General features: G+C 45.6%; 1 non-coding gene and 1 pseudogene across 1 annotated transcript; both read right to left on the bottom strand.

Moving 5' to 3' along the window:
* Window positions 1–19,404: 19,404 nt before the first annotated feature.
* LOC123731775 (ubiquitin carboxyl-terminal hydrolase 33-like) lies at window positions 19,405–66,557 on the bottom strand (annotated as a pseudogene).
* On the bottom strand, window positions 29,047–29,121 carry trnaa-ugc (transfer RNA alanine (anticodon UGC)). The gene has a single exon. It is a non-coding gene; the product is annotated as a tRNA-Ala (tRNA).
* Window positions 66,558–72,089: the final 5,532 nt, after the last annotated feature.

Raw genomic sequence — 72,089 nt, 5'->3', positions numbered from 1 at the left:
AAATGTCAGGAATTGTGAAAAACTGAGTTTAAAATGTATTTGGCTAAGGTGAATGTAAACTTCCGACTTCAACTGTACACTGACAGAGGGTGAATAAGGGCAGGGCAGTATCTTTCATCTCGTGCCAGTTCAAAGAAATGTCAGCCTAGCTTTGATGATTCAGCTGTGAGTGCTCTGTGTGGGGAAACAAGTAGACTGGAGCACTAGGTCGCATCCCAAATGGTACCCTATATAGCGCACTACTTTTCGAAGGGCCATAGGACTCTCTGGTCAAAAATAGTGCGCTAGATAGGGAGCCATTTGGGGTCTCGCTCTCTCAATACCACCCCAGACCTTCATTCCTTTTTCTCTCTCTCTCTCTCACACACACACACACACACACACACACACACACACACACACACACACACACACACACACACACACACACACACACACACACACACACACACACACACACACAAAACGCTGGTAATCTGAGACCGCATTTATTTAGGGAGATGTCAAAACATTACCTTTTCATTCAAGACAGGAGAAACATTGTTTAAGATGATAATAAATGTTAGAGAAACAAGTTGAGGGGAAAAGTAACTAACTTTCAAGCAAGTCAAGCTAGCTTGACGGGGGGCCATTTTAACCATTGCCTCATGCATGGGAAATGGCCCCCATGGTGGAACACAGAACACGACATCAATTACAACTAGGGACAAAGTTTTTATATATTTTTTTATTTAACTAGGCAAGTCAGTTAGGAACAAATTCTTATTTACAATGGACGGCATTCCCCGGCCTAACCCGGACGACGCTGGGTCAATTGTGCGCCACCGTATGGGAAAAGTACCCTTGCTGCATAAACTCTGACCTCATCACCTTCTCGGGTCTCTATATCTACAACTCATTGCCCTTGACCACATAAAGAATCGGGCTTGCCATTCCGTTTCCTACCTGGCATTTAGAATAGGCCTATAAATAGTTCAAATCAGTGCTTCTTAAATTATGGGTCTGGACCCAGAGTGGGCCCTGGGTATCCCTGTAGCTCAGTTGGTAGAGCATGGTGTTTGCAACGCCAGGGTTGTGGGTTCGATTCCCACGGGGGGCCAGCACAGGGAAGAAATGTATGCATTCACTACTGTAAGTCGCTCTGGATAAGAGCGTCTGCTAAATGACTAAAATGTAAAAAAAAATGTAAAAAATGGGTATGTGAGAGTTGCGAGTTAAGGCTGTTGGAGGCGTTTTGGGTCGCAAGAGGATGGTTAATATCTCATTTGGGTCTCAAACAGATACTTTATTAATAATTATATTTTTTAAATTAATTTAACCTTTATTAAAGTAGGTAAGACAGTTAAGAATAAATTCTTATTTACAATGACGGCCTACCTCAGCCAAACAGCTGTTCAGTCTGTCAATAACACAAGTATAAACCTGTACTACTGGGCACCGAGGTTAAATTGCTACAGCTGTAGACAACACAGCATAATGGTTTCCTCCTTAACACCACCCCATAGAGCTCTCTCTACACCACCACCACCACCACCCCATAGAGCTCTCTACACACCACCACCACCCCATAGAGCTCTCTACACACCACCACCACCCCATAGAGCTCTCTACACCACCACCACCACCCCATAGAGCTCTCTACACACCACCACCACCACCCCATAGAGCTCTCTCTACACCACCACCACCACCACCCCATAGAGCTCTCTACACACCACCACCACCCCATAGAGCTCTCTACACACCACCACCACCCCATAGAGCTCTCTACACACCACCACCACCACCCCATAGAGCTCTCTACACACCACCACCACCACCCCATAGAGCTCTCTACACACCACCACCCCATAGAGCTCTCTACACCACCACCACCACCCCATAGAGCTCTCTACACCACCACCACCACCCCATAGAGCTCTCTACACACCACCACCACCACCCCATAGAGCTCTCTACACACCACCACCACCACCCCATAGAGCTCTCTACACACCACCACCACCCCATAGAGCTCTCTACACACCACCACCACCCCATAGAGCTCTCTACACACCACCACCCCATAGAGCTCTCTACACACCACCACCACCCCATAGAGCTCTCTACACACCACCACCACCCCATAGAGCTCTCTACACACCACCACCACCACCCCATAGAGCTCTCTACACACCACCACCACCCCATAGAGCTCTCTACACACCACCACCACCCCATAGAGCTCTCTACACACCACCACCACCACCCCATAGAGCTCTCTACACACCACCACCCCCCCATAGAGCTCTCTACACACCACCACCACCACCCCATAGAGCTCTCTACACACCACCACCCCCCCCATAGAGCTCTCTACACACCACCACCACCACCCCATAGAGCTCTCTACACACCACCACCACCACCCCATAGAGCTCTCTACACCACCACCACCACCACCCCATAGAGCTCTCTACACACCACCACCCCCCCATAGAGCTCTCTACACACCACCACCACCCCATAGAGCTCTCTACACACCACCACCACCACCCCATAGAGCTCTCTACACCACCACCACCACCACCCCATAGAGCTCTCTACACACCACCACCACCCCATAGAGCTCTCTACACACCACCACCCCCCCATAGAGCTCTCTACACACCACCACCACCCCATAGAGCTCTCTCTACACACCACCACCACCCCATAGAGCTCTCTCCACACCACCACCACCCCATAGAGCTCTCTCTACACACCACCACCACCCCATAGAGCTCTCTCCACACCACCACCACCACCCCATAGAGCTCTCTACACACCACCACCACCCCATAGAGCTCTCTCCACACCACCACCACCACCCCATAGAGCTCTCTACACCACCACCACCCCATAGAGCTCTCTACACACCACCACCACCCCATAGAGCTCTCTCCACACCACCACCACCACCCCATAGAGCTCTCTACACACCACCACCCCATAGAGCTCTCTACACACCACCACCACCACCCTATAGAGCTCTCTACACCACCACCACCCCATAGAGCTCTCTACACACCACCACCACCCCATAGAGCTCTCTACACACCACCACCACCACCCCATAGAGCTCTCTACACACCACCACCACCCCATAGAGCTCTCTACACACCACCACCACCACCCCATAGAGCTCTCTCCACACCACCACCACCACCCCATAGAGCTCTCTACACCACCACCACCACCATCCCATAGAGCTCTCTACACCACCACCACCACCCCATAGAGCTCTCTACACACCACCACCACCCCATAGAGCTCTCTACACACCACCACCACCACCCCATAGAGCTCTCTACACCACCACCACCACCCCATAGAGCTCTCTACACACCACCACCCCATAGAGCTCTCTACACACCACCACCACCACCCCATAGAGCTCTCTACACACCACCACCACCCCATAGAGCTCTCTACACACCACCACCACCCCATAGAGCTCTCTCTACACACCACCACCACCCCATAGAGCTCTCTCCACACCACCACCACCACCCCATAGAGCTCTCTACACCACCACCACCACCCCATAGAGCTCTCTACACACCACCACCCCATAGAGCTCTCTACACACCACCACCACCCCATAGAGCTCTCTACACCACCACCACCACCACCCCATAGAGCTCTCTACACACCACCACCACCACCCCATAGAGCTCTCTACACACCACCACCACCCCATAGAGCTCTCTACACACCACCACCACCACCCCATAGAGCTCTCTCCACACCACCACCACCACCCCATAGAGCTCTCTACACCACCACCACCCCATAGAGCTCTCTACACACCACCACCACCCCATAGAGCTCTCTACACACCACCACCACCCCATAGAGCTCTCTACACCACCACCACCACCACCCCATAGAGCTCTCTACACCACCACCACCACCACCCCATAGAGCTCTCTACACCACCACCACCACCACCACCCCATAGAGCTCTCTACACCACCACCACCACCACCCCATAGAGCTCTCTACACCACCACCACCACCACCCCATAGAGCTCTCTACACACCACCACCACCACCCCATAGAGCTCTCTACACACCACCACCACCCCATAGAGCTCTCTACACACCACCACCACCCCATAGAGCTCTCTACACACCACCACCACCCCATAGAGCTCTCTACACCACCACCACCACCCCATAGAGCTCTCTACACACCACCACCACCCCATAGAGCTCTCTACACCACCACCACCACCCCATAGAGCTCTCCACACCACCACCACCACCCCATAGAGCTCTCTACACACCACCACCACCCCATAGAGCTCTCTACACCACCACCACCACCCCATAGAGCTCTCCACACCACCACCACCACCCCATAGAGCTCTCTACACACCACCACCACCCCATAGAGCTCTCTACACACCACCACCACCACCCCATAGAGCTCTCTACACACCACCACCACCCCATAGAGCTCTCTACACACCACCACCACCCCATAGAGCTCTCTACACACCACCACCCCCATAGAGCTCTCTACACACCACCACCACCCCATAGAGCTCTCTACACCACCACCACCACCACCCCCATAGAGCTCTCTACACCACCACCACCACCCCATAGAGCTCTCTCCACACCACCACCACCCCATAGAGCTCTCTCCACACCACCACCACCACCCCATAGAGCTCTCTACACCACCACCACCCCATAGAGCTCTCTACACACCACCACCACCCCATAGAGCTCTCTACACACCACCACCACCCCATAGAGCTCTCTACACACCACCACCACCCCATAGAGCTCTCCACACCACCACCACCACCCCATAGAGCTCTCTACACCACCACCACCACCACCCCATAGAGCTCTCTACACACCACCACCACCCCATAGAGCTCTCTACACACCACCACCACCCCATAGAGCTCTCTACACACCACCACCACCACCCCATAGAGCTCTCTACACACCACCACCCCCATAGAGCTCTCTACACCACCACCACCACCCCATAGAGCTCTCTACACACCACCACCACCCCATAGAGCTCTCTACACACCACCACCACCTCATAGAGCTCTCTACACACCACCACCACCACCCCATAGAGCTCTCTCTACACCACCACCACCACCCCATAGAGCTCTCTACACACCACCACCACCCCATAGAGCTCTCTACACACCACCACCACCACCCCATAGAGCTCTCTACACACCACCACCCCCATAGAGCTCTCTACACCACCACCACCACCCCATAGAGCTCTCTACACACCACCACCACCCCATAGAGCTCTCTACACACCACCACCACCCCATAGAGCTCTCTACACACCACCACCACCCCATAGAGCTCTCTACACACCACCACCACCCCATAGAGCTCTCTACACCACCACCACCCCATAGAGCTCTCTACACACCACCACCACCACCCCATAGAGCTCTCTACACACCACCACCACCCCATAGAGCTCTCTACACACCACCACCACCACCCCATAGAGCTCTCTCCACACCACCACCCCATAGAGCTCTCTACACACCACCACCACCCCATAGAGCTCTCTACACACCACCACCACCCCATAGAGCTCTCTACACACCACCACCCCATAGAGCTCTCTACACACCACCACCACCCCATAGAGCTCTCTACACACCACCACCACCACCCCATAGAGCTCTCTACACACCACCACCACCCCATAGAGCTCTCTACACACCACCACCCCATAGAGCTCTCTACACACCACCACCACCCCATAGAGCTCTCTACACACCGCCGACCACCACCCCATAGAGCTCTCTACACACCACCACCCCATAGAGCTCTACACACCACCACCACCACCCCATAGAGCTCTCTACACCACCACCACCCCATAGAGCTCTCTACACACCACCACCACCACCCCATAGAGCTCTCTACACACCACCACCACCCCATAGAGCTCTCTACACACCACCACCACCACCCCATAGAGCTCTCTACACACCACCACCCCATAGAGCTCTCTACACCACCACCACCACCCCATAGAGCTCTCTACACACCACCACCACCACCCCATAGAGCTCTCTACACACCACCACCACCCCATAGAGCTCTCTACACACCACCACCACCACCCCATAGAGCTCTCTACACACCACCACCACCCCATAGAGCTCTCTACACACCACCACCACCACCCCATAGAGCTCTCTACACACCGCCCCCACCACCACCCCATAGAGCTCTCTACACCACCACCACCCCATAGAGCTCTCTACACCACCACCACCACCCCATAGAGCTCTCTACACACCACCACCACCACCCCATAGAGCTCTCTACACACCACCACCACCCCATAGAGCTCTCTACACACCACCACCACCACCCCATAGAGCTCTCTACACCACCACCACCCCATAGAGCTCTCTACACACCACCACCACCCCATAGAGCTCTCTACACACCACCACCACCACCCCATAGAGCTCTCCACACCACCACCACCACCCCATAGAGCTCTCTACACACCACCACCACCCCATAGAGCTCTCCACACCACCACCACCACCCCATAGAGCTCTCTCTACACCACCACCACCCCATAGAGCTCTCTACACACCACCACCACCCCATAGAGCTCTCTACACACCACCACCACCCCATAGAGCTCTCTACACCAACACCACCACCACCCCATAGAGCTCTCTCTACACCACCACCACCACCCCATAGAGCTCTCTACACACCACCACCACCCCATAGAGCTCTCTACACACCACCACCACCACCCCATAGAGCTCTCTACACACCACCACCACCACCCCATAGAGCTCTCTACACACCACCACCACCCCATAGAGCTCTCTACACACCACCACCACCCCATAGAGCTCTCTACACCACCACCACCACCACCCCATAGAGCTCTCTCCACACCACCACCACCACCCCATAGAGCTCTCTACACCACCACCACCCCATAGAGCTCTCTACACCACCACCACCACCACCCCATAGAGCTCTCTACACCACCACCACCCCATAGAGCTCTCTACACCACCACCACCACCCCATAGAGCTCTCTCCACACCACCACCACCCCATAGAGCTCTCTACACACCACCACCACCCCATAGAGCTCTCTACACACCACCACCACCCCATAGAGCTCTCTACACACCACCACCACCACCCCATAGAGCTCTCTACACACCACCACCACCACCCCATAGAGCTCTCTACACACCACCACCACCACCCCATAGAGCTCTCTACACACCACCACCACCACCCCATAGAGCTCTCTACACACCACCACCACCACCCCATAGAGCTCTCTACACACCACCACCACCACCCCATAGAGCTCTCTACACACCACCACCACCCCATAGAGCTCTCTACACACCACCACCACCCCATAGAGCTCTCTACACACCACCACCACCCCATAGAGCTCTCTACACACCACCACCACCCCATAGAGCTCTCTACACCACCACCACCACCACCCCATAGAGCTCTCTCCACACCACCACCACCACCCCATAGAGCTCTCTACACACCACCACCACCCCATAGAGCTCTCTCACACCACCACCACCACCCCATAGAGCTCTCTACACACCACCACCACCCCATAGAGCTCTCTACACACCACCACCACCACCCCATAGAGCTCTCTACACCACCACCACCACCCCATAGAGCTCTCTACACACCACCACCACCACCCCATAGAGCTCTCTACACACCACCACCACCCCATAGAGCTCTCTACACACCACCACCACCACCCCATAGAGCTCTCTACACCACCACCACCCCATAGAGCTCTCTACACCACCACCACCACCACCCATAGAGCTCTCTACACCACCACCACCACCACCCCATAGAGCTCTCTACACACCACCACCACCCCATAGAGCTCTCTACACACCACCACCACCCCCATAGAGCTCTCTACACACCACCACCACCACCCCATAGAGCTCTCTACACCACCACCACCCCATAGAGCTCTCTACACACCACCACCACCCCATAGAGCTCTCTACACACCACCACCACCCCATAGAGCTCTCTACACCACCACCACCCCATAGAGCTCTCTACACACCACCACCACCACCCCATAGAGCTCTCTACACCACCACCACCACCCCATAGAGCTCTCTACACACCACCACCACCCCATAGAGCTCTCTACACACCACCACCACCCCATAGAGCTCTCTACACACCACCACCCCATAGAGCTCTCTACACACCGCCACCACCACCCCATAGAGCTCTCTACACACCACCACCACCACATAGAGCTCTCTCACACCACCACCACCCCATAGAGCTCTCTACACACCGCCACCACCACCCCATAGAGCTCTCTACACCACCACCACCCCCATAGAGCTCTCTACACCACCACCACCACCCCATAGAGCTCTCTACACACCACCACCACCCCATAGAGCTCTCTCCACACCACCACCACCCCATAGAGCTCTCTCCACACCACCACCACCCCATAGAGCTCTCTACACACCACCACCACCACCCCATAGAGCTCTCTACACCACCACCACCACCCCATAGAGCTCTCTACACACCACCACCACCCCATAGAGCTCTCTACACACCACCACCCCATAGAGCTCTCTACACACCGCCACCACCACCCCATAGAGCTCTCTACACCACCACCACCACCACCCCATAGAGCTCTCTCTACACCACCACCACCCCATAGAGCTCTCTACACACCACCACCACCCCATAGAGCTCTCTACACACCACCACCACCCCATAGAGCTCTCTACACACCACCACCACCCCATAGAGCTCTCTACACACCACCACCACCCCATAGAGCTCTCTACACCACCACCACCACCCCATAGAGCTCTCTACACCACCACCACCACCCCATAGAGCTCTCTACACACCACCACCACCCCATAGAGCTCTCTACACACCACCACCACCCCATAGAGCTCTCTACACCACCACCACCACCCCATAGAGCTCTCTACACCACCACCACCACCACCCCATAGAGCTCTCTACACACCACCACCACCCCATAGAGCTCTCTACACACCACCACCACCACCCCATAGAGCTCTCTCTACACACCACCACCACCCCATAGAGCTCTCTACACACCACCACCACCACCCCATAGAGCTCTCTACACACCACCACCACCACCCCATAGAGCTCTCTACACACCACCACCACCACCCCATAGAGCTCTCTACACACCACCACCACCACCCCATAGAGCTCTCTACACCACCACCACCACCCCATAGAGCTCTCTACACACCACCACCACCATCCCATAGAGCTCTCTACACCACCACCACCCCATAGAGCTCTCTACACACCACCACCACCCCATAGAGCTCTCTCTACCACCACCACCACCCCATAGAGCTCTCTACACCACCACCACCACCACCCCATAGAGCTCTCTACACCACCACCACCACCACCCCATAGAGCTCTCTACACACCACCACCACCCCATAGAGCTCTCTACACACCACCACCACCACCCCATAGAGCTCTCTACACACCACCACCACCCCATAGAGCTCTCTCTACACCACCACCACCACCCCATAGAGCTCTCTACACACCACCACCACCCCATAGAGCTCTCTACACACCACCACCACCCCATAGAGCTCTCTCCACACCACCACCACCCCATAGAGCTCTCTACACCACCACCACCACCCCATAGAGCTCTCTACACACCACCACCACCACCCCATAGAGCTCTCTACACACCACCACCACCACCCCATAGAGCTCTCTACACCACCACCACCACCACCCCATAGAGCTCTCTACACACCACCACCACCCCATAGAGCTCTCTACACACCACCACCACCACCCCATAGAGCTCTCTACACCACCACCACCACCCCATAGAGCTCTCTACACACCACCACCACCACCCCATAGAGCTCTCTACACACCACCACCACCACCCCATAGAGCTCTCTACACACCACCACCACCACCCCATAGAGCTCTCTACACACCACCACCACCACCCCATAGAGCTCTCTACACACCACCACCACCCCATAGAGCTCTCTACACACCACCACCACCCCATAGAGCTCTCTACACACCACCACCACCACCCCATAGAGCTCTCTACACACCACCACCACCCCATAGAGCTCTCTACACACCACCACCACCACCCCATAGAGCTCTCTACACACCACCACCACCACCCCATAGAGCTCTCTACACACCACCACCACCACCCCATAGAGCTCTCTACACACCACCACCACCACCCCATAGAGCTCTCTCCACACCACCACCACCACCCCATAGAGCTCTCTACACACCACCACCACCCCATAGAGCTCTCCACACCACCACCACCCCATAGAGCTCTCTACACACCACCACCACCACCCCATAGAGCTCTCTACACCACCACCACCACCACCCCATAGAGCTCTCTACACACCACCACCACCCCATAGAGCTCTCTCTACACCACCACCACCACCCCATAGAGCTCTCTACACCACCACCACCACCACCCCATAGAGCTCTCTACACACCACCACCACCCCATAGAGCTCTCTACACACCACCACCACCCCATAGAGCTCTCTACACACCACCACCACCACCCCATAGAGCTCTCTACACACCACCACCACCCCATAGAGCTCTCTACACACCACCACCACCCCATAGAGCTCTCTACACCACCACCACCCCATAGAGCTCTCTACACACCACCACCACCACCCCATAGAGCTCTCTACACACCACCACCACCCCATAGAGCTCTCTACACACCACCACCACCACCCCATAGAGCTCTCTACACACCGCCACCACCACCCCATAGAGCTCTCTACACACCACCACCACCCCATAGAGCTCTCTACACCACCACCACCACCACCCCATAGAGCTCTCTCCACACCACCACCACCACCCCATAGAGCTCTCTACACACCACCACCACCCCATAGAGCTCTCTACACCACCACCACCACCACCCCATAGAGCTCTCTACACCACCACCACCACCACCCCATAGAGCTCTCTACACCACCACCACCCCATAGAGCTCTCTACACACCACCACCACCACCCCATAGAGCTCTCTACACACCACCACCACCACCCCATAGAGCTCTCTACACCACCACCACCCCATAGAGCTCTCTACACACCACCACCACCACCCCATAGAGCTCTCTACACCACCACCACCCCATAGAGCTCTCTACACACCACCACCACCACCCCATAGAGCTCTCTACACCACCACCACCCCATAGAGCTCTCTACACACCACCACCACCACCCCATAGAGCTCTCTACACACCACCACCACCCCATAGAGCTCTCTACACACCACCACCACCCCATAGAGCTCTCTACACACCACCACCACCCCATAGAGCTCTCTACACACCACCACCACCCCATAGAGCTCTCTACACACCACCACCACCCCATAGAGCTCTCTACACACCACCACCACCACCACCCCATAGAGCTCTCTACACACCACCACCACCCCATAGAGCTCTCTACACCACCACCACCACCCCATAGAGCTCTCTACACACCACCACCACCACCCCATAGAGCTCTCTACACACCACCACCACCACCCCATAGAGCTCTCTACACACCACCACCACCACCCCATAGAGCTCTCTACACACCACCACCCCATAGAGCTCTCTACACCACCACCACCACCCCATAGAGCTCTCTACACCACCACCACCACCACCCCATAGAGCTCTCTACACACCACCACCACCCCATAGAGCTCTCTACACACCACCACCACCACCCCATAGAGCTCTCTACACCACCACCACCACCCCATAGAGCTCTCTACACCACCACCACCACCCCATAGAGCTCTCTACACCACCACCACCACCCCATAGAGCTCTCTCTACACCACCACCACCACCCCATAGAGCTCTCTACACCACCACCACCCCATAGAGCTCTCTCTACACCACCACCACCACCCCATAGAGCCTCTACACACCACCACCACCCCATAGAGCTCTCTACACACCACCACCCCATAGAGCTCTCTACACCACCACCACCACCCCATAGAGCTCTCTACACACCACCACCACCCCATAGAGCTCTCTACACACCACCACCCCATAGAGCTCTCTACACCACCACCACCACCCCATAGAGCTCTCTACACACCACCACCACCACCCCCCCATAGAGCTCTCTACACACCACCACCACCCCATAGAGCTCTCTACACACCACCACCACCCCATAGAGCTCTCTACACACCACCACCCCATAGAGCTCTCTACACACCACCTGGTACGGCAACCACACCCCCTACAACCTCAGGGCTCTCCAGAGGATGGTGCGGTCTGCCCAACGCATCACCGGGGGCAAACTACCAGCCCTCCAGGACACCTACACCACCCGATGTCACAGGAAGGCCAAAAAGATCATCAAGGACAACAACCACCCGAGCCACTGCCTGTTCACCCCGCTATCATCCAGAAGGCGAGGTCAGTACAGGTGCATCAAAGCTGGGACCGAGAGACTGAAAAACAGCTTCTATCTCAAGGCCATCAGACTGTTAAACAGCCATCACTAACTCAGAGAGGCTGCTGCCTATAGACATAGACTAGAAATCACTGGCCACTTTAATAATGGAACACTAGTCACTTTAATAACGTTTACATATCTGGCATTACTCATCTCATATGTATATACTGTATTATATTTTACTGCATCTTAGTCTATGTATTACTAATCTCATATGTATATACTGTATTCTATACTATTCTACTGTATCTTAGTCTATGTATTACTCATCTCATATGTATATACTGTATTCTATACTATTCTACTGTATCTTAGTCTATGTATTACTCATCTCATATGTATATACTGTAATCTATCCTATCCTACTGTATCTTAGTCTATGTATTACTCATCTCATATGTATATACTGTATTCTATACTATTCTACTGTATCTTAGTCTATGCCGCATTGCTCGTCCATATATTTATATATTCTTAATTCCATTCCTCTACTTAGATGGGTGTGTATTGGGTTTATGTTGTGAAAATGTTAGATATTAATTGTTAGATATTACTGCATAGTCAGAGCTAGAAACACAAGCATTTCGCTACACTCGCAATAACATCTGCTAATCACATTTTATTTGACACACCCACCCCACAGAGCCAGACACACACCACCCCACAGAGGAGGGGTGTTGACAGAAGGAAGGGGGGTGTTGTCAGACAGACAGACAGACAGAAGGAAGGAAGGGTGGGTGTTGTCAGACAGACAGACAGACAGACAGACAGACGGAAGGAAGGGTGGGTGTTGTCAGACAGACAGACAGATATTTGCTTATGCAGGCAGAGGGTCTTTGAGGCATTATGCAGGGAAGGGATGGGCAACAGGTAGGCAAGTGGATCAATTTCCCATGATGTTAATTTACGTACGTCACAAATGGCAATCCTATTTACTATATAGTGCACTACTTTTGACCAGAGCCCTAAGCACTAAATACTGCACTATTTCTGACCAGAGCCCTATGATTCCATTTCAGGCACAGGCGTGTTTGGCAAGTTCAGCTGGCCTAGCCAAGTGTCTGGCAACATGAAAACATTAGATGCGACAGCACTAGACATCATTTCAACGTCTCCAAGTCTAACTTTTATATGTCAAGCATAAATTACTTCCTGCCCAGGGCGCGTTGCATAACATCAACTTTAAATTGAGACGTGCTTACACTATGCATGCACTTGCTTTTCTAAAGTCTACCCGTCGTGACAGTTATATCCAATTCGTTTACAAGCTAGGTTTTATAACCGTGTAAACAAATAAAGTCACAACAACAATAAAAACCGAATTAAACCGCGTGTGAAAGGAAAGCTGATAGCTAGCTACCTTGATTGGTTATAGGTAACGGTGGAGTAGCTAGTAGATCTGTGATCCAACTGCACTAATTCAATAGAGTTAAACAATGGAGTAATTTAGTTTAGTTTTTGTCCTCACCCTCTATCTTTACTTCACCATATATATATATATATATATATATATATATATATATATATATATATATATATATCTATCTATCTATCTCCATTCAGCAGACCTGACTGACTACACCAAATCCCCGGCATGGCACTACAGCCGACAGGCAGGGAGCACCGTCAAGCCCAAAGTTGGACAACACTGATGCCGCAGGGCTCTTAAAGTATTTCCTTGGTTAACTCCAAATACGGTAGTTACTATTTTACCAGAGACCTCGGTTAACTACGCCATGGTTATACTGTGTTAATCTTATACCCAATGCTAACTACTAAACTAGCGTTAGCTGGCTAACATCGAACCGTTAGCCCACATGCTATAACCAAACATATTAAAATGCAAACAAAATGTGCAAGCTTGGTCGCACCCTAATGAATTATGCACCATAAAACTGTTTGCCAACAAATATCTGCCTTTCTCATCCGTTTTTATCGCAAAGTTAGCAAGTGGCCGGATAACAAAAACGTTAGCTAACAAGTTAGCTTTGTTTTATTACATGAAATAAAAGTAGTAACGTTTAGCTAGCTAGCTTAGCGGTTTAGTTACAATTGCAATTAGCGCACCGGATAGTTACCTAATATTTAGTAGTTATATATCAGTGTTAAAATAATGCTTCGCTATTGAGAAATTGGTTTATATTCAAATTAAAGTATAATGACAAGCTATCGAATACTAAAAGCAAGTTAGTTGATAATCGCATAGCTTAATTACCAATTGGTAGCTAACGTTAGACGGGCATTAAGCGGTTGCCTAGCTACTATGAGCTAGCAGGGGTAGCTAACGTTAGACGGGCATTAAGCGGTTGCCTAGCTACTATGAGCTAGCAGGGGTAGCTAACGTTAGACGGGCATTAAGCGGTTGCCTAGCTACTATGGGATAGTTAACGTTAGACGGGCATTACGCGGTTGCCTAACTACTATGAGCTAGCAGGGGTAGCTAACGTTAGACGGGCATTACGCGGTTGCCTAACTACTATGAGCTAGCAGGGATAGCTAACGTTAGACGGGCATACGCGGTTGCCTAGCTACTATGAGCTAGCAGGGATAGAAGATGAGGAACTACTCCGTGTTGTTAACTCCTGTGGCTAGCCTGCTGCTAACCGCGGCTAGTAGCCGATTGTTCCTGACCAAAAAACTACTTTCCTAAAGCATTCGCATGCATAACGACCTCACTATTAGTCGACTTCACAAAAAAATATATATATACATATATATCCAGTAGATAAGTCTATGCTTCACTTCTGATCACACTTGATCGCGACCGACTAAATCGTTTATTGTAAAAATAATAATAATAAAAAAAACTGGTTTATGAAGCTAGCTAGAGAATTACACTCACCTCACTTCCGCAAATCGTGTGCTGCACACTCGGCAGCAGACATATTTTCTATCCAGTCAACGGGTCCGTGTGTGTGTTCTGCCTAGTTCCACAACTTGTCAAAATGAAACACTACATTTTTCCTGTTGCAAGGAGAACAGTAAAGATATCTTTAGCCCCTGGACTAGGCTGTGTGTAGCTCGTTCTACCAATGCCATGTCTCACTTGAAGGTCAAAACAATATCTATAATGTTATTAGTCAGAATCCAGAAATAAAGGGTCGCTTATAATGACATTAGTATTTCAGAGATGTTCCGATTAGTTGGTAAAACAAAAACAAAAAGTTGTGATAGACAAAAATGTTGGTCCACAATTCAATTAAGCATAAATTTCCATACACAATGTTCAACTTTGATCTTAAAACCATAACATGCACTGCAATAACTATTATTAAAATGAAGTTGCTGGGTAAACAAACAGGTGAAGAGAAATCATGTTTGGGTTACACTGTTCTTTCATTGTCAGGGTTTAACAGAATCATATCAGCCATTCCGAATCAGAACAGATGTGTTTAATAGAACCAGAATCATATCAGCCATTCCGAATCAGAACAGATGTGTTTAATAGAACCAGAATCATATCAGCCATTCCGAATCAGAACAGATGCGTTTAGTAAATCAGGATGCAGTATTCCATATACCTACAGCATTCTTCGGTCTTCAGTGACCACATACCAAAAGCAACACCATGCTCTTACACACAAGTTAATGCTTCCTTCCACTGACAAAACTGATGAATATTAGGACTTGATAGCTTGTTATGTAATTCTGTACATTTCAAAGACAAAGATAGCCACAGAAGTTTGTGATTCATTGTGTACATATTATGCAGTGAGTGGGCAGCTTACATGTAATTTAATGTGACATGTGGCCATCAAGTTTTTCAAAACATTCGTACGTCAGGGTTGGGGTCAATTGCCATTTCATTTCAATTCCACATTTTTCTCACATTGAATTTTTTTATTTGGAATTTCAGTTCACTTCCTGAATTGAAATGGGATTGACCCCAACCCTGGCTGAGTGAGTGGGGTCCCCTCTAAAAGCATGCATGCCTGCCAGCCAAATATTTTATAAAAAAATTAATTAAAAAAAGTCTAACATCATATAGATGCCTCCCAAATGGAACACTATGCCCCATGGGACCCTGGTCAAAAGCGTCGCACTATATAGGGAATAGGGTACCATTTGGGATACACAGTAAATCCACCCGCTGGTCTGGCCAATGGGGGTAGAGGAAGGAAGTTCTGGGACTGTAGTTCACAAGGGGTGTATTCATTAGTCACACATCAGGTTCTACAACGGAAACAACAGTTTATATTGGATAAATTCACATAGGTGTGTCCCCCTCCCCGTTTCATTCCTTTTAGATCCTAATGAATACACCCCTGGACTCACTAGTACATTCAAATACACATCAGACATTGTGTGAACATGCCACTTATCTTAACCAGACTATAGTAAAAAAAAAACATACAAATCCCTTCCTGAGACTACTTAGTTTACACAGGCAGCCCAATTCTGATCTTTTGACCAATTATTGGCAAAATACCTGATCTGATTGGTCAAAAGACCAATTAGTGTAAAAAGATAAGAATTAGGGCTGCCTGTGTAAACACATATCCTTAGCAGTGTTTCCCCTATATTCATTTACTTGCCGCCACTCCAACAAAAACCACAACAACAAAAAACAGGAGAATCAAAAATTCCCAAAATGTCATGGTATGGAGTCCCCATTGATTCTGTTATAATGTTTGATCAGATAGCACAAGAACACAGCATGGCAAAAATCTGTAGCATTGTAGGAAATTAGCTTTAAAAACAGCTACATTTTGTCTGCAAACAAGAGGACGGTCTCTAAAATGTGTGGACGGAGATTTCTCTTCTTCACTTTAAGGAAAAATGTAAGAGCTTGAACTTTTTATTTTATTTTTTATAACCATTCACTTCTTCGACAATATGTTATTTTCTTAGAACAGGTATTAAAAAAAAGAGAACAATTTTGATATCTACAGTAAGATGCATTGTGATTCTTCTTTTTTTCTTTTGCGACACACAAGACATAAGAGTGACATCATATAGAACCCCCCCTTCTCCAGGGAACTCAGTCGGGGTCTCAATTTACTGTTGCTAGGTAGAATAGTAGATTACACCAAGGTGGAATTACAAAATGTTAGTTGTGCATCAGCAGTTTTTCCCTTTTCATGTCCGTCCGTCACTGACAGTCACTCAATTAGCCCATATCAGCTAAAAATGTTTACATTGGTAAGTTAGTCCAGCCAGCTATCTAAACTTGTAGTAATCATGGTGGAATTACTGACCAGGGGGGCCTCCATTGATTTTGTTAATTACTCAGATATCATATTTAAAAACTACAAATATTTATCTCCACCCTATGGCAAAATGTGTAGAAATCGCAGGAAATTAGCTGTAAAACTGAAACATGTTCTCTCTGCCCCATTGCATTTTTTTTTAATTAGAATTGCATGAAATTTGTTATCAAATTGAAAAAAATGTTCTCACCGCCCCATGGCAAAATGTGTAGAATTGCAGCAAACTTGCTTTAAAACTGCAGTATTTTCTCTTCGCCCCAAGGCAAAATGTGTAGAATTGCAGGAAATAAACTAAAACATACATTCTTTCTCTCCGCTGTCAAGAAGGGTGCCACAAAAATGTTTTCCTCGCAAGAGGGGGGGGGGGGGGGGCATCAAAATTTCACTTAGGGCCCCCAAAAGGATAGGGCCGGCTCTGATTGCATGTGTGGGTATGGATGTGGGTATGCAGACCCATGAACCACTACGGCCCCTCATAATGAGTTCCGATTTCTTTGTGGCCCCCACCCCATTAAAGTTTCCCATCCCTGATATAGAGTGACATTGTCTCAATTTTGGTTCAAGAGAGAGAAGTAAAAAATAAAAAAAATAAAAACTGCTGCATTCAGGGGAAAAAAAAGAAGTTTTTACCTGCAAACAAAATGAATAAATGCTTGGTTCTGGAAATTACCAGACACAGTTCCCATGTATTATTCTACAGTGCTATTAGAAATGATATATTTATACATTTATGTAGAAACATGTCATCATGTTATTTTCAGACATGTTTATTCTTCTGCCCAGTTGTCAAGAAGGGCTGTTCATTTTATGGTGGTCAAGGAAGGGAAATCCTTTGCTCGAATGCTTTTTAAATAAAAAGTAAAGTGCAAAATAAAAGGCTTTAGTTGTTGTTTTACTCAGGGCTGGTGTTGGGGGTTTCCTGTTAGGGGGTTGGTAGTTTCCTGTTAGGGGTTGGTAGTTCCTGTCAGGGGGTTGGTAGTTCCTGTCAGGGGGTTGGTAGTTCCTGTTAGGGGTTGGTAGTTAGGTAGTTTCCTGTTAGGGGTTGGTAGTTAGGTAGTTTCCTGTTAGGGGTTGGTAGTTCCTGTTAGGGGTTGGTAGTTCCTGTTAGGGGGTTGGTAGTTCCTGTTAGGGGTTGGTAGTTCCTGTTAGGGGTTGGTAGTTCCTGTTAGGGGGTTGGTAGTTCCTGTTAGGGGTTGGTAGTTCCTGTTAGGGGGTTGGTAGTTCCTGTTAGGGGGTTGGTAGTTCCTGTTAGGGGGTTGGTAGTTTCCTGTTAGGGGTTGGTAGTTCCTGTTAGGGGGTTGGTAGTTCCTGTTAGGGGTTGGTAGTTAGGTAGTTTCCTGTTAGGGGTTGGTAGTTCCTGTTAGGGGTTGGTAGTTAGGTAGTTTCCTGTTAGGGGGTTGGTAGTTTCCTGTTAGGGGGTTGGTAGTTTCCTGTTAGGGGGTTGGTAGTTTCCTGTTAGGGGGTTGGTAGTTCCTGTTAGGGGGTTGGTAGTTAAGTAGTTTCCTGTTAGGGGGTTGGTAGTTCCTGTTAGGGGTTGGTAGTTAGGTAGTTCCTGTTAGGGGGTTGGTACAGTAGGTAGGTTGTTTCCTGTGAAGAGGTTGGTAATGTAGGTAGATTTAAACGTAGCACGTCTCCACCTATATCTTCTCCTTAGACTGCGAGGAGGCCTCTAGTTCGGGGTGAGAGGCGTTGGGCCGGACTGTTACCAGCGGTCCTCCTCCGTGGATGGAGTGGAGAAAGTTCCACGTCTCCTCAGAGATCTGTCCCGAGTCAGCTCCTTGAGGGAGTAAGTAGCACACAGATTTAACGAGACTGAAATAACGTAAACATATTAGTAGCTTTTCAGAAGAATCTAATCTTGATCAAGTGTGTGTCCACTACAGTTCCATCAGCCTCACAACCGATAGGCCATTGTATTAGCAGGGAGATTTAGAGAAGACAGAAGAGTTGACTGGGTCAGGCTGTTACCTTGTCTGAGTGTTAGATGGCCATTCTTGTTGATCGCGATCTTAGAGTTATCGATTGGTCCCGGTGGATCTGCAAGGGAGAGGGAAATAAATTATTAATGACACATAAAATGTAGTCCGAAGGCAGCCTAATATAGCATTTTATAGCACTCCTTTCAACAGCTGGAGGTGGAGACTCCAAATTACACCTACTACTCTATCTATACAGCAGTATGTAGACACCCCTTCAAATGAGTGGATTTGGCTACTTCAGCCACACAATCTCCATAGACAAACATTGGAGGTATAATGGCCTTTACTGAAGAGCACAGTGACTTTCAACTTGGCACCGTTATAGGATGCCACCTTTCCAACAAGTCAGTTCATAAAATTTCTGCTCTGCCCGAGCTGCCACGGTCAACTGTAAGTGCTGTTATTGTGAAGTGGAAACATCTAGGAGCAACAACGGCTCAGCCGCGAAGTGGTAGGCCACACAAGCACACAGAAAGGGACCTCTGAGTCCTGAACCGCGTAGCGCATAAAAATCATCTTTCCTCGGTTGCAACACTACCAAGTTCCAAACTGCCTCTGGAACCAACGTCAGCGCAAGAACTGTTCGTCAAGAGCTTCATGAAATGGGTTTTCAAGGCCGAGCAACCGCACACAAGCCTAAGATCACCATGCACAATGCCAAGCATCGACTAGAATGGTGTAAAGCTCGATGCCATTGAACTCTGGAGCAGTGGACACGCGATCTCTGGAGTGATGAATCACGCTTCACCATCTGGCAGTCCGACGGACAAATCTGGGTTTAGCAGATGCCAGGAGAACACGACCTGCCCGAATGCATAGTGCCAACTGTAAAGTTTGGTGGAGGAGGAATAATGGTCTGGGGCTGTTTTGTTATGGTTCGGACTAGGCCCCTTAGTTCCAGTGAAGGGAAATCTTAACGCTACAGCATACAATGTCATTCAAATCAAATGTTATTTGTCATATGCGCCGAATACAACAGGTGTAGACCTTACAGTGAAGTGCTAACTTACAAGCCCTTAACCAACAATGCAGTTCAAGAAAAATAAGTGTAAAGTAAAAACTAAATAGTTAAAGAGCAGCAGTACAATAACAGTAGTGAGGCTAAATACAGGGGGCACCGGTTAGTCGACGTAATTGAGGTAATATGTACATGTAGGTAGAGTTAAAGTGAAGGAAGGTTGGCCCCAGTGATGTACTGGGACGTACGCACTACCCTCTGTAGTGCCTTAGGTGATGCAACCAGTCAGGATGCTCTCGATGGTGCAGCTGTAGAACTTTTTAAGGATCTGAGGACCCATGCCAAATCTTTTCAGTCTCCTGAGGGGGAATAGGCTTTGTCGTGCCCTCTTCACGACTGTCGGTGTGTTTGGACCATGATAGTTTGTTGGCGATGTGGACACCAAGGAGCTTGAAGCTCTCAACCTGCTCCACTACAGCCCCGTCGATGAGAATGGGGGTGTGCTCGGCCCTCCTTTTCCTGTAGTCCACAATCATCTAATTTGTCTTGATCACGTTGAGGGAGAGGTTGTTGTCCTTGCACCACACGGCCAGGTCTCTGACCTCCTGCCTATAGGCTGTCTCGTCGTTATCGGTGATCAAGCCTACCACTGTTGTGTCATCGACAAAGTTAATGATGGTGTTGGAGTCGTGCCTTGCAGTTCAGTTATGAGTGAACAGGGAGTACAGGAGGGGACTGAGCACGCACCCCTGAGGGGCCCCTGTGTTGAGGATCAGCGTGACGGATGCGTTGTTACCTACCCTTACCACCTGGGGGCGGCCCGTCAGGAAGTCCAGGATCCAGTTACAGATGGAGGTGTTTAGTCCCAGGGTCCTTAGCTTAGTGATGAGCTTTGAGGGCACTATGGTGTTGAATGCTGAGCTATAGTCAATGAATAGCATTTTCACGTAGGTGTTCCTTTTGTCCAGGTGGGAAAGGGCAGTGTTGAGTGCAATAGAGATTGCGTCATCTATGGATCTGTTGGGGCGGTAGGCAAATTGGAGTGGGTCTAGGGTTTCTGGGATCATGGTGTTAATGTGAGCCATGACCAGCCTTTCAAAGCACTTTATGGCTACAGACCAGAGTGCTACGGGTCAGTAGTCATTTAGGCAGGTTACCTTAGTGTTCTTGGGCACAGAGACTATGCTGATCTGCTTGAAACATGTTGGTATTACAGACTTAGTCAGGGACAGGTTGAAAATGTCAGTGAAGATTACTTGCCAGTTGGTCAGCGCATGGTCAGCGCAGCGCATGATCACACAGTCATCCGGAACAGCTGATGCTCTCATGCATGCTTCAGTGTTGCCTCGAAGCGAGCATAGAAATAATTTCTCTCTTCTGGTAGGCTCGTGTCACTGGGCAGCTCGCGGCTGTGCTTCCCTTTGTAGTCTAATAGTTTGCAAGCCCTGCCACATCCGACGAGCGTCGGAGCCGGTGTAGTATGATTCAATCTTAGTCCTGTATTGACGCTTTTGAGGGTTCGTCTGAGGGCATAGCGGGATGTCTTATAAATGTCTGGGTTAGAGTCCCGCTCCTTGAAAGCGGCAGCTCTACCCTTTAGCTCAGTCTGGATGTTGCCTGTAATCCATGGCTTCTGGTTGGGGTATGTACGTACGGTCACTGCGGGGGACGTCATCGATTATTGATGAAGCCAGTGACTGATGTGGTGTACTCCTCAATGCCATCGGAAGAATCCCAGAACATATTCCAGTCTGTGCAGCAAAACAGTCCTGTAGCTTAGCATCTGTGTCATCTGACCACTTCCGATTTGAGCGAGTTACTGGTACTTCCTGCTTTAGTTTTTGCTTATAAGCAGGAATCAGGAGGATATAATTATGATCAGATTTGCCAAATGGAGGGCGAGGGAGAGCTTTGTACGCATCTCTGTGTGTGGAGTAAAGGTGGTCCAGAGTTTTTTTTCTCCTCCGGTTGCACATGTGACATGCTGATAGAAATGAGGTAAAACTGATTTAAGTTTCCCTGCATTAAAGTCCCCGGCCACTAGGAGCGCCACCTCTGGATGAGTGTTTTCCTGTTTGATTATGGCCTTATACAGCTCGTTGAGTGCGGTCTTAGTGCCAGCATCGGTTTGTGGTGGTAGATAGATAGTTACGAAAAAATATAGATGAAAACTCTCTTGGTAAATAGTGTGGTCTACAGCTTATCATGAAATACTCTACCTCAGGCGACCTTGACACTTCCTTAATATTAGATTTCGTGCACCAGCTGTTATTGACAAATAGACACAGACTTCCACCCCTTGTCTTACCGGAGGCAGCGTAAACCCAGCCAGCTGTATGTTATCCATGTCGTTGTTCAGCCACGACTCAGTGAAACATAAGATATTACAGTTTTGAATGTCCCATTGGTAGGATATTCGTGATCGTAGCTTGTCTATTTTGTTATCCATTTGTACGTTAGCTAATAGGACTGATGGTAGAGGCAGATTACCCACTCGCCGTCGGATCCTTACAAGGCACCCCGACCTACGTCCCGATATCTCCGTCTCTTTCTCCTGCGAATGACGATGTCTGAAGTAAATCCTTTGCATCCGATTCATTAAAAGAAAAAAATCTTTGTCCAGTACGAGGTGAGTAATCTCTGTCCTGATATCTAGAAGGACTTTTTGGTCATAAGAGACGGTGAAAGAAACATTATGTACAAAATAAGTTACAAAAACACGCACGATTGGTTAAGAGCCCTTACAACGGCAGCCATCTCCTCCGGTGCCATTATTTATTCTAGACCATTCTGTGCTTCCAACTTTGTGGCAACAGTTTGGGGAAGGCCCTTTCCTGTTTCAGCATGAGAAGTCCCCTGGTGCACAAAGCCAGGTCCATACAGAAATGGTTTGTCGAGATCGAACACCTTTGGGATGAATTGGAACGCCGACTGCGAGCCAGGCCTAATCGCCCCAACCTCAGTGCCCGACCTCACTAGTGTTCTTGTGGCTGAATGGAAGCAAGTCCCCTACAGCAATGTTCCAACAGTGGAGGCTGTTGTAGTAGCAAAGGGGGGACCAATTCCCTTTTAATGCCCATGATTTTGGAATGAGATGTTCGACATGCAGGTGTCCACATACACTACATGACCAAAAGTATCTGTTTAGCCAATCACCATGGTCCTTTCCCTTGACGAAGCCCTCCCACTCTCTGAACCAACCACTCACCATTGTCCTTTCCCTTGACAAAGCCCTCCCACTCTCTGAACCAACCACTCACCATTGTCCTTTCCCTTGACGAAGCCCTCCCACTCTCTGAACCAACCACTCACCATTGTCCTTTCCCTTGACAAAGCCCTCCCACTCTCTGAACCAACCACTCACCATTGTCCTTTCCCTTGACAAAGCCCTCCCACTCTCTGAACCAACCACTCACCATTGTCCTTTCCCTTGACAAAGCCCTCCCACTCTCTGAACCAACCACTCACCATTGTCCTTTCCCTTGACAAAGCCCTCCCACTCTCTGAACCAACCACTCACCATTGTCCTTTCCCTTGACAAAGCCCTCCCACTCTCTGAACCAACCACTCACCATTGTCCTTTCCCTTGACAAAGCCCTCCCACTCTCTGAACCAACCACTCACCATTGTCCTTTCCCTTGACAAAGCCCTCCCACTCTCTGAACCAACCACTCACCATTGTCCTTTCCCTTGACAAAGCCCTCCCACTCTCTGAACCAACCACTCACCATTGTCCTTTCCCTTGACAAAGCCCTCCCACTCTCTGAACCACTGCATGCTGATGCAGTAGATGATCACTGGAGACTCCTCCTCTTGGAACGCCTTGTTCAGCTGAACAGAGGAAGGAAGAGAGGGGATGGGGGGGAGAGAGGATGGGGGGAGAGAGGAGATGGGAGGAGAGAGGAAGAGAGGGGATGGGGGGAGAGAGGAGATGGGAGGAGAGAGGAAGAGAGGGGATGGGGGGAGAGAGGATGGGGGGAGAGAGGAGATGGGAGGAGAGAGGAAGAGAGGGGATGGGGGGGAGAGAGGAGATGGGAGGAGAGAGGAAGAGAGGGGATGGGGGAGAGAGGAAGAGAGGGGATGGGGGGAGAGAGGAAGAGAGGGGATGGAGGGAGAGAGGAGATGGGAGGAGAGAGGAAGAGAGGGGATGGGGGAGAGAGGAAGAGAGGGGATGGGGGGAGAGAGGAAGAGAGGGGATGGGGGGAGAGAGGAGATGGGAGGAGAGAGGAAGAGAGGGGATGGGGGGAGAGAGGATGGGGAGAGAGGAGATGGGGGAGAGAGGGGATGGGGGGAGAGAGGAAGAGAGGGGATGGAGGGAGAGAGGAGATGGGAGGAGAGAGGAAGAGAGGGGATGGGGAGAGAGGAAGAGAGGGGATGGGGGGAGAGAGGAAGAGAGGGGATGGGGGAGAGAGGAGATGGGAGGAGAGAGGAAGAGAGGGGATGGGGGGAGAGAGGATGGGGAGAGAGGAGATGGGGAGAGAGGGGATGGGGGAGAGAGGGGATGGGGGAGAGAGGGGATGGAGGGAGAGAGGGGATGGGGGGAGAGAGGAAGAGGGGATGGGGGATGGGGGAGAGAGGGGATGGGGGAGAGAGGGGATGGAGGGAGAGAGGAAGAGAGGGGATGGAGGGAGAGAGGAAGAGGGGATGGAGGGAGAGAGGAAGAGAGGGAGAGAGGAGATGGGGAGAGAGGAGATGGGGGAGAGAGGAGATGGGGAGAGAGGAGGGGAGGATAGGGAGAAGAGCGAGGGAAGGGGAGAGGACGGGAAAGAAAGAGAGTTGAGAGAGAAAGATTATAATTTCAATGAATTGAGAACATTAAAACAGGTGCGTTAGTGCTGGGGTGGAAAAAAATCCTGCAAAGGAAAGGATCCGTGAAAGGCCTTACCCGGATAAACATGTCCAGCTCTGTCCTGCGCCTCTTCTCCAGCTTCTCAATCTCGGTCTGACAAGTGTGACACACGTACAGGTGGTTGACAGCAGGCCCGCCTCCGTACCTAGACAACAAACCAATCACAGCTTAGTAACACACCTTGACCAGACCAATCACAGATTAGTAACACACCTTGTCAGACCAATCACAGATTAGTAACACACCTTGTCAGACCAATCATGGCTTAGTAACAACTTGTCAGACCAATCATGGCTTAGTAACACACATTGACAGATCATGCACAGCTTAGTAACAGAACTTGACAGACCAATCAGAGCTCAGTAACAGAACTTGACAGACCAATCAGAGCTCAGTAACACACCTTGGCAGACCAATCACAGCTTAGTAACACCTTGACCAGAGAACCACAGTCCCAGAATTCAGTCCTTGAAACACAGCTCAGTGAATAAACCTCCCCTTAGCCGCATCGTCTCGCTCTCTGACGTAAGACGATGCTCCTAGCCCGTAAAAATACACGACTTTATCAACTATGGGTACGGTTAAACACTGTGAATAACTCTCGATTAATATAGTTTGATTAAAACATTGTACGCAAAGAAAAAGGATTTCCCTAACAATCCTGTTTTAATACTCCTCCATGTAAAAACGTAGTGAATCCCACTTAATGACGGTATGGTGTCGCTGTATGAAACTGACCTGCTGTAGAGATGGTCCCACGCGTTCTGCGGCAGCATCACTACCAGGTCATCGATGAACACTGCCTTGGCAGGCGGCACGCCTGATAACACAACATTTAAAATGATCCTCATCACAAGTCATTATGGGTAATGGGTACCACCTAACATTAACCTCACCCAATATCTCTGGAAACATGGATTCATTTGGTCCCCCCCCCAGTTGCTTAGACAGTTGAGCAATTGACTGACTGGCTGGCTGGCAGACTGGCTGACTGGCTGTCTGGCTGACTGTCTGGATGGCTGGCTGATTCAGATAGAGATAAAGATATATAAATGTCTGATAGAGACAGACATGGATAGTTGGAAAGATAAATGCCCATAGCCCCGTACCTCCGTGTGAGCAGAGGAAGTCGTCATTGGAGATAGGTCCAGGCTCAGCGAAGGTCTTGAACTTGTTGAGCCACTGTCTGGAGACGTAGAACTGTAGCAGACTGGGCTCCGTCACGCCGAGGAGACCCGTCACCCTCCTCCTCTCCTTCAGCGCCTCTTCGTTGCTCTTCCTGGAGGGACACAAACAGTACACATTAGTAACCGTGAGCTAAATAAACTAAATGGACGTGGTCTGTACAACAGCACGGCAACTTCCTGTTTACAGAAAACGATTTATCTGCTAAAACGGGCACTTCCTCCAGAGAGAGCTCAAATCCTGGCAGATTAGAATTCTGTTGCTGCTGTTAATGTCTAGAGGAAGGATGTCGCCCCACTGTGTAGGATTAAGTCTTATAATTGTTCTTAGTGTGGTGGTTTTATGCTGTGTTGCTTTGTGTGATAGAAGAGGAGGATGTAGTTCTATAATACCACTCCTAGAGGACGTAGTTCTATAATACCACTCCTAGAGGACGTAGTTCTATAATACCACTCCTAGAGGACGTAGTTCTATAATACCACTCCTAGAGGATGTAGTTCTATAATACCACTCCTAGAGGACGTAGTTCTATAATACCACTCCTAGAGGACGTAGTTCTATAATACCACTCCTAGAGGATGTAGTTCTATGATACCACTCCTAGAGGATGTAGTTCTATGATACCACTCCTAGAGGATGTAGTTATATGATACCACTCCTAGAGGATGTAGTTATATGATACCACTCCTAGAGGATGTAGTTATATGATACCACTCCTAAGGTGTGTTGGTTATATGATACCACTCCTAAGGTGTGTTGGTTCTATAATACCACTCCTAGAGGATGTAGTTCTATAATACCACTCCTAGGTGTGTTGGTTATATGATACCACTCCTAGAGGATGTAGTTCTATAATACCACTCCTAGGTGTGTTGGTTATATGATACCACTCCTAGGTGTGTTGGTTATATAATACCACTCCTAGAGGATGTAGTTCTATAATACCACTCCTAGGTGTGTTGGTTATATAATACCACTCCTAGAGGATGTAGTTCTATAATACCACTCCTAGAGGATGTAGTTATATGATACCACTCCTAGGTGTGTTGGTTATATGATACCACTCCTAGGTGTGTTGGTTATATAATACCACTCCTAGAGGATGTAGTTCTATAATACCACTCCTAGGTGTGTTGGTTATATAATACCACTCCTAGAGGATGTAGTTATATGATACCACTCCTAGGTGTGTTGGTTATATGATACCACTCCTAGAGGATGTAGTTATATAATACCACTCCTAGGTGTGTTGGTTATATGATACCACTCCTAGGTGTGTTGGTTATATGATACCACTCCTAGGTGTGTTGGTTATATAATACCACTCCTAGGTGTGTTGGTTATATGATACCACTCCTAGGTGTGTTGGTTATATGATACCACTCCTAGAGGATGTAGTTCTATAATACCACTCCTAGAGGATGTAGTTCTATGATACCACTCCTAGAGGATGTAGTTCTATGATACCACTCCTAGAGGATGTAGTTCTATGATACCACTCCTAGAGGATGTAGTTCTATGATACCACTCCTAGGTGTGTTGGTTATATAATACCACTCCTAGAGGATGTAGTTCTATAATACCACTCCTAGAGGATGTAGTTCTATGATACCACTCCTAGAGGATGTAGTTCTATGATACCACTCCTAGAGGATGTAGTTCTATGATAACACTCCTAGAGGATGTAGTTCTATGATACCACTCCTAGGTGTGTTGTTTATATAATACCACTCCTAAGGTGTATTGGTTATATGATACCACTCCTAGAGGATGTAGTTATATGATACCACTCCTAGAGGATGTAGTTCTATGATACCACTCCTAGAGGATGTAGTTATATGATACCACTCCTAGAGGATGTAGTTATATGATACCACTCCTAGAGGATGTAGTTATATGATACCACTCCTAGGGTGTGTTGGTGTTTATTACTTGTAGAACAGAACGTAGGCCTCAGCGTTCTGGACGCAGGATTCTGACACCTCGGTGACGCTCTGGTCGTCAAACTCATACCACAGGTTGTTCAGGTCATTCCTACAGTAGGCTATGTAGTGGCCACCTGGCGAGAGTAGGAGGAGGGAGAGGAGGAAGAGAAAAGAGGTTAACGAGAAAAGGATAACAATCCCCACGACATTTTACATTTTAGTCATTTAGCAGACGCTCTTATCCAGAGCGACTTACAGTAGTGAATGCATACATTTCATAATTATTTTTTTTCTTTCTCCGTACTGGTCCCCGTGGGAATCGAACCCACAACCCTGGCGTTGCAAACACCATGCTCTACCAACTGAGCCACAGGGGACCGTGAAGTTGATTACATTAAAAAAAAAAAAAATTAAATGTTGAAAGCCCTCAAGGTCTATCCGTCAATCCAGATCCCTCTGTCTACCTCCCTAGAACAGACCTCAGAGGGGGGGTGGCCTGAACCAACACTCACTGCTGGCGGTGCCATGGTGACAGATGACGGACAGCAGGTCGTAGGAGGTGGTGTGGGCAGAGCTGTCCTTGGCCAGGAAGGGCTGCAGGTCCAGGCCCTCCAATGGGAAAGAGACGTGAGTCCCGATCTTAGTGGAGAACATCAGCTCGTGTCTAAACCGCTTCAGGTGGATACACAAGATCTGGAAAGGGAATTAAAACAAAATGGATTTAATAATTATATTGAATTGAAAGTGTAACTGAGTAATACCTCCCCTGGTTTAGTAGCAGGTAGCCTAGCGATTAGAGCGGCGGGCCACTAACCCGAAAGGTGAAAACTCTGCCGGTCGCCCTTGAGCAAAACACTTAACCCTAATTTGCTCCAGGGACGCTGTAATACTATGACTGACCCTGTATAAAAACACAATTCACTGCACCTATCTGATGTATGTGACAATAAATCACATACACTTCATGGCCAAAAGTATGTGGACACTTTGCTCGTCGAACATCTCATACAAAATCATGGGCATTAATATGGAGTTGGTCCGCCCTTTGCTACTACAACAGCCTCCACTGTTGGAACATTGCTGTAGGGGACTTGCTTCCATTCAGCCACAAGAACATTAGTGAGGTCGGGCACTGATGTTGGGCGATTAGGCCTGGCTCGCAGTCGGCGTTCCAATTCATCCCAAAGGTGTTCGATGGGGTTGAAGTCAGGGCTCTGTGCAGGCCAGTCAAGTTCTTCCACACCGATCTGAACAAACCATTTCTGTATGGACCTGGCTTTGTGCACGGGGGCATTGTCATGCTGAAACAGGAAAGGGCCTTCCCCAAACTGTTGCCACAAAATTGGAAGCACAGAATCATCTAGAATGTCATTGTATGCTGTAGCGTTAAGATTTCCCTTCACTGGAACTAAGGGGCCCAAACCATGAAAAACAGCCCCAGACCATTATTCCTCCTCCACCAAACTTTACAGTTGGCACTATGCATTCGGGCAGGTCGCGTTCTCCTTGCATCCGCCAAACCCAGATTCGTCCGTCGGATTGCCAGATGTTGTGAGCTACCACTTCGCGGCCGAGCAGTTGTTGCTTCTAGACGTTTCCACTTCACAATAACAGCACTTAAGAGTTCACCGGGACATCTAGCTGGGCAGAAATGTGACAAACTAACTTGTGCATTGTTGTAAATCCCTGAGGTCTTCAGTACGGGCCATTCTACTGCCAATGTTTGTCTATGGAGAGTGCATGGCTGTGTGCTAAATTTTATACATGGCAGGTAGCCTAGTGGTTAGACTAGTAATCGAAAGTTTGCGTTGGACTAGTGACCGAAAGGTTGTAAGATCGAATCCCCGAGCTGACAAGGTAACAATCTGTCGTTCTGCCCATGAACAAGGCAGTTAACCCACTGTTCCTAGGCTGTCACTGAAAATAAGAATTTGTTCTTAACTGACCTGCCAAGTTAAATAAAGGTTAAATAAAAAATTAAAACACACCTGGCTGAAATTGAACCCACTAATTTGAAGGGGTGTCCACATACTTTTGGCCATGTAGTGTATATACAGCTCATTCTGAAAGTATTCAGACCCCTTGACTTTTTCCACATTTTGTTACGTTACAGCCTTATTTTAAAATATATATATTTTTGTCCTCATCAATCTACACACACAAAATGACAAAGCAAAAACAGGATTTTAGAAATGTTTGCAAATGTATAATTTTTTTTATACTGAAATATCACATTTATATAAGTATTAAGACTCTTTACTCAATACTTTGTTGAAGCACCGTTGTCAGCGATTACATCCTTGAGTCTTCTTGGGTATGACGCTACAAGTTTGGCACACCTGTATTTGGGGAGTTTCTCCCATTCTTCTCTGCACATCCTCTCAAGCTCTGTCAGGTTTGATGGGGAGCGTCACTGCACAGCTATTTTCAGGTCTCTCCAGAGATGTTCGATCGGGTTCAAGTCCAGGCTCTGGCTGGGCCACTCAAAGACTTGTCCTGCATTGTATTGGTTGTGTACTTAGGGTCGTTGTCCTGTTGGAAGGTGAACCTTCGCTCTGGAGAAGGTTTTCATCAAGCATCTCTCTGTACCTTGCTCCATTCATCTTTCCCTCAATTATGACTAGTCTCAGGCCCTGAAGCTAAAACAACATCCCCACAACATGATGCTGCCACCACCATGCTTCACTGTAGGGATGGGTGCCATGTTTCCTCTAGACGTGAGGCTTGGAATTCAGGCCAAAGCATTCAATCTTGGTTTCATCAGACCAGAGATTCTTGTGTCTTTTGGCAAACTCCAAGCGGGCTGTCATGTGCTGCAGAGATGGTTGTCCTTCTGGAAGGTTCTCCCATCTCTATGGAGGAACTCTGGAGCTCTGTCAGAGTGACCATCGGGTTCTTGGTCACTTCCCTGACCAAGGCCCTTCTCCCCCGATTGCTCAGTTTGGCCGGGCGGCCAGCTCTAGGAAGAGTCTTGGTGGTTCCAAACTTCTTCCATTTAAGAATGATGGAGGCCACTGTGTTCTCGGGGACCTTCAATGCTGCAGAAATGTTTTGGTACCCTTCCCCAGGTCTGTGCCTCGACACAATCCTGTCTCGGAGCTCTACGGACAATTCCTTCAACCTCATGGCTTGGTTTTTGCTCTGTCAACTGTGGGACCTTATATAGACAGGTGTGTGCCATTCCAAATCATGTCCAATCAATAGAATTTACCACAGGTGGACTCCAATCAAGTTGTAGAAACATCTCAAGGATGATCAATGGAAACAGGATGCACCTGAGCTCAATTTAGAGTCTCATAGCAAAGGGTCTGAATATGTATGTAAATAAGATATTTCCGTTTTTTATTTTATTCTAAAAACCTGTTTTCGCTTTGTTTTTATGGGGTATTGTGTGTAGATTGATGAGGAAAATAAACTATTTAATCAATTTATGAATAAGGCTGTAACGTAAATTTTGTTGGCGGGAAAAAGTCAAGGGGTCTGAATACTTTCCAAATGCACCGTATATACTGTAATATCAGCTGTAATATCAGCTGTAATATGACCGTATATACTGTAATATCAGCTGTAATATCAGCTGTAATATGACCGTATATACTGTAATATCAGCTGTAATATCAGCTGTAATATGACCGTATATACTGTAATATCAGCTGTAATATCAGCTGTAATATGACCATATATACTGTAATATCAGCTGTAATATCAGCTGTAATATGACCATATATACTGTAATATCAGCTGTAATATCAGCTGTAATATGACCGTATATACTGTAATATCAGCTGTAATATCAGCTGTAATATGACCGTATATACTGTAATATCAGCTGTAATATCAGCTGTAATATGACCGTATATACTGTAATATCAGCTGTAATATCAGCTGTAATATGACCGTATATACTGTAATATCAGCTGTAATATCAGCTGTAATATGACCGTATATACTGTAATATCAGCTGTAATATCAGCTGTAATATGACCGTATATACTGTAATATCAGCTGTAATATCAGCTGTAATATGACCGTATATACTGTAATATCAGCTGTAATATGACCGTATATACTGTAATATCAGCTGTAATATCAGCTGTAATATGACCGTATATACTGTAATATCAGCTGTAATATCAGCTGTAATATGACCGTATATACTGTAATATCAGCTGTAATATGACCATATATACTGTAATATCAGCTGTAATATCAGCTGTAATTTGACCATATATACTGTAATATCAGCTGTAATATCAGCTGTAATATGACCGTATATACTGTAATATCAGCTGTAATTTGACCGTATATACTGTAATATCAGCTGTAATATCAGCTGTAATTTGACCATATATACTGTAATATCAGCTGTAATATCAGCTGTAATATCAGCTGTAATATGACCGTATATACTGTAATATCAGCTGTAATATCAGCTGTAATATGACCGTATATACTGTAATATCCGCTGTAATATCAGCTGTAATTTGACCGTATATACTGTAATATCAGCTGTAATATCAGCTGTAATATGACCGTATATACTGTAATATCAGCTGTAATATGACCGTATATACTGTAATATCAGCTGTAATATGACCGTATATACTGTAATATGAGCCTCGTGGCTTTTCTAAAGTGTTTGAACACTGACCTCTGGTACACTCTGAACTTTACAGAATTTCACTCCGTTCCGTAATCTAGCAGAGAGAAAAATCACAGTCTTAATTAAATCTTTATTCATGTTTCCTGAGTTAAAACCCATGAAGAATTTCCATTCAGTCATCTATGTAATGATTTTACATATAATTCTGTTGTTCAGGTACTCACTTCTTGCATTTCTCACAGCTATACATGTTATCACCTAGGGGGACACAGAAACAACGCCGTCAGCAACGCTCCAGACCGAAACAGGTACCAGAGAGAGAGAGACAGACAGTCAAGGTCCTCACCTTTCAGCTCGTCTCTGGTGAAGAAGGCAGCCAAACAATCCTGTAAGGTCACCACAGGACCCCACCACCAGCTGGAACACAAGGACATAATCACAACAGTTTTAACGTTAACAGAATAGACTTCACATAAAACTCACTGATGGCTCCGAACAGGGTTGGGTTCAATTCCACTTCGACTCCAGTCAATTCAGGAAGTACACTAAAATTCCAATTCTCTTAAAACACTTTGAATTTGTTTTGAAGTGTTTTGTATTTATTGGAATTGAAATGGAATTGACCCCAACCATGACCCCTACTAACAATGTGTTAATGTTGACCCCAACCCTGACCCCTACTAACAATGTGTTAATGTTGACCCCAACCCTGACCCCTACTAACAATGTGTTAATGTTGACCCCAACCCTGACTCCTACTAACAATGTGTTAATGTTGACCCCAACCCTGACCCCTACTAACAATGTGTTAATGTTGACCCCAACCCTGACTCCTACTAACAATGTGTTAATGTTGACCCCAACCCTGACTCCTACTAACAATGTGTTAATGTTGACCCTGACCCCTACTAACAATGTGTTAATGTTGACCCCAACCCTGACCCCTACTAACAATGTGTTAATGTTGACCCCAACCCTGACCCCTACTAACAATGTGTTAATGTTGACCCCAACCCTGACTCCTACTAACAATGTGTTAATGTTGACCCTGACCCCTACTAACAATGTGTTAATGTTGACCCCAACCCTGACCCCTACTAACAATGTGTTAATGTTGACCCCAACCCTGACTCCTACTAACAATGTGTTAATGTTGACCCCAACCCTGACCCCTACTAACAATGTGTTAATGTTGACCCCAACCCTGACCCCTACTAACAATGTGTTAATGTTGACCCCAACCCTGACTCCTACTAACAATGTGTTAATGTTGACCCCAACCCTGACCCCTACTAACAATGTGTTAATGTTGACCCCAACCCTGACTCCTACTAACAATGTGTTAATGTTGACCCCAACCCTGACCCCTACTAACAATGTGTTAATGTTGACCCCAACCCTGACCCCTACTAACAATGTGTTAATGTTGACCCCAACCCTGACCCCTACTAACAATGTGTTAATGTTGACCCCAACCCTGACTCCTACTAACAATGTGTTAATGTTGACCCCAACCCTGACCCCTACTAACAATGTGTTAATGTTGACCCCAACCCTGACCCCTACTAACAATGTGTTAATGTTGACCCCAACCCTGACTCCTACTAACAATGTGTTAATGTTGACCCCAACCCTGACCCCTACTAACAATGTGTTAATGTTGACCCCAACCCTGACCCCTACTAACAATGTGATAATGTTGACCCCAACCCTGACCCCTACTAACAATGTGTTAATGTTGACCCTGACTCCTACTAACAATGTGTTAATGTTGACCCCAACCCTGACCCCTACTAACAATGTGTTAATGTTGACCCCAACCCTGACCCCTACTAACAATGTGTTAATGTTGACCCCAACCCTGACCCCTACTAACAATGTGTTAATGTTGACCCCAACCCTGACCCCTACTAACAATGTGTTCATGTTGACCCTGACTCCTACTAACAATGTGTTAATGTTGACCCCAACCCTGACCCCTACTAACAATGTGTTAATGTTGACCCCAACCCTGACCCCTACTAACAATGTGTTAATGTTGACCCTGACTCCTACTAACAATGTGTTAATGTTGACCCCAACCCTGACTCCTACTAACAATGTGTTAATGTTGACCCCAACCCTGACCCCTACTAACAATGTGTTAATGTTGACCCCAACCCTGACCCCTACTAACAATGTGTTTATCTGCTTCAACCAGGAAATAGAGTTGTTCCTGGTCGAGTCACATGCTCAGGAAAGACCTCAATACAACACACTTGGTGTTAGCAGACTATCCACTATGAGATATAACCCCTATATATTGACCCCTATGAGATATAACCCCTATATATTGACCTCTAGACAAAACACTTGGTGTTCGCAGACCAGTGGTGGAAAAAGTACCCAATTGTCATACTTGAGTAAAAGTAAAGATACCTTAATGGAAAATGACTTAAGTAAAAGTAAAAGTCACCCTGGTCATCTATAAGTCTCTGCTAGGTAAGGCCCCGCCTTATCTCAGCTCACTGGTCACCATAGCAACACCCACCCGTAGCATACACTCCAGCAGGTATATTTCACTGGTCATCCCCAAAGCCAACTCCTCCTTTGGCCGCCTTTCCTTCCAGTTCTCTGCTGCCAATGACTGGAACGAATTGCAAAAATCACTGAAGCTGGAGGCTTATATCTCCCTCACTAACTTTAAGCATCAGCTGTCAGAGCAGCTCACCGATCACTGTACCTGTACACAGCCCATCTGTAAATAGCCCACCCAACTACCTCATCCCCATATTATTACTTACCCTCTTGCTCTTTTACACCCCAGTATCTCTACTTGCACATCATCATCTGCACATCTATCACTCCAGTGTTGATGCTAAATTGTAATTAATTATTGCCTTACCTCCCTAATCTTACTTCATTTGCACACACTGTATATATATTTTTCTATTTTTCTTTTCTATTGTGTTATTGACTGTACATTTGTTAATGTGTAACTCTGTTGTTGTTTTTGTCGCACTGCTTTGCTTTATCTTGGCCAGGTCGCAGTTGTAAATGAGAACTTCTTCTCAACTGGCCTACCTGGTTAAATAAAAGGTGAAATTAAAAAAAATAAGAATGTGTTCTTAACTGACTTGCTTAGTTAAATAAAATTAAATAAATACAAGTATCAAAAGTAAAAGTATAAATCATTTCAAATTCCTTATATGAAGCAAACCAGATGGCACCATTTTCTTGTTTTTAAATTTACGGAAAGCCAGGGGCACATTCCAACATTCAGACAATTTACAAACAAAGCATGTGTGTTTAGTGAGTCCTCCAGATCAGAGGCAGTAGGGATGACCAGGGATGTTCTCTGTTTAGTGAGTCCTCCAGATCAGAGGCAGTAGGGACGACCAGGGATGTTCTCTGTTTAGTGAGTCCACCAGATCAGAGGCAGTAGGGATGACCAGGGATGTTCTCTGTTTAGTGAGTCCTCCAGATCAGAGGCAGTAGGGACGACCAGGGATGTTCTCTGTTTAGTGAGTCCACCAGATCAGAGGCAGTAGGGATGACCAGGGATGTTCTCTGTTTAGTGAGTCCTCCAGATCAGAGGCAGTAGGGACGACCAGGGATGTTCTCTGTTTAGTGAGTCCTCCAGATCAGAGGTAGTAGGGATGACCAGGGATGTTCTCTGTTTAGTGAGTCCTCCAGATCAGAGGCAGTAGGGATGACCAGGGATGTTCTCTGTTTAGTGAGTCCACCAGATCAGAGGCAGTAGGGATGACCAGGGATGTTCTCTGTTTAGTGAGTCCTCCAGATCAGAGGCAGTAGGGATGACCTGGGATGTTCTCTGTTTAGTGAGTCCTCCAGATCAGAGACAGTAGGGATGACCAGGGATGTTCTCTGTTTAGTGAGTCCTCCAGATCAGAGGCAGTAGGGATGACCAGGGATGTTCTCTGTTTACTGAGTCCACCAGATCAGAGGCAGTAGGGATGACCAGGGATGTTCTCTGTTTAGTGAGTCCTCCAGATCAGAGGCAGTAGGGATGACCAGGGATGTTCTCTGTTTACTGAGTCCACCAGATCAGAGGCAGTAGGGATGACCAGGGATGTTATCTGTTTAGTGAGTCCTCCAGATCAGAGGCAGTAGGGATGACCAGGGATGTTCTCTGTTTAGTGAGTCCACCAGATCAGAGGCAGTAGGGATGACCAGGGATGTTCTCTGTTTAGTGAGTCCTCCAGATCAGAGGCAGTAGGGATGACCAGGGATGTTCTCTGTTTAGTGAGTCCTCCAGATCAGAGGCAGTAGGGACGACCAGGGATGTTCTCTGTTTAGTGAGTCCTCCAGATCAGAGGCAGTAGAGATGACCAGGGATGTTCTCTGTTTAGTGAGTCCTCAGATCAGTACTTTACACCACTGCTGGAGACTATCCACTATAAAAGTGGTAAGGAAGTGTGTGCTGGGGACACAGGGCCTGACATGACTGATCTGTACGGCTTGTCACATTATCTCCTGAGTCAACCTGCTGACTCACACTGCCTCATCACATCGTTCATATCCTTATAACGTTACAGGACTTGTTGATGTACTAAAAACATGTTGTTATTTTGACCGTTATTATGCCTCATTCATAACACTGATCAGGTACGTACCTTTTTTGACGTACTGTAATAACATTCTGTATATAACATAACAAACCTCTTGATGTATTCCATGACGAAGGCCACCCATCCCTGGGCTGCGTAGGCCTCTCCACAGGAGCCGGCCTTGATCAGAGATGTCTGATGGGAGGAGGAGTGGAGTTTAGCCAGGTCCTCCTTACCTGGGATGGGCAGGGACAAGTCCTGGAAGTTCTCGAGGGTCACTGACACCTGGAGGGAAGAGTGATATGTGATTATGAGATGTAAAGATGAGGCAGAATCGCATTAATGGAAACCAAAAGGATGTTCTGAGGGAAGGTCTGGTTGTTGCTAGATATGTTTGAGTTGAGTCGAGGACAATTGTAGCATTTTAGCTAACCCCTTTACCCAACCTTAACCTAATTCTCCTAACCTGCTGGCGCTCATTCTCCTAACCTGCTGCGCTCATTCTCCTAACCTGCTGGCCCTCATTCTCCTAACCTGCTGGCCCTCATTCTCCTAACCTGCTGGCCCTCATTCTCCTAACCTGCTGGCGCTCATTCTCCTAACCTGCTGGCCCTCATTCTCCTAACCTGCTGCGCTCATTCTCCTAACCTGCTGGCGCTCATTCTCCTAACCTGCTGCGCTCATTCTCCTAACCTGCTGGCGCTCATTCTCCTAACCTGCTGCGCTCATTCTCCTAACCTGCTGCGCTCATTCTCCTAACCTGCTGGCCCTCATTCTCCTAACCTGCTGGCCCTCATTCTCCTAACCTGCTGGCCCTCATTCTCCTAACCTGCTGGCCCTCATTCTCCTAACCTGCTGGCCCTCATTCTCCTAACCTGCTGGCCCTCATTCTCCTAACCTGCTGGCGCTCATTCTCCTAACCTGCTGGCGCTCATTCTCCTAACCTGCTGGCCCTCATTCTCCTAACCTGCTGGCCCTCATTCTCCTAACCTGCTGCGCTCATTCTCCTAACCTGCTGCGCTCATTCTCCTAACCTGCTGCCCTCATTCTCCTAACCTGCTGCCCTCATTCTCCTAACCTGCTGCGCTCATTCTCCTAACCTGCTGGCCCTCATTCTCCTAACCTGCTGCGCTCATTCTCCTAACCTGCTGCGCTCATTCTCCTAACCTGCTGCGCTCATTCTCCTAACCTGCTGGCGCTCATTCTCCTAACCTGCTGGCGCTCATTCTCCTAACCTGCTGCGCTCATTCTCCTAACCTGCTGCGCTCATTCTCCTAACCTGCTGCGCTCATTCTCCTAACCTGCTGGCCCTCATTCTCCTAACCTGCTGGCCCTCATTCTCCTAACCTGCTGGCCCTCATTCTCCTAACCTGCTGGCCCTCATTCTCCTAACCTGCTGGCCCTCATTCTCCTAACCTGCTGGCCCTCATTCTCCTAACCTGCTGGCGCTCATTCTCCTAACCTGCTGGCCCTCATTCTCCTAACCTGCTGGCCCTCATTCTCCTAACCTGCTGGCCCTCATTCTCCTAACCTGCTGGCGCTCATTCTCCTAACCTGCTGGCCCTCATTCTCCTAACCTGCTGGCGCTCATTCTCCTAACCTGCTGGCGCTCATTCTCCTAACCTGCTGCGCTCATTCTCCTAACCTGCTGGCGCTCATTCTCCTAACCTGCTGGCCCTCATTCTCCTAACCTGCTGCGCTCATTCTCCTAACCTGCTGGCGCTCATTCTCCTAACCTGCTGGCCCTCATTCTCCTAACCTGCTGCGCTCATTCTCCTAACCTGCTGCGCTCATTCTCCTAACCTGCTGGCGCTCATTCTCCTAACCTGCTGCGCTCATTCTCCTAACCTGCTACGCTCATTCTCCTAACCTGCTGCGTAAAGTCACTTCCGCTGTACTCCATCAAGTCCAAACCGGCAGGCCTTCCTGCAGAACAGTGTGGGTTCAGAGTAACGCAATATTCCAAAAGATGAGGCAGAGAGACGTGAGTCAAGTTAACCCCCCCCTCGCGTTAAGGCCTGAGAGGAAGAAGGAGCCCCACAAGATGGCTGGAAAAACTACTCACCCGATCACAGGTCAGACACTGTACTGAGCTGACAATGGTCCCATCAAACACGTCTGATATCACACTACGGTACTTCTTCTGGCTCTTTGTTGAGGAGAACGAGGACACTACAGAGAGAGAGAGTCAGAGAGAGAGAGTCAGAGAGAGAGAGTCAGAGAGAGAGAGTCAGAGAGAGAGAGTCAGAGAGTCAGAGAGAGAGAGTCAGAGAGTCAGAGAGAGAGAGTCAGTGAGTCAGAGAGAGAGTCAGAGAGTCAGTGAGTCAGAGAGAGAGTCAGAGAGAGAGTGAGAGAGTCAATGAGTCAGAGAGAGAGAGACAGAGAGACAGAGAGACAGAGAGAGAGTCAGAGAGAGAGAGAGTCAGAGAGAGAGAGTCAGAGAGTCAGAGAGAGAGAGTCAGTGAGTCAGAGAGAGAGTCAGAGAGTCAGTGAGTCAGAGAGAGAGTCAGAGAGAGAGTGAGAGAGTCAATGAGTCAATGAGTCAGAGAGAGAGAGACAGAGAGACAGAGAGACAGAGAGACAGAGACAGAGAGTCAGAGAGAGAGAGAGAGAGAGACAGAGAGACAGAGAGTCAGAGAGTCAGAGAGAGAGAGTCAGTGAGTCAGAGAGAGAGTCAGAGAGAGAGTGAGAGAGTCAATGAGTCAGAGAGAGAGAGACAGAGAGACAGAGAGACAGAGAGAGAGTCTGGGTGAGTCAGAGAGTCAGAGAGTCAAGGTGTTGATTGAATTGCTCGATGATAGATCATCTTTTTATTTATTTGTACCCCTTTTTTCCCTGGTTTCCAATTGGCAGTTACAGTTTTGTCTCATCGCTGCAACTCCCGTACGGACTCTGGAGAGGCGAAGGCCGACAGCCGTGCGTCCTCCGAAACACAACCCAACCAAGCCGCACTGCTTCTTGACACAATTCCCACTTAACCTGGAAGCCAGCCGCACCAATGTGTCGGAGGAAACACCGTACACCTGGCGACCGTGTCGGCGTGCACTGCGCCCGGCCCGCCACAGGAGTCGCTAGAGAGCGATGGGACAAGGACATCCCTGCCGGCCAAACCCTCCCCTAACCCGGACGACGCTGAGCCGGCTGCGACAGAGCCTGGACTCGAACCCAGAATCTCTAGTGGCACAGCTAGCCTTAAACCACTGCGCCAATAGAGAGGCCGTAGATAGATACTCTAATGACTGTTTTCTGTATTGTTGCCTTTGTGTATTTTCATTTAGTGATGGCCTCACAAAAATACATTTTTCATATTGTACCTTTCTTATGGCTGGAGGACATTCCTGGCCAGACAGAGTTAGTCTTGGGGGGACTGGAGGACATCTTGGTGAGGCAGTGTCCCTCCATATGGACTGGACTCTGGGTCCGGGTGCTGCTGGACACGACTTGCAGCTCTGGGAACAGAGAGGTGCAGACTGTTAGTTACATTTATATTTCAGTCATTCTAGCAGACGCTCTTTAATCCAGAACAATTTACAAATCAGAGCCTTTAACTTCAATAGGTAAAGTAATTACGAGCTAGTTCTACTACAGCAGTGTTAGAAGCTCCAAGCTTAGACCTGAAGACGTATGTTCACCTGCTATAAATACCATCAGGCTTTAAACCAATGGGCTACCACAGTCTGGAGTACTACAGACAGGAGACTTAGGCTGATGTGATGGTTTACGTGATTCATTCATTCACCCACTCACTCACCCACCCACTCACTCCATAATTCATCCCTTCATTAATTAATGAATTCCTCCATTCATTCATGGTGTACCCTCCAGCCACGCCACCCACGCCACCCACCAGCCACGCCACCCACCAGCCATGCGGCTCTGTATCTGGACTTTGATTGTCCCCTGGCTGCTGACGATGGGCGTGGCCACCGCGGGAGCGGTATTCACGTCTTTATCCAGGTCTCCCGCTGACCCCGCGGCCCCTGACCCCCGGTAGAGGTCGTTGATCAGGTTCTTCTCTTTCTGCCACTCCCTATTGGTCTGGCTGAAGGAGTGGGAGGAGTCAGGCCCGTCGGGGATCAGCATCTCCGCCTCTTTAGACTCCTCCCTTGGCGGCGGCGCCGCCTGCCCGTCCCCGCTCCCACCCTGACCCTCTCTGTCCACCCGCTCGCACGACTCGCATGACTGAAAGTCGTTGTCCGACTGGCTGGGGCTGTCGTCGTCGGGGCCGTCGTCGTCCATGGCGATGGCGTGCGAGTGTTGGTCGTTGTCGAGGGGCTCGGCCAGAGGCTCCTTCAGCTCCTCGTGGAGCTGGTCCATCAGACAGCGCAGGAACTCCTGAGAGTCCTGAGGTAGATATAGATCACATACAGATAGAATATACTGTCATACATATACACACTGGACAAAACATTAGGAACACCTGCTCTTTCTTTCCATGACATGACTGACCAGGTGAAAGTTACGATCCCTTATTGGTGTCACTTCAAATCAAAATGTAGATGAAGGGGGGAAGAGACATGGTTAAAGAATGATTTTTAAGCCCTGAGACAATTGAGACATGGATTGTGTATGTGTGACCATTCAGAGGGTGAATGGGGCAAGACAAAATATTGAAGTGTCTTTGAACAGGGTATGGGTAGTAGGTGACAGGCGAACCAGTTTGAGTGTGTCAAGAATTGCAACACCGCTGTGTTTTTCACGCTCAAGAGCAACATATTACAATGATAGTTAGTCAACTGACAGTCCAGTACAACATTGGTGCCCAAAGACCCATAAAACACTGTACAACTCGATGAACCTTGAAACGAAAGGTGTAGGGGCAGCCGACGACCTTATAGAGATCCACTTCTTTCAGCAAATAACAAGATAATGTGGTTGCAGTGGCCTTAAGGATAATGAAATAGTTATAATGATATAACTATATAGTTATGATAGTTAATGATATAGTTAATGATATAGTTATAATGATAGTTATGATATAGTTATATAGTTATGATATAGTTATGATGATATAGTTGTGATATAGTTATATAGTTATGATATAGTTATTATGATATAGTTATATAGTTATGATATAGTTATGATGATATAGTTATGATGATATAGTTATATAGTTATGATATAGTTATGATGATATAGTTATGATGATATAGTTATGATGATATAGTTATGATGATATAGTTATGATGATATAGTTATGTAGTTATGATATAGTTATTATGATATAGTTATATAGTTATGATATAGTTATGATGATATAGTTATATAGTTATGATATAGTTATGATGATATAGTTATGATATAGTTATGATATAGTTATATAGTTATGATATAGTTATGATGATATAGTTATGATGATATAGTTATGATGATATAGTTATGTAGTTATGATATAGTTATTATGATATAGTTATATAGTTATGATATAGTTATGATGATATAGTTATATAGTTATGATATAGTTATGATGATATAGTTATGATATAGTTATGATGATATAGTTATGATAGTTATATAGTTATAATATAGTTATATAGTTATGATGATATAGTTATGATAGTTATATAGTTATAATATAGTTATATAGTTATGATATAGTTAATGATATAGTTATAATGATAGTTATGATATAGTTATATAGTTATGATATAGTTATGATGATATAGTTATGATATAGTTATGATGATATAGTTATGATAGTTATATAGTTATAATATAGTTATATAGTTATGATGATATAGTTATGATAGTTATATAGTTATAATATAGTTATATAGTTATGATATAGTTAATGATATAGTTATAATGATAGTTATGATATAGTTATATAGTTATGATATAGTTATGATGATATAGTTATATAGTTATGATATAGTTATATAGTTATGATGATATAGTTATATAGTTATGATATAGTTATGATGATATAGTTATGATATAGTTATATAGTTATGATGATATAGTTATGATATAGTTATATAGTTATGATATAGTTATGATGATATAGTTATGATATAGTTATGATGATATAGTTATATAGTTATGATGATATAGTTATGATGATATAGTTATGATATAGTTATAATGATATAATTATATAGTTATAATGATAGTTATAATGATATAGTTATATAGTTAATAATATAGTTATATAGGTATAATGATAGTTATATAGATATAATGATATAGATATAGTTATATAGTTAATAATATAGTTATATAGGTATAATGATGTAGTTATGATATAGTTATGATGATATAGTTATGATATAGTTATGATATAGTTATGATGATATAGTTATGATAGTTATATAGTTATGATATAGTTATGATGATATAGTTATGATATAGTTATATAGTTATGATATAGTTATGATGATATAGTTATGATATAGTAATGATGATATAGTTATGATATAGTAATGATGATATAGTTATATAGTTATGATGATATAGCTAATGATATAGTTATAATGATATAGTTATAATGATATAGGTATAATGATATAGTTAATAATATAGTTATAGGTATAATGATAGTTATATAGATATAATGATATAGATATAGTTATATAGTTAATAATATAGTTATATAGGTATAATGATATAGTTATAATGATATAGTTATATAGTTAATAATATAGTTATATAGGTATAATGATATAGGTATATAGTTATGATATAGGTATATAGTTATAATGATATAGGTATATAGTTATAATGATATAGGTATATAGTTATAATGATATAGGTATATAGTTATAATGATATAGGTATATAGTTATGATATAGGTATATAGTTATAATGATATAGGTATATAGTTATAATGATATAGGTATATAGTTATAATGATATAGGTATATAGTTATAATGATTATAGGTATATAGTTATAATGATTATAGGTATATAGTTATAATGATATAGGTATATAGTTATAATGATATAGGTATATAGTTATAATGATATAGTTATATAGTTATAATGATTATAGGTATAATGATATAGGTATATAGTTATAATGATATAGGTATATAGTTATAATGATATAGGTATATAGGTATAATGATAGTTATATAGTTATAATGATATAGTTATAATGATATAGTTATAATGATATAGTTATATAGTTATAATGATATAGGTATATAGTTATAATGATATAGGTATATAGTTATAATGATATAGGTATATAGTTATAATGATATAGGTATATAGTTATAATGATATAGGTATATAGTTATAATGATATAGGTATATAGTTATAATGATATAGGTATATAGTTATAATGATATAGGTATATAGTTATAATGATATAGGTATAATGATATAGGTATATAGTTATAATGATATAGGTATAATGATATAGGTATATAGTTCTAATGATATAGGTATATAGTTCTAATGATATAGGTATATAGTTCTAATGATATAGGTATATAGTTATAATGATAGTTATATAGTTATAATGATATAGTTATATAGTTATAATGATATAGTTATATAGTTATAATGATATAGTTATAGTTATAATGATATAGTTATAATGATATAGGTATAATGATATAGTGATATAGGTATAATGATATAGTTATATAGGTATAATGATATAGTTATGATATAGTTATGATGATATAGTTATGATATAGTTATAATGATATAGGTATAATGATATAGGTATAATGATATAGGTATATAGTTATAATGATATAGGTATATAGTTATAATGATATAGGTATAATGATATAGTGATATAGTTATAATGATATAGTTATAATGATATAGGTATATAGTTATAATGATATAGGTATATAGTTATAATGCTATAGGTATATAGTTATAATGATATAGGTATATAGTTATAATAATATAGTTATATAGTTATAATGATATAGTTATATAGTTATAATGATATAGTTATATAGTTATAATGATATAGTTATATAGTTATAATGATATAGTTATATAGTTATAATGATATAGTTATATAGTTATGATATAGTTATAATGATAGTTATATAGTTATAATGATATAGTTATGATATAGTTATAATGATATAGTTATGATATAGTTATATAGTTATAATGATATAGTTATGATAGTTATATAGTTATGTAGTTATGATATAGTTACAATGATATAGTTATGATATAGTTATATAGTTCTAATGATATAGTGATATAGTTCTAATGATATAGTTGATATAGTTATAATGATATAGTTATATAGTTATAATGATATAGTGGTAGAGCATGGTGTTTGCAACGCCAGGGTTGTGGATTCGATTCCCACGGGGACCAGTACGGGGAAAAAAATGTATGAAATGTATGCATTCACTACTGTAAGTCGCTCTGGATAAGAGCGTCCCCTAAATGACTAAAATGTAAAAAATGTTATAATGATATAGTTATAATGATATTTATATAGGTATAATGCTATAGGTATAATGACATAGTTATGATATAGGTATAATGATATAGTTATGATATAGGTATAATGCTATAGGTATAATGATATAGGTATGATATAGGTATAATGAAATAGGTATGATATAGGTATAATGATATAGGTATGATATAGGTATAATGAAATAGGTATGATATAGGTATAATGCTATAGGTATAATGATATAGGTATGATATAGGTATAATGAAATAGGTATAATGATATAGGTATGATATAGGTATAATGAAATAGTTATGATATAGGTATAATGAAATAGTTATGATATAGGTATAATGATATAGGTATGATATAGGTATAATGAAATACGTATGATATAGGTATAATGAAATACGTGATATAGGTATAATGAAATACGTATGATATAGGTATAATGATAGTTCATTAGGGATAATGATAGTTCTATAGGTATAATGATAGTTCTATAGGTATAATGATATAGTTATATTGATATAGTTATATAGGTATAATGATAGTTATGATAGGTATAATGATATAGTTATATAGGTATATTGATATAGTTATAAAGGTATATTGGTATAGTTATATTGGTATAATGATATAGTTATAATGATATAGTTATATAGGTATAATGATATAGTTATGATATATACTGCTCAAAAAAATAAAGGGAACACTTAAATAACACATCCTAGATCTGAATGAAATAAATAATCTTATTAAATACTTTTTTCTTTACATAGTTTAATGTGCTGACAACAAAATCACACAATCAATGGAAATCCAATTGATCAACCCATGGAGGTCTGGATTTGGAGTCACACTCAAAATTAAAGTGGAAAACCACACTACAGGCTGATCCAACTTTGATGTAATGTCCTTAAAACAAGTCAAAATGAGGCTCAGTAGTGTGTGTGGCCTCCACGTGCCTGTATGACCTCCCTACAACACCTGGGCATGCTCCTGATGAGGTGGCGGATGGTCTCCTGAGGGATCTCCTCCCAGACCTGGACTAAAGCATCCGCCAACTCCTGGACAGTCTGTGGTGCAACGTGGCGTTGGTGGATGGAGCGAGACATGATGTCCCAGATGTGCTCAATTGGATTCAGGTCTGGGGAACGGGTGGGCCAGTCCATAGCATCAATGCCTTCCTCTTGCAGGAACTGCTGACACACTCCAGCTACATGAGGTCTAGAATTGTCTTGCATTAGGAGGAACCCAGGGCCAACCGCACCAGCATATGGTCTCACAAGGGGTCTGAGGATCTCATCTCGGTACCTAATGGCAGTCAGGCTACCTCTGGCGAGCACATGGAGGGCTGTGACTCCTTTATTGGGGGTGTCTTGCTAATTGCCTATAATTTCCACCTGTTGTCTATTCCATTTGCACAACAGCATGTGAAATGTATTGTCAATCAGTGTTGCTTCCTAAGTGGACAGTTTGATTTCACAGAAGTGTGATTGACTTGGAGTTACATTGTGTTGTTTAAGTGTTCCCTTTATTTTTTTGAGCAGTGTAGTTATATAGTTGTAAGTATATAGTTAATGATATAGATAATGATATAGTTATATAGTTATAATGATAGTTGTAAGTATATAGTTATAATGATAGTTATATAGCTATAATGATAGTTATATAGTTATAATGATAGTTATATAGCTATAATGATAGTTATATAGCTATAATGATAGTTATATAGCTATAATGATAGTTATATAGCTATAATGATAGTTATATAGCTATAATGATAGTTATATAGCTATAATGATACAGTTATATAGCTATAATGATGTATAATGACAGTTATACAGGTATAATGATATAGTTATAATGATAGTTATAATGATAGTTATATAGCTATAATGATACTTATATAGCTATAATGATACAGTTATATAGTTGTATCATTATAAGTGTATCATTATAATTGTAAGTATATAGTTATATATATACATATTTTTTTTAATTTTTAAAAAAAATTTATTTAACCTTTATTTAACCAGGAAGGGCTCATTGAGATTTAAAATCTATTTTTCAAGAGCGTCCTGGCCAAGATAGGCAGCACCAAGTCATTACAAAAATGAACGTCAACAGTGAAGAGGCAGAGTTGTAAAGAAAAAGCCATATCTCAGACTGGTTAATAAAAATAACAGATTAAGGTGGGCAAAAGAACACAGACACTGGACAGAGGAACTCTGCCTAGAAGGTCAGCATCCCAGAGTCGCCTCTTCACTGTTGACGTTGAGACTGGTGTTTTGCGGGTACTATTTAATGAAGCTGCCAGTTGAAGACTTGTGAAGCGTCTATATTCCATTACCGTACTTCGAAGCATGTCAAACGCTGATTAAAATCTATTTTTATGCGATTTTTTTTCTAATATTCCGACCGGGAGCCGTTGTTTTCGTTCAAAGACTGATAATCTAAAATGGACTCTTCACGTGCACGCCAGTCTCATTGTTCTCAGATCGACCACTTACCAAATGCGCTACTGTTTTTCAGCCATGGGCTGCAAAGTCATCATTCAACGTTCTGGCGCCTTCTGAGAGCCTTAGAAAATGTCACGTTACAGCAGAGATCCTTTGTTTTGGATAGAGATGACAAAGAAGGCCAAGAAATGGTCAGACAGGGTACTTCCTGTACAGAATCTTCTCAGGTTTTGGCCTGCCATTTGAGTAGTATGCACTATTCTGTGAAGGGAGTAGTACACAGCGTTGTACGAGATCGACCCCCCTGTATATAGCCTCGCTACTGTTATTTTATTGTTGCTCTTTTTATTTTTTAACTTTAGTTTATTTAGTAAATATTTTCTTAACTGCGTTGTTGGTTAAGGGCTTGTAAGTAAGGATTTCACGGTAAGGTCTACACCTGTTGTATCCGGCGCATGTGTCAAATACAATTTGAACATCCTCTCTCTCTCTCTCAGGAGCCTGGAAGTTCCTTCCTCCATTCATCTGGATGATAATTCCCAGCCTGCCTTACAGAGCAGTGTGACAAAATTAATATTCCCTGACTAAAACTGCAAAACAAACAGTGAACTAACACACACTCAACCATAGAATGGTGTCAACCTAAAGAGAAACGGACTGTTAATCAGTTCATGCTTGTGATGGTGGCTGAGGAAAGACAGAGACGTAAAGGACTTATTCTTCAGTTTACTGGTTCAGTAACAGCCCTAGAGGAGGCCATCTGCCAGCCTGGGAATATTATCTTTCATACAAAACACCCGTTTTACGTATTATAAATCATATATTATCACAATGAGAAGACACCTACCTGTTGTGAGTATCCTCTGAACATGGGGTTAACAGCCTTGATCCCCTGGAACAGACTGGTAGGGACGACATAGGATGGCCTGAAACACCACAGGAAGAAAAGGTTAGGACTGTGTGAAACACCACAGAACAAGAATAGCTTACATTTGCTTTTATTACAAACCCATTGAGACCAGGGTCTCATTTCCAACAGTTCAAGCAATGTGAAAAACTATTTTGCATTTCTATTTATTAAGTATGCCAATTAGTTCCTGCCAAGGCAGCAGCTACTCTTCCTGGGGTTTATTATGGATCCCCATTAGTTCCTGCCAAGGCAGCAGCTACTCTTCCTGGGGTTTATTATGGATCCCCATTAGTTCCTGCCAAGGCAGCAGCTACTCTTCCTGGGGTTTATTATGGATCCCCATTAGTTCCTGCCAAGGCAGCAGCTACTCTTCCTGGGGTTTATTATGGATCTCCATTTAGTTCCTGCCAAGGCAGCAGCTACTCTTCCTGGGGTTTATTATGGATCCCCATTAGTTCCTGCCAAGGCAGCAGCTACTCTTCCTGGGGTTTATTATGGATCCCCATTAGTTCCTGCCAAGGCAGCAGCTACTCTTCCTGGGGTTTATTATGGATCCCCATTAGTTCCTGCCAAGGCAGCAGCTACTCTTCCTGGGGTTTATTATGGATCCCCATTAGTTCCTGCCAAGGCAGCAGCTACTCTTCCTGGGGTTTATTATGGATCCCCATTAGTTCCTGCCAAGGCAGCAGCTACTCTTCCTGGGGTTTATTATGGATCCCCATTAGTTCCTGCCCGTGCAGCAGCTACTCTTCCTGGGGTTTATTATGGATCCCCATTAGTTCCTGTTCCATAAGGTGTATTTTTATCCGGGTTTTTTTTTAATCTAATTTTACTGCTGCATCAGTTACCTGATGTGGAATAGAGTTCCATGTAGTCATGGCTCTATGTAGTACTGTGCTCCTCCCATAGTCTGTTCTGGACTTGGGGACAGTAAAGAGACCTCTGGTGGCATGTCTTGTGGGGTATGGATGGGTGTCTGAGCTGTGTGCCAGTAGTTTAAACAGACCTCTGGTGGCATGTCTTGTGGGGTATGGATGGGTGTCTGAGCTGTGTGCCAGTAGTTTAAACAGACCTCTGGTGGCATGTCTTGTGGGGTATGGATGGGTGTCTGTGCTGTGTGCCAGTAGTTTAAACAGACCTCTGGTGGCATGTCTTGTGGGGTATGGATGGGGTGTCTGAGCTGTGTGCTGGTAGTTTAAACAGACCTCTGGTGGCATGTCTTGTGAGGTATGGATGGGTGTCTGAGCTGTGTGCCAGTAGTTTAAACAGACAGCTCAGTGTATTCAACATGTCAATACTTCTTACAAAAACAAGTAGCGATGAAGTCAATATCTCCTCTACTTTGAGCCAGGAGAGATATACGTGTATATTGTAATTATCCTAAGTCCTTCTTTGTGGCACCTGACCACACGACTGAACAGTAGTCCAGGTGTGACAGAACTAGGGCCTGTAGGACCTGCCTTGTTGATAGTGTTGTTAAGAAGGTAGAAACTAGGGCCTGTAGGACCTGCCTTGTTGATAGTGTTGTTAAGAAGGTAGAAACTAGGGCCTGTAGGACCTGCCTTGTTGATAGTGTTGTTAAGAAGGTAGAAACTAGGGCCTGTAGGACCTGCCTTGTTAATAGTGTTGTTAAGAAGGTAGAAACTAGGGCCTGTAGGACCTGCCTTGTTAATAGTGTTGTTAAGAAGGTAGAAACTAGGGCCTGCCTTGTTGATAGTGCTGTTAAGAAGGTAGAAACTAGGGCCTGTAGGACCTGCCTTGTTGATAGTGTTGTTAAGAAGGTAGAAACTAGGGCCTGTAGGACCTGCCTTGTTGATAGTGTTGTTAAGAAGGTAGAAACTAGGGCCTGTAGGACCTGCCTTGTTGATAGTGTTGTTAAGAAGGTAGAAACTAGGGCCTGTAGGACCTGCCTTGTTGATAGTGTTGTTAAGAAGGTAGAAACTAGGGCCTGTAGGACCTGCCTTGTTGATAGTGTTGTTAAGAAGGCAGAGCAGCGCCTTTATTATGGACAGACCTCTCCACCATCTTAGTTACTGTTGAATCAAGGACGATCACTACAAAATGACAGTTACAACATTTCAAATAAATTATGTTCCATTCAAAAGGGCAACTAATATTTACAAATCAATCAAAACAAGCGCACTTTAATATTTTTTTTTTTTTAAATCAGAGTCCTAAATTCACATTCTGGGACCAAATAATCAAGTTTTAAAAAGACCTGTAGATCATTCCAGGATCGCCCTCATTTCTGAGGCTGCAGACCCTAACATCTTATAAACTGTCAGGATAATACAGCACCCTAGCAAGTAAATACGTGTGTGTGTGTGTGTGGACTAAAGTGAGAGAATGAGATGTGTACCTGTTCTTGTGCCAGAGGTCTGCCACCAGTTTCTGGTAGCTCTTACTCAGAGCAGGCTTCTTGTCTGTCCTCACCAGACCTCCACACTCCACAAAGAACTGGGTTAGAGGAGGACTGGAGAGAGAGAAGAACTGGGTTAGAGGAGGACTGGAGAGAGAGAAGAACTGGGTTAGAGGAGGACTGGAGAGAGAGAAGAACTGGGTTAGAGGAGGACTGGAGAGAGAGAAGAACTGGGTTAGAGGAGGACTGGAGAGAGAGAAGAACTGGGTTAGAGGAGGACTGGAGAGAGAGAAGAACTGGGTTAGAGGAGGACTGGAGAGAGAAAGGAAGAGAGAGAGGTCATACACCTGACTACATGCAGATAGAGGGGAGAGAACGAGTGAGAGACTGAGAAAGAGAGATTGTCCTCGCACCACATTCTGTAATATATTATATTGTATTTAACGGACAACTCTTATGCGTCTTAACCTGTTCATGATCAATGTAACACTGAGAAAGGGATCTAGTAATGAAACACTGAGAAAGGGATCTAGTAATGAAACACTGAGAAAGGGATCTAGTAATGAAACACTGAGAAAGGGATCTAGTAATGTAACACTGAGAAAGGGATCTGCTAATGAAACACTGAAAGGGATCTAGTAATGTAACACTGAGAAAGGGATCTAGTAATGAAACACTGAGAAAGGGATCTAGTAATGAAACACTGAGAAAGGGATCTAGTAATGAAACACTGAGAAAGGGATCTAGTAATGTAACACTGAGAAAGGGATCTAGTAATGTAACACTGAGAAAGGGATCTAGTAATGTAACACTGAGAAAGGGATCTAGTAATGTAACACTGAGAAAGGGATCTAGTAATGTAACACTGAGAAAGGGATCTAGTAATGTAACACTGAGAAAGGGATCTAGTAATGTAACACTGAGAAAGGGATCTAGTAATGAAACACTGAGAAAGGGATCTAGTAATGTAACACTGAGAAAGGGATCTAGTAATGTAACACTGAGAAAGGGAACTAGTAATATAACACTGAGAAAGGGATCTGCTAATGAAACACTGAAAGGGATCTAGTAATGAAACACTGAGAAAGGGATCTAGTAATGAAACACTGAGAAAGGGATCTAGTAATGTAACACTGAGAAAGGGATCTAGTAATGAAACACTGAGAAAGGGATCTAGTAATGAAACACTGAGAAAGGGATCTAGTAATGTAACACTGAGAAAGGGATCTAGTAATGAAACACTGAGAAAGGGATCTAGTAATGTAACACTGAGAAAGGGATCTAGTAATGAAACACTGAGAAAGGGATCTAGTAATGTAACACTGAGAAAGGGATCTAGTAATGTAACACTGAGAAAGGGATCTAGTAATGTAACACTGAGAAAGGGATCTAGTAATGTAACACTGAGAAAGGGATCTAGTAATGTAACACTGAGAAAGGGATCTAGTAATGTAACACTGAGAAAGGGATCTAGTAATGTAACACTGAGAAAGGGATCTAGTAATGTAACACTGAGAAAGGGAACTAGTAATATAACACTGAGAAAGGGATCTGCTAATGAAACACTGAAAGGGATCTAGTAATGTAACACTGAGAAAGGGATCTAGTAATGTAACACTGAGAAAGGGATCTAGTAATGTAACACTGAGAAAGGGATCTAGTAATGAAACACTGAGAAAGGGATCTAGTAATGTAACACTGAGAAAGGGATCTAGTAATGTAACACTGAGAAAGGGATCTAGTAATGAAACACTGAGAAAGGGATCTAGTAATGTAACACTGAGAAAGGGATCTAGTAATGAAACACTGAGAAAGGGATCTAGTAATGTAACACTGAGAAAGGGATCTAGTAATGAAACACTGAGAAAGGGATCTAGTAATGTAACACTGAGAAAGGGATCTAGTAATGTAACACTGAGAAAGGGATCTAGTAATGTAACACTGAGAAAGGGATCTAGTAATGAAACACTGAGAAAGGGATCTAGTAATGAAACACTGAGAAAGGGATCTAGTAATGAAACACTGAGAAAGGGATCTAGTAATGTAACACTGAGAAAGGGATCTAGTAATGAAACACTGAGAAAGGGATCTAGTAATGTAACACTGAGAAAGGGATCTAGTAATGAAACACTGAGAAAGGGATCTAGTAATGTAACACTGAGAAATTACCTTGTTTTTGAAAGAAAAGCACATTTTTTGTCCATTAAAATAACATCAAATTGATCAGAAATACAGTGTAGATATTGTTAATGTTGTAAATGACTATTGTAGCTGGAAACGTCTGATTTTTAATGGAATATCTACATAGGCATACAGAGGCCCATTATCAGCAACCATCACTCCTGTGTTCCAATGGCACGTTGTGTTAGCTAATCCAAGTTTATCATTTTAAAAAGGCTAATTGATCATTAGAAAACCCTTTTGCAATTATCTTAGCACAGCTGAAAACTGTTGTACTGATTAAAGAAGCAATAAAACTGGCCTTCTTTAGACTAGCTGAGTATCTGGAGCTTCAGCATTTGTGGGTTTGATTACAGGCTCAAAATGTCCAGAAACAAATAACTTTCTTCTGAAACTTGTCAGTCTATTCTTGTTCTGAGAAATGAAGGCTATTCCATGTGAGAAATTGCCAAGAAACTTTAGGTCTGGTACAACGCTGTGTACGTCAACAGTGAAGAGGCGACTCCGGGATGCTGGCCTTCTAGGCAGAGTTCCTCTGTCCAGTATCAACAGTGAGGATGCGACTCCGGGATGCTGCCCTTCTAGGCAGAGTTCCTCTGTCCAGTATCAACAGTGAAGAGGCGACTCCGGGATGCTGGCCTTCTAGGCAGAGTTCCTCTGTCCAGTATCTGTGTTCTTTTGTCCATCTTAATATTTTATTTTTATTGGCCAGTCAGATCTGGCTTTTCTTTACAGCCAAAACACAACATATTTGTTTGGCAGCAAAAACACTAAATATAACAGCCAATAGATTTGATGCCATTACGGCCATCATTGAAAGTAACTAAATAGTTTACAGTAAACAGTTTATTCCGTTATTGCTGGGATTCGTTAAGCAACTGGCTTCTGTTCAAGTTTTGGGGCTTCATCAGGACAGGTGTCGGGTTGCTTCTAGCCCTGATTAGAACCACCTGCTGCTCGTCTGTTGTTACGGTAACCCTGATTAGAAGCACCTGCTGCTCGTCTGTTGTTACGGTAACCCTGATTAGAAGCACCTGCTGCTCGTCTGTTGTTACGGTAACCCTGATTAGAAGCACCTGCTGCTCGTCTGTTGTTACGGTAACCCTGATTAGAAGCACCTGCTGCTCGTCTGTTGTTACGGTAACCCTGTTTAGAAGCACCTGCTGCTCGTCTGTTACGGTAACCCTGATTAGAAGCACCTGCTGCTCGTCTGTTGTTACGGTAACCCTGATTAGAAGCACCTGCTGCTCGTCTGTTGTTACGGTAACCCTGATTAGAAGCACCTGCTGCTCGTCTGTTGTTACGGTAACCCTGATTAGAAGCACCTGCTGCTCGTCTGTTGTTACGGTAACCCTGATTAGAAGCACCTGCTGCTCGTCTGTTGTTACGGTAACCCTGATTAGAAGCACCTGCTGCTCGTCTGTAGTTCTTTATAAATGCTGTTTTGAATTAAAGTAAATTGTACCTACACTCTGAAGGCTGGTAAAGCCCGATACGTCTGTGTACACGATCCCTGATGCAGTAAAACACTGAATAATGAAGTGAGCTTTATGTAACATTCCATGAGTGTGAACCCATTCCACCTCTTTCTTTGTCTCTCCCTCTCCATTTAATGGGCAGGAGGGCCTCTAACCTGGACCTCGAACCAGGTCTCACCAGTTAGAGAGGGCTGGGGTCAGGGTGAAAGGTCAGATATGGGTTTGGTATAGGTTCTCACCAGTTAGAGAGGGCTGGGGTCAGGGTGAAAGGTCAGATATGGGTTTGGTATAGGGTCTCACCAGTTAGAGAGGGCTGGGGTCAGGGTGAAAGGTCAGATATGGGTTTGGTATAGGTTCTCACCAGTTAGAGAGGGCTGGGGTCAGGGTGAAAGGTCAGATATGGGTTTGGTATAGGTTCTCACCAGTTAGAGAGGGCTGGGGTCAGGGTGAAAGGTCAGATATGGGTTTGGTATAGGTTCTCACCAGTTAGAGAGGGCTGGGGTCAGGGTGAAAGGTCAGATATGGGTTTGGTATAGGTTCTCACCAGTTAGAGAGGGCTGGGGTCAGGGGTGAAAGGTTAGATATGGGTTTGGTATAGGTTCTCACCAGTTAGAGAGGGCTGGGGTCAGGGTGAAAGGTCAGATATGGGTTTGGTATAGGTTCTCACCAGTTAGAGAGGGCTGGGGTCAGGGTGAAAGGTCAGATGTGGGTTTGGTATAGGTTCTCACCAGTTAGAGAGGGCCTGCAGGGCTGGGGTCAGGGTGAAAGGTCAGATATGGGTTTGGTATAGGTTCTCACCAGTTAGAGAGGGCTGGGGTCAGGGTGAAAGGTCAGATATGGGTTTGGTATAGGTTCTCACCAGTTAGAGAGGGCTGGGGTCAGGGTGAAAGGTTAGATATGGGTTTGGTATAGGTTCTCACCAGTTAGAGAGGGCTGGGGTCAGGGTGAAAGGTCAGATGTGGGTTTGGTATAGGTTCTCACCAGTTAGAGAGGGGCCTGCAGGGCTGGGGTCAGGGTGAAAGGTCAGATATGGGTTTGGTATAGGTTCTCACCAGTTAGAGAGGGCTGGGGTCAGGGTGAAAGGTCAGATGTGGGTTTGGTATAGGTTCTCACCAGTTAGAGAGGGCTGGGGTCAGGGTGAAAGGTTAGATATGGGTTTGGTATAGGTTCTCACCAGTTAGAGAGGGCTGGGGTCAGGGTGAAAGGTCAGATATGGGTTTGGTATAGGTTCTCACCAGTTAGAGAGGGCTGGGGTCAGGGTGAAAGGTCAGATATGGGTTTGGTATAGGTTCTCACCAGTTAGAGAGGGCTGGGGTCAGGGTGAAAGGTCAGATATGGGTTTGGTATAGGTTCTCACCAGTTAGAGAGGGCTGGGGTCAGGGTGAAAGGTCAGATATGGGTTTGGTATAGGTTCTCACCAGTTAGAGAGGGCTGGGGTCAGGGTGAAAGGTCAGATATGGGTTTGGTATAGGGTCTCACCAGTTAGAGAGGGCTGGGGTCAGGGTGAAAGGTCAGATATGGGTTTGGTATAGGTTCTCACCAGTTAGAGAGGGCCTGCAGGGCTGCGTTCATAAAGCAGGTGTTTCCTATGTTCTTCAGTCCCGTCAGACCTGGTGGAGAGAGACACACACATCTATCCTGGCACACACACATCTATCCTGACACACACACACACACACACACACACACACACACACACACACACACCTATCCTGACACACACACCTATCCTGACACACACACACACACACACCTATCCTGACACACACACCTATCCTGACACACACACACACACACACCTATCCTGACACACACACCTATCCTGACACACACACACACACACACCTATCCTGACACACAAACACCTATCCTGACACACAAACACCTATCTATCCTGAATGCCACCCGTCACCTTGACAGCTACTAGCCCCGATTCATTATAGTCAATGTTCAACTAGTAAGAGTTTGATTTGGCAGTAGGTGGAGGAGATCAGCTGAGAGACTTGGGAACGATGGTCCAGAGGCGCTCAGTCAGTTTAACAGTGATCCTGTATTTTAAGCTCTGGTCAGAAATGTGCTTCTATACCTGCATTGCTTGCTGTTTTTTGATTTTTTTTTAGGCTGGGTATCTATACATCAGCTGATGTAAAAAAGGGCTTTATAAATAAATGTGATTGATTGATTGATTGATTGAAATAAAGATGCTGCTGGACAGTTTAATGAAAACGCTTTAAAGCTGCACTATGCAGATATCGCCCCGCCTTTTCCTGGTTGTTAAAATTCTAATAGTTTAAACTAATTTCAGTTTATGTGACAAAAAAACAAAAAAGTATAGTGTAAAAGAATCATTGTATCATCTAAACCGTTGAGAAATACATTTTCCAGAATCAAAAATTTTGTATTTTTAGCTGTTTGAAGCTGGTGTAAAAAAAAGATACCGATAAGACTCGAAAATGAAACTTAAGAAAGGGAAGCGTAGAAATAGCACACACAGAACAGATCTACCGCTTCTTAGACTTGCTTTCAATGAGAATGACAGATCTATAACACACATTTCTATGTGAATTTGGTCAGGGTCGCCTAAAAATTGACATATTGCAGCTTTAAATGAAAATGTTTAAAAAAAAAAAAATTGTAAAAATCCAGGCATGTCACATTGCGTAAACACAGGGCCCCTAACACGCTCCTAACACGCCCTAACACGCCCCTAACACGCCCTAACACGCCCTAACACGCCCCTAACACGCCCCTAACACGCCCCTAACACGCCCCTAACACGCTCTACGGATAATAATACTACCTCTGGGGCGAAGCTCTTCCTCCTCCTCAGTCTCCATGCCCAGGTCTTCACAGCCACCAGTAGGGGGCAGTCTCAGAGAGGTGGAGCGGCCCAGCACCCTGCTACCCTCCTGGGGGACAGAAGACCCAATTAGAACCATAAGCGTCTAAACACAGTGACCTATCAGCAGCGCGAGGAGACGACAGCGGAACCAACTGCTTCGACAGCTTTTTACATAAAGACAGAAAACAACGTTACATAACTGAATGATTGTGGACTTTAAAACATGGTCTCAAAGTGATGTGAAATAATCATTAACCATATGATTGAATCTGTACAGTGTTCATGTTCTACGTTGATTGGTCGGGGGGTTGTGGCTTCAGCTATAGACAACGGGTTTTTATAATGAGGGAACTTAATTAGGGATTCAGTCATTAATTAGTCAACCAAGCAATCAAGGTATCAGTCAATCTATCAATCAATTCAGGTATCAATCAGTTATCAAATAAACCTCGGTATCAATCTTTCTAGGTATCAATCTTTCTAGGTATCAATCTTTCTAGGTATCAATCTTTCTAGGTAACAATCTTTCTAGGTAACAATCACTCAATGAATTCAGGGATCAATCAACCAATAAATAAAATTGACCAACCAACCAGCATACCAGCATACCAGCATACCAGCATACCAACCAATCAGCATACCAACCAATCAGCATACCAACCAACCAACCAACCAACCAGCATACCAACCAACCAGCATACCAACCAACCAACCAGCATACCAACCAACCAGCATACCAACCAACCAGCATACCAACCAATCAGCATACCAACCAACCAGCATACCAACCAACCAGCATACCAACCAACCAACCAGCATACCAACCAACCAACCAGCATACCAACCAACCAACCAGCATACCAACCAACCAACCAGCATACCAACCAACCAACCAGCATACCAACCAACCAACCAGCATACCAACCAACCAGCATACCAACCAACCAGCATACCAACCAACCAGCATACCAACCAATCAGCATACCAACCAATCAGCATACCAACCAACCAACCAACCAGCATACCAACCAATCAGCATACCAACCAATCAGCATACCAACCAACCAGCATACCAACCAACCAGCATACCAACCAACCAGCATACCAACCAACCAACCAATCAAGCATACCAACCAACCAACCAATCAGCATACCAACCAACCAACCAACTAACCAACCAACCAACCAACGTTGGTTTCAGAGCGTAACATTACCTGTGTGTTGTTGGTGAGAGGTGATGTGAGGGTCTTGGTGCTGGGGACAGGGCAGTGATGGCCCAGGTGATGCTCCAGGAACACCTCTTTCCCACAGGCATAACACCACACCCTCAGAGTGGTCAGGTTCACTGTCAGGTTGTGGCCCGTCTCCTGTTATAGAGGGGTTAGAAACATGTTCATGTTTCTAGATGTTTATAAAGGTGTAATAAAATGTATAAAGGTGGTATAAGCAAAAAAACAAATACAGTGTATTATTGTTGTTGACGACAGACAGACAGGACAGAGACAGACAGGACAGACAGGACAGACAGGACAGACAGGACAGACAGGTACATTATTCATGTGTCTGCATTAGTGTTGGTAGAGAGGGGCTAGGATGACAACACCCACCCTTAAGGAGCAGAGAATAGACAGAGAATCTGTCAGGACTGAACGGGATGAGTGACTTAACTGCCTTGTTCAGGGGCAGAACGACAGGTTTTTACCTCGTCAGCTCAGGGATTTGATCTAGCAACCTTTCGGTTACTGGCCCAACGCTCTAACCGCTAGGCTACCTACCACCCCTGGAGGAGGTTTTGGGGTTTTTCCTCACTGGTTACTTGGACCTATCAGGATTGGGAGAAGAAGGCGGTGCTTAAACTTCTTCGCCAGGAGTGCCTAACGTGTGTGACAACACGGATCGGGGAGGGGCTTTGGCTTCTGCGAGGGTTAGAGACTATCCTTCTGCGAGGGTTAGAGACTATCCTTCTGCGAGGGTTAGAGACTATCCTTCTGCGAGGGTTAGAGACTATCCTTCTGCGAGGGTTAGAGACTATCCTTCTGCGAGGGTTAGAGACTATCCTTCTGCGAGGGTTAGAGACTATCCTTCTGCGAGGGTTAGAGACTATCCTTCTGCGAGGGTTAGAGACTATCCTTCTGCGAGGGTTAGAGACTATCCTTCTGCGAGGGTTAGAGACTATCCTTCTGCGAGGGTTAGAGACTATCCTTCTCCGAGGGTTAGAGACTATCCTTCTGCGAGGGTTAGAGACTATCCTTCTGCGAGGGTTAGAGACTATCCTTCTGCGAGGGTTAGAGACTATCCTTCTGCGAGGGTTAGAGACTATCCTTCTGCGAGGGTTAGAGACTATCCTTCGCGAGGGTTAGAGACTATCCTTCTGCGAGGGTAGAGACTATCCCTTCTGCGAGGGTAGAGACTATCCTTCTGCGAGGGTAGAGACTATCCTTCTGCGAGGGTAGAGACTATCCTTCTGTGAGGGTAGAGACTATCCTTCTGTGAGGGTAGAGACTATCCTTCTGTGAGGGTAGAGACTATCCTTTGTGAGGTTAGAGACTATCCTTCGTGCGAGGTTAGAGACTAGACAGGAAATCCTTCTGTGAGGGTAGAGACTATCCTTCTGTGAGGGTAGAGACTAGACAGGAAATCCTTCTGTGAGGATAGAGACTATCCTTCTGTGAGGGTAGAGACTAGACAGAAAATCCTTCTGTGAGGGTAGAGACTAGACCTGAAAATCCTTCTGCGAGGTTAGAGACTAGACAGGAAGTCCTTCTGCGAGGTTAGAGACTAGACAGGAAATCCTCATTTCTAACACGTCTGCTGAGCGTGAAAAACCCAGCAGTGTTGCAGTTCTTGACACAAACCAGTGCAACTGCCACGTACTACCATAACCCCTTCAAAAAGTTCTAAAATATTTTGTCTTGCCCATTCACCCTCTGAATGAAACACATACACAATCGATGTCTCAAGGATTAAAAATCCTAATGTTTATAATGTTTTGTACACTCATGTGATGCAATAGGAACTGGGACTCTCGTCTCCTCCAACATCACCTTTCACCTCTCTAGGAACTGGGACTCTCGTCTCCCTCCAACATCACCTTTCACCTCTCTAGGAACTGGGACTCTCGTCTCCCTCCAACATCACCTTTCACCTCTCTAGGAACTGGGACTCTCGTCCCCCCTCCAACATCACCTTTCACCTCTCTAGGAACTGGGACTCTGTCTCCTCCAACATCACCTTTCACCTCTCTAGGAACTGGGACTCTCGTCTCCCTCCAACATCACCTTTCACCTCTCTAGGAACTGGGACTCTCGTCCCCCTCAACATCACCTTTCACCTCTCTAGGAACTGGGACTCTCGTCTCCTCCAACATCACCTTTCACCTCTCTAGGAACTGGGACTCTCGTCTCCCTCCAACATCACCTTTCACCTCTCTAGGAACTGGGACTCTCGTCTCCCTCCAACATCACCTTTCACCTCTCTAGGAACTGGGACTCTCGTCTCCCCAACATCACCTTTCACCTCTCTAGGAACTGGGACTCTCGTCTCCTCCAACATCACCTTTCACCTCTCTAGGAACTGGGACTCTCGTCTCCCTCCAACATCACCTTTCACCTCTCTAGGAACTGGGACTCTCGTCTCCTCCAACATCACCTTTCACCTCTCTAGGAACTGGGACTCTCGTCTCCTCCAACATCACCTTTCACCTCTCTAGGAACTGGGACTCTCGTCTCCTCCAACATCACCTTTCACCTCTCTAGGAACTGGGACTCTCGTCTCCTCCAACATCACCTTTCACCTCTCTAGGAACTGGGACTCTCGTCTCCCTCCAACATCACCTTTCACCTCTCTAGGAACTGGGACTCTCGTCTCCCTCCAACATCACCTTTCACCTCTCTCAGGAACTGGGACTCTCGTCTCCTCCAACATCACCTTTCACCTCTCTAGGAACTGGGACTCTCGTCTCCCTCCAACATCACCTTTCACCTCTCTAGGAACTGGGACTCTCGTCTCCCTCCAACATCACCTTTCACCTCTCTAGGAACTGGGACTCCGTCTCCCTCCAACATCACCTTTCACCTCTCTAGGAACTGGGACTCTCGTCTCCTCCAACATCACCTTTCACCTCTCTAGGAACTGGGACTCTCGTCCCCCTCCAACATCACCTTTCACCTCTCTAGGAACTGGGACTCTCGTCCCCCTCCAACATCACCTTTCACCTCTCTAGGAACTGGGACTCTCGTCCCCCTCAACATCACCTTTCACCTCTCTAGGAACTGGGACTCTCGTCCCCCTCAACATCACCTTTCACCTCTCTAGGAACTGGGACTCTCGTCCCCCTCAACATCACCTTTCACCTCTCTAGGAACTGGGACTCCGTCCCCTCAACATCACCTTTCACCCTCTCTAGGAACTGGGACTCTCGTCCCCCTCAACATCACCTTTCACCTCTCTAGGAACTGGGACTCTCGTCTCCCTCCAACATCACCTTTCACCTCTCTAGGAACTGGGACTCTCGTCTCCTCCAACATCACCTTTCACCTCTCTAGGAACTGGGACTCTCGTCTCCTCCAACATCACCTTTCACCTCTCTAGGAACTGGGACTCTCGTCTCCTCCAACATCACCTTTCACCTCTCTAGGAACTGGGACTCTCGTCTCCTCCAACATCACCTTTCACCTCTCTAGGAACTGGGACTCTCGTCTCCTCCAACACTCACCTTTCACCTCTCTAGGAACTGGGACTCTCGTCTCCTCCAACATCACCTTTCACCTCTCTCTAGGAACTGGGACTCTCGTCCCCCTCAACATCACCTTTCACCTCTCTAGGAACTGGGACTCTCGTCCCCCTCAACATCACCTTTCACCTCTCTAGGAACTGGGACTCTCGTCCCCCTCAACATCACCTTTCACCTCTCTAGGAACTGGGACTCTCGTCCCCCTCAACATCACCTTTCACCTCTCTAGGAACTGGGACTCTCGTCTCCCTCCAACATCACCTTTCACCTCTCTAGGAACTGGGACTCTCGTCTCCTCCAACATCACCTTTCACCTCTCTAGGAACTGGGACTCTCGTCTCCCTCCAACATCACCTTTCACCTCTCTAGGAACTGGGACTCTCGTCTCCCTCCAACATCACCTTTCACCTCTCTAGGAACTGGGACTCTCGTCTCCCTCCAACATCACCTTTCACCTCTCTAGGAACTGGGACTCTCGTCTCCTCCAACATCACCTTTCACCTCTCTAGGAACTGGGACTCTCGTCTCCTCCAACATCACCCTTTCACCTCTCTAGGAACTGGGACTCTCGTCTCCTCCAACATCACCTTTCACCTCTCTAGGAACTGGGACTCTCGTCTCCCTCCAACATCACCTTTCACCTCTCTAGGAACTGGGACTCTCGTCTCCCTCCAACATCACCTTCGTTTCTTCCCTAATCACACTCTCCAACACTTCCCACTTTCGCCCCTTCACACTTCATTCTTTCTTCCCCCTCCCTCCATCACACATCTTTTCTCATTATCTCCTGAACCATCCTGAACATTGATCTGGTCCTGTAGGTGTCTCCTGAACATTGATCTGGTCCTGTAGGTGTCTCCTGAACATTGATCTGGTCCTGTAGGTATATGTGGGAGGTGTAGAGGTCAAAGGTCACTCACCTGTGAGTGGATGGTGCTGTGGTCAGTGTGCGATTCTCCACAGCCCACATACACACAGCCATTCTACAAACACAGAAAACAATGGATTTATACAACAGTCAACAGTCAATTTGCATGAGGCCAAATGGTAACCACATAACTTTCTAAATAAAAAGTCCCAATGAGTTACAAAACATTACAAATAAAAAAAGTCTTAAATTAGTGACACAACTTTCCCCAAAGACAGACTTTTTCACTCACCTCCAGACACGCCCAAAGATTTGGTCCTCCAACTTTGCAGTCTTGGCACTGGCCCTTAAAAACACACACACACACAAGCAATTAGCTCCAGTGACCAGGCCAGACCTGTGAGACAACATAATAATCTCAGACAGACAGCAGCTAAACAGTATCATGATAGAGCAAGGCCTTCTCCAATGACAACATCCTCATTTCTTGTAAAAACATCCAGGCCTTGGCCATTTAATTATTGTTTCTATTACAGCTAATGCTATTAAATAACGATAGACTTTAACAAGGCTAGCTAAGCTATTAGATAATGATGAAGATAGCTATGTTAGCCTAGTTAACGCTCTATTAGATAATGATAATTAGGTTAGCTAAACTAATTAACGTCTATTAGATAATGATAAAGATAGCTAGCCTAGTTAACGTCTATCAGATAATGATAGCTAGCCTAGTTAACGTCTATCAGATAATGATAGCTAGCCTAGTTAACGTCTATCAGATAATGATAGCTTAGCTAGCCTAGTTAACGTCTATCAGATAATGATAGCTAGCCTAGTTAACGCCTATCAGATAATGATAGCTAGCCTAGTTAACGTCTATCAGATAATGATAGCTAGCCTAGTTAACGTCTATTAGATAATGATAGCTTAGCTAGCCTAGTTAACATCTATTAGATAATGAAAGATAGCTAGCCTAGTTAACATCTATTAGATAATGATAAAGATAGCTAGCCTAGTTAACATCTGTTAGATAATGATAAAGATAGCTAGCCTAGTTAACATCTATTAGATAATGATAATTAGCTAGCCTAGTTAACGTCTATTAGATCATGATAGCTTAGCTAGCCTAGCTAACATCTATTAGATAATGAAAGATAGCTAGCCTAGTTAACATCTATTAGATAATGATAAAGATAGCTAGCCTAGTTAACATCTATTAGATAATGATAAAGATAGCTAGCCTAGTTAACGCTCTATCAGATAATGATAGCTAGCCTAGTTAACGTCTATCAGATAATGATAGCTAGCCTAGTTAACGTCTATCAGATAATGATAGCTTAGCTAGCCTAGTTAACGTCTATCAGATAATGATAGCTAGCCTAGTTAACGCCTATCAGATAATGATAGCTAGCCTAGTTAACGCTCTATCAGATAATGATAGCTAGCCTAGTTAACGTCTGTTAGATAATGATAGCTTAGCTAGCCTAGTTAACATCTATTAGATAATGAAAGATAGCTAGCCTAGTTAACATCTATTAGATAATGATAAAGATAGCTAGCCTAGTTAACATCTATTAGATAATGATAAAGATAGCTAGCCTAGTTAACATCTATTAGATAATGATAATTAGCTAGCCTAGTTAACGCCTATTAGATAATGATAGCTTAGCTAGCCTAGTTAACATCTATTAGATAATGAAAGATAGCTAGCCTAGTTAACATCTATTAGATAATGAAAGATAGCTAGCCTAGTTAACATCTATTAGATAATGATAAAGATAGCTAGCCTAGTTAACATCTATTAGATAATGATAATTAGCTAGCCTAGTTAACGTCTATTAGATCATGATAATTAGCTAGCCTAGTTAACGTCTATTAGATCATGATAATTAGCTAGCCTAGTTAACGTCTATTAGATAATGAAAGATAGCTAGCCTAGTTAACATCTATTAGATAATGAAAGATAGCTAGCCTAGTTAACATCTATTAGATAATGATAAAGATAGCTAGCCTAGTTAACATCTATTAGATAATGATAAAAGATAGCTAGCCTAGTTAACATCTATTAGATAATGATAAAGATAGCTAGCCTAGTTAACATCTATTAGATAATGATAATTAGCTAGCCTAGTTAACGCCTGTTAGATCATGATAATTAGCTAGCCTAGTTAACATCTATTAGATAATGATAATTAGCTAGCCTAGTTAACGCCTATTAGATCATGATAATTAGCTAGCCTAGTTAACATCTATTAGATAACTGCTATTAGTGTGATAGTAGCAGAGTGAACAAAGTGGATATTACATTACATGGAAATGTAGTATAAAGTCAGAACAGGACTACGGAGGGGGACTCACATGTGACTTGTGGATGAGTTCTTCCTTGGTGATCCGCTTACACACTGTAGATGGGGAGAGTCAGTGCTAGAACACACAGGCATCACTCACCTGAACCTGTACCTCACCTGTCTGAGGGGGAAAAGAGGAGGGAGGGGGAGAAAGAGAGAGAAGGAGGGGAGAAAGAGAGAAGGGAGGAGAGAAAGAGAGAAAGAGGGAGAGAGGGAGAGAGAGAGAGAGGGAGAGAAAGAGGGGAGAGAGAGAGAGAGGAGAGAAAGAGAGAGATATGGAGGGTTATGATATATGGTTATATATTGCTGCATGATAAGGCAGGTGCCGATATATATGCATATGTATATATGTATATGCGCGTATATATATATGTTATGTATATGTTATATATATATGTATTATGCATAATTTATAGCATATGTTATACATATGTTGTATATGTTATATGTTATGTATATGTTATATGTATATAGTTGTATATGTATATAGTTATATAGTATATGTTTCATTATATATGTATGTTTATATGTTATGTATATGTTATATGCATATGTTATATGCTTATGCTATATGTTATAAGCATATAAGTTATATGTTATGCATGTTATATGTGATATAGATGTGTGATGTATAAGGTTGGGATATAGTAGAAGGCGTTGTATATGTTATGCAGTGCAGTTATGTATATGTTATATGTGTAAGCGTTATATGTATAGGTGATGTGTATGTTATATGCGTATATATATGTATATGATATATAGCAGATGTTAGATATATGTGTATATATAGAGACGGATAGATATATACAGGGGATATGCAGAGAGAGGGAGATAAGAGGAGCAGAAGAGAGGAAATAGAGATGAGAAAGAGAGGGGGGAGAGAAAGGTTTTTAGGCAAAAACACAGCCGCGGGGCATTCAAGCAACAGCGATGTTAGTAAGACCAACAAGGAAAAAGGAGGCAGGGGATGTGGACAACAACAATAGAAAAAACTACTATTGTTAATGTGACAAGCAAGCTTAGTTTAGGAGGACAACAGGAAACCCAAGGACAGGTGTAGTCACTGTTAATGAACCGCAAACACCAAGCCGCCTGTCTGCTCTGGGCCAGTCAAACACGTGTTGTGCAAGCAGTCAAAACACCAAGCCGCTGTCCCGCCCGTCTTGCCGCCGCCAGTCCGTAAACACCAAGCCGCCTGTCTGCCCGCCCGCCTGCCTCGCTAAGCCAAAACACCAAGCAGTCTGTCCGGCCCCGCCCGCCCGCCCGCCCGCCAGTCAAAACACCAAGCCGCTGTCCGCCCGCCCCGCCTGCCTGCCTGCCAGTCAAACACCAAGTTGGGCCTGTCTGTCCGGCCTGCCTGCCAGTCAAACACCAAGCCGCCCGTCCGCTTGCCCGCCCGCCAGTCAAAACACCAAGCCGCCTGTCCGCCCGCCCGCCCGCCAGCCAAACACCAAGCCAGCCCGTCTGCCTGCCCGCCAGCCAGTCAAACACCGCCGCCTGTTGGCCGCCTGCCAGCCAGTCAAAACACCAGCCGCTCTGTCTGCCCGGGCCAGGCTCGCCAGCCAGTCAAAACACCGCCAGCTCTGTCTGGGTCTGTCTGCTCTGCTCGCCTGCCAGTCAAACAACCGCCGCCTGCCTGCCTCCCAGTCAAAACACAGCCGCTGTCTGTTCGTTCGTCTGCCAGTCAAACACCAAGCCGTCTGTCTGTCTGTCTGTTGTGCTCGCCCGCCAGTCAAACACCAAGCTTCGCCTGTGTTCGTCCGTCTGCCCGCCTGCCAGTCAAAACACTAAGCCGCCTGTCTGTCTGTCCGCCCGCTGCCAGTCAAACACCAAGCCGCCTGTTTGTCCGTCCGCCTGCTCGCCAGTCAAACACAGCCGCCTGTCTGCTCTGGTTCGCCTGCCCGCTAGTCAAACACCAAGCCGCTCTGTCTGTCTGGGTTCTGCCCGCCCGCCAGTCAAACACCAAGCTCGCCTCGTCTGCTCTGTTGCCTGCCCGCCAGTCAAACACCAAGCCGCCTGTCTGTTCGTCTGCCTGCCTGCCAGTCAAAACACCAAAGCCGCCCGTTTACTGTGCCTGCCAAGCAGTCAAAACACCGCCGCCTTGTCTGTCTGTCTGCCCGCCCGCCAGTCAAACACCAAGCCGCCTGTCCGCCCGGTCGCCTGCCCGCCAGTTAAAACCGTCGCGCCGCCCGTCTCGTCTGTCCGCCCGCCTGCCAGTCAAACACCGGGCCGCCTGTCTGTCTGCCCTGCCTGCCTGCCAGTCAAAACACAGCCGTCAGTCTTCGTTCGTCTGCCTGCCTGCCAGTCAAACACCAAGCTCGCCCGTTCGTCTGTTCGCTGCTCAAGTAGTCAAACACCAAGCCGGCTGTCTGTCTGTTGTACCAAGCGCAAACACCAAGCCGCCTGGGTTGTTGTCTTCGCTGCTGCCGCCAGTCAAACACAAGCCGTCGTCTGGGTTGAGTTGCTGGCCAGTCAAACACTTCCCCTGTGCCGCTTCTGTTGTTCGCTCACGCCAGTCAAACACCAAGCCGCCTGGTTCACAAAACACCACCTGTCTGTTGCCCGTTGCCCGCCTGCCAGTCAAACACACCGCCGCCCCGTTGCCTGGCTGTCACCGTGGGCGGAGGCTCCAGACTGCACACGGTCGGGTTTTCCAGGTCTGCTCTGTGTTTGTCGCACCGCACAGCAACCAACCCAAGCAAACTTCCTCTTTCACTCTCTCAGAGAGAGATATTATCCGTGGGCGATGATCTCCGGTACTATTTGGGGCCAGAGGCCCGACAACTGATCTCTGACTAGTGTGAGAGACCAAAGACAGTCCAAAAGACACATATCTAGCATGAGCAAAATTAGTTTTCATCAATCAGAAAAAATTGGAAATCATTTTAGCTCAACACATAAAAAGAAGACTGAGCCAAGATATAGGAAGCAAAGGGCACTCCACCGAATCGAGGTCAACCAATCCCTACAGCAGAACACATCCTGAGACAGACCAGCAAGACACTCCTCCCAGAACTCAAGCTAGACCCTCCCGTGAGATACACCAAGAGTGAGCCGTGCACCAAGAGTGACCCGCACCAAGAGTGGCCAGCCACATCCCATACAACCCAGACCCTTCCCGAGGACCTGCACACAAGAGGAGCCGCACCAAGAGTGACCCGCACCAAGAGGACCCGCACCAAGAGACCCAGCACCAAGAGGTCACCAACACCGCACCAAACCAACCCCCGAGGATGCACCAAGAGGAGCTACGACCTGGAAGAGAGCCACACCAAGGTGAGCCGCACCAAGAGGCACCCACCAAGAGGTGGGCCAGGCCACATCCCTACCAACCCCAGACCCCCCCGGAGGACCCGCACCAAGAGGAGCCAGCACCAAGAGTGACCCGCCAAGAGGACCGCACCAAGAGGTCAGCACCAAGAGTGAGCCACCAAGAGTGAATCGCACCAAATGACCCTACCAAGAGGAGCCGACCCAGAACCCGTTCCGAGTGACCCGCACCAAGAGGAACCTGCACCAAGAGTGACCCGCACTCAAGAGGACCCGCACCAAAGACTCCTCTCCCAGGACCCGCAACAAGAGTGAGCCGCACGGCAGCCGCACGCAAGAGGCAGCGCCGCATACAAATAATCCGAGGACCCGCACCAAGAGAGCGCCACCAAGAGTGAGCCACAGCAAGAGGGCCGCCACCAAGATGACCCCTGAACAGACCGAGAGGACCCGCACAACAAGAGGACCCGACCAAGAGGACCCGCACCAAGAGTGACCCGACCAAGAGGGTCAGACAATCCCTACCAACCCAGACCCCTCCGGGAGGACCCGCACCAAGAAGAGACCCGCACCAAGAGGACCTGCTACCAAGAGGCCAGCCACATCCCACCAACCCAGACCCTACCAAGAGTGACCCGACACCAAGAGGCCAAGTGACCGAACAGGAAGAGACCCCACCAAGAGGACCGCAGGGTCATCCACCAACATGACCCCCGGAGTAAGAGGACCCACCAAGAGGACCCGCACCAAGAGTGGGGCCAAAGCCACATCCCAACCAACCCAGACCTCCCGGGAGGACCCCGCACTCAAGAGTGACCCGCACACAGGAGGACCCGCACCAAGAGGACCTCACCAAGAGGGTCAGCCACTAAATAATAAACCTCAACCCAGACCCCTCAAAAACACTGGGCCACACTGAGAGTGATCGCCTTTGGCCCAAACAGAATGAACCCGAAATGGAAATACAGATACTGTTATTTGCCACAGAACATGGTATGAGGAGATGACCTGGGTGCCCCTGCTAAGTTAAACAGTTGAGCCAAGCTTACAATTGATGATGGGTTGTTAAAACTTGTTTTTCAAAAACTCCACAAAATTTCTTGGGTTATCAAACTATAGTTTTGGCAAGTCAGGTTAAGACATTTACTTTGTGCATGACACAAGTCATTTTTTGCAACAAATTGTTGACGACAAGATTGGTTTCACTGCATAACGCACCGTATCAAAATCTTGCGGGTCAGAAGTTTACATACACTCAAGTTGACTGTGCCTTAAAACAGAAAAATTCTAGAAATGATGTCATGGCTGAAGTTTGACAGCGGCTAATTGGACAATTTTGAAGTCAATTGGAGGTGTACCTTGTGATGATTTCAAGGCCTCACTTCAAACACAGTGCCTTCAGCTTGACATCATGGGAAATTCTAAAGAAATCAGCCAAGATCTCAGAAAAAAATTGTAGACCCATACAAGTCTGGGTTCATCCTTGGGAGCAATTTCAAATGCCAAAGGTACCACGTTTCTCATCTCGTACAAACAATAGCAATGCAAGCATAAACACTATGGGACTCACGAGCCGTCATTGACCGCCTTGAGAGAGTGCCTGTCTCTATCTCCACGATACGTGCAAAAAACAAATAAACCTGCAATCAACATGCAAAAGATTCCTGTGAGCGGATATACAAAAGTATGTAATTCACAGCGAGAACCTACACGGCTACAACCGAAAGGCGCTCAGCAAGGGAAGAAGCCACTGCTCCAAAACTGCACAAAAAGCCAGACTAGCGGTTTCTCAACCTCACGGACAGAGATCGCACTTTCGGAGAAATGTCTCTAGTCTGATGAAACTAAAAATAACCGTCTGGGCCATGATGACCACCGCTTTGTTTGGAAGGAAAAAGGGGAGTTGGTAAGTCAAGAACTTATCCCGAATCCAGCGAATGTACGGGGATGGCAGTGTGGGGTGCGCCATGCAGAGCGGCAATTTCCAAAATAGGATGGCAATCGCTGAGCGGAAAATGATGTGATATATTAGCGACATTCGAAGACATCATTGTGGAAGTAAAGTTTGTAGCAAAATGGGTTTCAAATGGACAATGACCGCATACAGCTAAGTGAAAATGGTTTAAGGACAACAAAGTCGCTATTGGAGTGGCTACCAAGCATAAAGCGCTTGACTCAACTTATAGAAAATTTGGAGAGCAGAGCCGGAAAAAGCAGTGTGTGAGCAAGGAGGCCTACAAACCCGACCAGCTCAAGCTTCGCCAGGAGTAACGGGCCAAAATTCACCCAATTCCATTGTGGAAGCTTTACAGGCTGCTCAAAACGCTGGACCCAAGCTACACAAATTTGAAGGCA

This window comes from Salmo salar, unplaced genomic scaffold (assembly GCF_905237065.1).
Source record: "Salmo salar unplaced genomic scaffold, Ssal_v3.1, whole genome shotgun sequence".
NCBI classification, from domain to species: domain Eukaryota; kingdom Metazoa; phylum Chordata; class Actinopteri; order Salmoniformes; family Salmonidae; genus Salmo; species Salmo salar.
The sequence above is the reverse complement of the archived record's forward strand: the minus strand, read 5'-3'. Positions and strand labels throughout refer to the sequence as shown.